Source organism: Pinus tabuliformis, chromosome 3_1 (assembly GCF_031772625.1).
Source record: "Pinus tabuliformis cultivar Carrire ecotype Pingquan chromosome 3_1, CPIR1, whole genome shotgun sequence".
Classification (NCBI taxonomy): domain Eukaryota; kingdom Viridiplantae; phylum Streptophyta; class Pinopsida; order Pinales; family Pinaceae; genus Pinus; species Pinus tabuliformis.
The window spans coordinates 497476964-497549052 of record NC_142301.1 but is presented as its reverse complement, the minus strand read 5'-3'; positions in this window follow the sequence as shown (position 1 = coordinate 497549052).

The window sequence follows — 72089 nt, the reverse complement described above, 5'->3', positions numbered from 1 at the left end:
TTTGCCATTTTCCTTAGTTAAAAATTACTCTAATTAGTCATTTAATTAAGGAAAAATAATTAATTGGAGAAAAAGGGCCAAAAGTGACTTAAGTGAAATAAAATAAAATTAAAGGTCACTTAAGATAAAGTCAATGGAGGAGTTTCTAGAATAATAATAAAATAAGATGCTTCTAGAGGCTTGGAGATCTATCCATCGGATTTATAAAAAGGAGGAGGATATCATTTGGAGACATCTTGGTTTTGATATCGTTTCTTGTATGCAAGTTTGAGAACCTAGTTCTCTACTCCAGCAGTAGCCCCATGACGGAAACCCTCGGGTGATTTAGTGGGAGTGGGAAAGCACGCATCTCTTCCCTTGGTGAATCCATTCAGGGTTCACAGGTTGGAGTGTATTGGTTTTTCAGTTTGTTTTGGAGGCCAATTACAACATTATTGTAGATCTGTCTGAGGCCATTTATCTTCGCTATATGGGTTGTATTTGCATGAAACCCCAATTATTCTAATATAATAAAGCTGAGAATTTCCTGTTCATTGTGTTCTATAATTGCAGTGCTTTGTTTGCTTATTTTACATGGCAATCTTATGTTAAATGTATCTTAAATTTTGTGGGAATAGCTTGTTCCAAATTTTTTTGATTTGGAACATTACAACCTTATTTTCTCCTGTACCAAATTGGAGCATAAGCACTCCCAACTCAGTATTTTCTCTCTCCCATTCACCGAATCTTAATAGTTATTCTAGCTCTCAGCAAGGCCCATACGAGCTAGGGTTACCAAATCTTCTTCATGGACATTAACATTGACCCTGCCAAGTTCATCACAACATTGTTTAAACTTTCTCAAATACTACAGACTTGTGGCGTTCTTCTATATCTTGATACTTCAAATTTTATCCTTAATTTCCAGCTTCCTATGGTCACTATTATTCTCTAAAAATTATGTCATTTCTTTCCACATTGTGAACAAAGTATCTTTTCCATGGATATTTGAAACAATATGATCACGCACACCCTCCGAGATTATTCTTCTCACCATGGCTACATGTTTCTTCCACTCAGCAAGGTTTTGGACATCAGATGCTTGTGGTTTTGCAACATCTGACTTGATGTATTCTAGCAACCCATTTTCATCCAATATTGCCTCCATGCAGTCCTCCCATTCAACAAAATTAGATCCAAGGCATTCTCTAGCCTTAGTCCATTGAAGGCTATCTTCTTAGTTCTGAAGAAATCCTGCTACATCAATCTTCAAATTTGAACCTCTGAGAAAAAACTTCAAATTTCCTACTCTAATGTGAATCCATTTTTGATACCATGAAGAAAGTAGTCTATAGATTTGAAACTTCTCATGAATTTTTCATATAAAACACAAGACACAAACCTACACTACTACTTTGTATACATAAATTCACAATTTGGAACAAAAATATCAAACATGCAAGAAGAAATAACACAGATGAAACAATTATTTTTATCTGGGGAAAGTAATATGCTAAAAACCCCAATGCTTTCTTTCATTAATCAAACGAATAGAGATTTATTACAATTGTTTTTCTCAACTGAGCTCACCTTGCAAGTGCACAACGTATCTCTCTACTCACTAAAGGCTTCTAGTCTAAAAATGATGTTACACTACCTTGGAATCTCCACCTCAACTGGGTAACTCAAGTTCTCTGCATGCACTAGCTATTTTGAGTTAATTGATCAGTTAACTAGATGAACACTGAGTTTGACCGAAGTCCCACTACTTAACTGACCTTCCACCAGTTCCTCCAATAGTTGGAACTAGTTTAACTTAAAACATCCTGAAATAACTGACCTTGATTGCTACAAATTAGCAATCATGGAGGCCAAACTAAACTCTAATTCCTCCAACTTGAATTTACTAAGTAAGTTGGATGACACAATTCATGTCACACAATTTAACATCATCCAAGTTGTTTGATGATGTCGAAATTCGAATTTTCTCAATTTATTTAAGGCAAAATCAAATTGAAAATTTCTTGCTGCAACTTTAAACAATACAAAGAAGTATGGCTTGTGGGCTACTACAATGCACAAATCATCTATGTTTGCTCTATCTCCTATCCCTCTCAGTTATGGAACAAACGTACTCGAAATAATGTAATCCCTTTTCCTCATTGTGGCCTGGCTATAACACAATTTGATATTCTACCAGTGGTTAGGCTTGACTACCTCAACTCTTAACGAGAGTTATAATGTAGAATTTTCTAGAGTCTTCTTCATCATAATCATGTGGCTAACCCCTTTTTCATGAATACTAAGGGTTGATGTGGCACCATTTCAAACTATGATGGAGAAAATAGGAAGCACAACTTCTGAGAGACATAACTTTTACATACAAACTTCGATTGGTCTGATTCTTGTATTGTTGGAAAGACCGTTGTGTGTATAATAGAAAAAAACATGCTCATTATAATATTAGAAAAAATTAAAGAATAATTTTCGAGGATATTTAAAAATACCATCTTATTATGACGATGAACCACGTTAGATGGTTCAAAAGGCATCCACAAATTAATTTTGATGTGATCATCTCTTAAAAATTTCTTAGTAATCAAGAGATATATCACAATAGCATTATTATTAATATAAAATTTAATCAAATACTAAATAATATTAACAATAGTTAATTCATCTATTTTACTCTAAATCCATAACTATATTCTATGAATTTAGGAAACTCATAATTATTCAAGAAAAATTTATTGTAAGATCACATTCATAAATCTTTGGTTGATGCATTTCGACCCATGACCACAAATCTATGAATGTGACCCAACTCTAAAATTTTCTTGAATCATAACTATATTTTAGAATAGGACATCCAATTTTTAATTTAATTATAAGTAATTATTAGGTGGATGGTAGAGATTTAACCTCTACTTAATATTCTTAATTGTGTCAAGAGAGACTCTACAACCCAATATAGGGGAGATGGTGTAATGCAAGAAAGTTTGTTAACATTTTTAGATGTCCTCTCAATATGTTGAATTTACATAATATGTTCAATTTATAACCCGTAAAGGATTTGTAAACATTTATTTACATGTAGGCTTAATTAAACAAATAAAAAATGATAAAAGGTTTCCAACACTCGGAGAGAAAGTAATCAAAATAATAAATTTTAATTTATTATATTGTAGTTCTGATTTTATTAATAAAATTATGAATAATTTTTTTTATAAAAGAAAATTTTAGTATTGATGTCAAATTAAAATATATTAGTTAGTAGCTATAACAATATTACCTTATAAATTAAAATAAATACTTACCATAAATTTGTAATATAACAATATTTGTAACCATAGATAGTCACCCCCACTTTACCATAGATATTATTAACTTGTAAAGAGGCTTTGTTACAATACCATGACTCATCAATACCACATGGTCAAAAACCATCTCTCATTTCACAATCGAAATATTTTATAAATATTTTATTGGAATTTAATTTTATAACATTTTTTCAATTAAATCTAAAATCCAAAAGATTATAATTACTTTTGAGATATATCTAAACCATCTATCACATTAAAATATATAAGATATAAATAGTAGTTATATATTAAGTTCCATTTTACCATATAAATTAAAATAATAATTTTGTAACCATATTTAAATTTCATTAATAAAATAACAATTAACCATGGATATTCACCCCAACTTTACCATGAATATTATTATTTTGTAAATAGGCATTTGTATAATACCATGGGCCAATATTATGAGTCATCATTACCCAAAAACCATCTCATTTCATAATGGAAATATATATATATATATATATATATATATATATATATATACATACATTATATATATATATATATATATATATATATATGTATATATATATATATATAATGTATGTATATATATGTATATATATATATATATATATATATGTATATATATATATATTGTAATGTCTTTAGAAGATTGTAAATATTTTATTTTACCGTAGTAAAAACAAAACTCGATATTATTATTATTATTTTGAATTAAGTGCTAATGTTGTTAACTATTAAAGAAAGAAAATGGTTTGAATATTAACATATCTTGTAAGTTCTCATAACAAGGAAGTTAAGGAAGGCAGTTGCTAGAAAACCCTAACTACCTCCCTGATTTTGAATGCTCCAAAGAAAGCTTGAGGAGGGGGCATGGAGTAGGGAGGAAGAACCGTGCTGAGAGGTCAAACGGAAGAATAACTAATTTTTGTGGTGACCAGATAGCAACAACACTTAGTGCAAAACTTGCAGAAGACATTAGTCTTGTGAGCAAGCTTGGGGGGAGACTTGGACCTGACAGCAAGTCTCATGGTTGAGAGGATCGAATTATGCAAGTAACAGAAGTGACATCTTCAGTTGAATTTCTCTTCTTTTATAGGGTTCAGGTAGGTAACAACCCTGGAGTAATCTGTTGACATAAGTTGTTGAATTTCAGTTTTGGTAACAATTATAACTAGATTTAGTATTGTACAGGAATAGTGTGTATCCTAAATTGGTATTGTATATAGTTTGTAACTTAAATTGATACTGTATAGGAATAGTTAATTACTGAAATTAAAATTGAACAAGAATATCTGAGACACGTAGGTAGTTAATCCTACATAGGAGAATAGGGCACCTAGATGCAGACTCGGAAAGATAATTATGATTATGTTCTTTTGCTAAACGTAAAAAAAGAGAACTAAACAAGCACTACATGACAAATAATAGATATGAATGTGTATAGCATAATGTAGATAAGCGTAAAGCTGCACAATTCAGAATCTAATTGAAAGATGAGAAGAAAGATCGAGACCATAATCCTTGACAAACAACAGAAAGCAAACAGAGTAAAACTACATGAAAAGTACTGTAGAAAATCATTAGGAAAAGAATGTTTTTAATTCCAATAAAGCTTCTCTGTAATTTCCTACTCTTAACATTTACTGAGATTGGTATTTATAAATCAAATAATTAGAATAGTGTTTTCATCATATAGCTGAAGCATGAAACTCTTGAAATTATGTTACCATGCAACGAAAACTTGATGTATTATATAACAAGAGAACATGTGGTAAACAACCACAGAGACTTACAACCCAGGTCGATAAACTCCTTGAAAACAAAAGGATGCAAATAAAAAACGAGTGCTTCTCATATAATGAATATATTGTACAATGACCAAATTTAAAAAATGAAACCCGTTACTCAAATGCTACACATTTGGTAGTTTAAAGCGGAACAAACATTTGGACCGGAGTCTTAACTTCTATGCAATAACATTTTCGAACCTGTAATTTACCTGGCTCTACGAGAGCACCACTACCCCGAACTCGGACAGGCGGAAATGGGTATATCCAAATTACAAACCAAAATTTCTTTAAACAACAAAACAAGAAGTGATTGGAGTAGCCGTAGACCATCTCTCTTGATTTTATCACAGGACTACCCAAATCCAAAAAGCTAAACGACTCAATAATGGTGGTAGTAGACAAATTAAGAAAATCGGCTCATTTTATACCAGTACAATCCACCTTCAAGGTGGTACAGAATGCCAATATCTTTATGCAAAATATTTTTAGGCTACATGGGCTCCCAAAAACTATAATTTCTGACCGCGATGTAAAGTTTACATCAGCTTTCTGGAGGACCCTGTTTGAAGGGTTAGGTACTCAATTAAACTTCAGTACTGCCTATCATCCTCAAACAGACGGGCAAACAAAACGGGTGAATTAGGTAGTGGAGGATATGCTAAGAACACATGTAATGCAACAACCATCCAAATGGGAAGACTACTTACGCCTAGTTGAATTTTCTTATAATAACGGCTACCATACCTCCTTACAAATGAGCCCATTTGAAGTTTTGTACAGATGTAAGTGCCGCACACTGTCCAGTTGGGAGGCACCAGAGAACAAGTTGATGTTGGGACTTGAGATGTTAAAGGAAATGCAAGAGATGGTTAACAAGGTGTGTTCCAACTTAAAGGCTTCCCAAGATAGGCAAAAGAATTTCGCTGATCGAAAAAGAATTTCAAAGAATTCCAAGTAGGAGACGATGTATATGTGAGAGTACAAACTAAGATGAGTACGTTACAATGGAGCAAGTGTGCTAAGTTAGCACCCCGATTTTATGGTCCATTCCAAATTTTGGCAAGGGTCAGGCCAGTGGCATACCAACTCACCTTACCGAACCATATTCAAGTCCATGATGTTTTCCATGTGTCAGCGTTGAAAAGATATGTTTATGATCCTAATCACATAATCAGTTGGAAAAATATACAGGTGAGAAAGCTTGTTAGGTAAGCCAAATAATTTTTTATGATAATGAAAAATTGGTTCAAATTACTATTTTGTTTCAGGTTGAACCAAAAGGAGAATTCTTGTTCAAGCCTCTGGTTATACTCGATCGTAGAGAAGTAATGTTGCGGAAACGAGCTATCACCCAGGTTAAAGTGCAATGGCAACACTTTGGGCCAAACGAGTCCACTTGGGAGGATGAACAACTGATGAAATAAGCCTTTCCAGGGTTGTTTGTGGTTGGAAAACATCGGGACGATGTTTGATTTTAGGGAGGGGAGATGTAATGTCCCCAGAAAACTGTAAATATTTTATTTTACTACAGTTAAAACAAAACTGGATATTATTATTATTATTATTTTGAATTAAGTGATAATGTTGTTAATTATTAAAGAAAGAAAATGGTTTCAATATTAACAAATCTTGTAACTTCTCATAACAAGGAAGTTAGGGAATGCAGTTGCCAGAAAACCCTAACTACCTCCCTGATTATTATTGCCCCAAAGAAAGCCTGAGGAGGGGGCATGGAGTAGGGAGGAAGAACCATTCAGAGAGGTTAGGCGGAAGAATAGCTAAGTCTGGTGGTGACTAGATAGCAACAACACTTGGTGCAAAACTTGCAGAAGACATTAGTCTCGTGAGCAAGCTCGGGGCTAGACTTGGACCTAACAGCAAGTCTCATGGTTAGGAGGATCGAATTCTACAAGTAACACAAGTGACATCTTCAGTTGAATTTTTCTTCTTTTATAGGGTTCAGGTAGGTAACAACCCTGGAATAATCTATTGACATAAGTTGTTGTTGAATGTTATTTTTGGTAACAATTATAACTGGATTTAGTATTGTACAAGAATAATGTGTATCCTAAATTGGTACTATATATAGTTTGTAACTTAAATTGATATTGTATAGAAATAGTTAATTACTGAAATTAAAATTGAGCAAGAATATCTAAGACATGTAGGTAGTTAACCCTACATAGGAGAATAGGGCACCTAAATGCAGACTCAGAAATATAATTTTGATTATGTTCTTTTGCTAAAAGTAAAAAAAGAGAACTAAAAAAGCATTGCATGACAAATAATAGATCCGAATATGTATAGCATAATGTAGATAAGCATAAAGTTGCACAGTTCAAAACCTAATTGAAAGATGAGAAGAAACATCGAGACCATAATCCTTCACAAATAGTGGAAAGGAAACATATTAAAACTACATGAAAAGTACTGTAGAAAAGCATTAGGAAAAGACTGTTTTTAATTCCAATAAAGCTTCTCTGTAATTTCCTACTTTTAACATTTACTGATATTGGTATTTATAAATCAAAGAATTAGAATATTGTTTGCATCATATAGTCGAAGCATGAAACTCTTGAAATTACGTTACCATGCAACGAAAACTTGATGTATATATAACAAGAGAACACGTGGTAAACAACCACAGAGACTTACAACCCAGGTCGATAAACTCCTTGAAAACGACAGGATGCAAATAAAAACGAATGCTTCTCATATAATGAATATATTATACAACGACCAAATTTAAAAAAAGAAACCCGTAACTCCCAGAAACATGGCAGGCCTAAGACCTGCAACATTTCCTGAAACCAACCCTAAAGTATGGGTATAGTTAGGAGAACCTCGCAATACCAATCCTACAATATTGGAGACGGTGCATGAATTAAAGAATGAGATGGCCTTACTACGGGAAGACAATGAAAGGATAATGTTGGAACAGGAAAACATTGTGAAAAGCTTATCAGATAAGCAAAATCAGCGTCAACTGATTCCCAGCCCCGAACAAGGACATATGTTAGGAGAAAAAGAATACCGCACTGAGTATGTGGAAATAGAAGGGGGGGAAGAAAACCAAGAGGAGTAGTCAGATAATGCTTCTGAGCATAAAACACCAAAAAGGCAGAGGACATAATTGCAAGGGGAGTTTCAAAAAATAAAATTGCCAATCTTCAATGTGGAGCTGGAGGAGGCAGCTGAAGCTTGGCTTATTAACATGAATAAATATTTCAACTATACGAATATGACCACAACTTAAAGGCCCGTTTGGCCATTTTCCAGCTACAAGGGAAGGCCACCTTATGGTGGGAGGAGGTCAAAATTGTACGAGGGGTAAATGAAGAAAATATAACCTAGGAAAATTTTCTGAGATTCTTTAAGGAAAGATATTTAACTGAGCAATTTTACAATGAGAAGGCAAAATAATTCCATGACCTGCTACTTGGCTAGCAAACAAGGGATGAGTTTATTACTCGATTTACCTCCTTACTTCGATATGTACCTTACATATGAGAAGAAAAGGAAAAAGTACAACAATTTTTCAGTAGCTTACCCTTGTTTATGAAAGAGTCACTTTAGTTCGATAACCCAAAAATGATGGATGAGGTCATACGAAAGGCCAAGATATGCTATTAGCAAAGCAAGAAGAAAGGACAAGTTATGGGGAAGAAATGGACTGACAAGAAGGGTAGTAAGTTTGTTGTGGGCAATAAGGGAAATCGTGGAAATATCAGCAAAGGACCTCCCAAGGGTCAGATCAACAAAAATCTTCATAGAAATCAGTCCAAATTTAGACATTCCCATGAACCCAAACCTAGTGAGCAATCAGGCACAACTGAGATCGAAGCGACAACTATACCTCCAATGCAATGTTGGGGTTGTGGAGGGCCACATTATAGTAAGAATTTTCCTAACCAGAAAGGCACTGAACAGATTTCGCAGATTCATGAGGCATATATGATAGGAGACATAGCCCGGAGTATTCTAAAAATTAATGCTACCCTTGAAGATCATCAAGCAGAATACTAGTCGACTATGGTGGAATTTGAAGGTAAAATCTTTGATCATATTGTATCTGTTTTAATTGATCTTGGAGCTATGTTAAGTTATGTTAGTCCTAAGATAGTTGAGCAATGTAAATTACAAATTGTCAAGTTTAAAAACCCCTGTCTAGTACAACTAGCAACAGGGGCAAAGAGAAATATGGTTGCCAAGATCAATAACTGTCCTTTGGAAATAGCAGGTCAACCTTTGGTGGCAGATCTAAACGTACTTCCCCTAGGATCGTATGACGTCTTGATAGGAATGGACTGGCTGGAAAAGAATTGGTCCATTATAAATTGTAAAAAAAAATCTATATGTTACAAGAATGAGCAAGGAGACAAACAGGAGATGCAAGGCATCCCGAGACCATTAAAATTACAACTAATAACTACCTCTCAACTAGAAAAGTGCATCAGGAAAAAATGCCAGATTTATGATATTCAGGTTGGTTATGCCAATTCAAAGGACAAGTCTGTAACTCTGGAAAGTATCTCAATGATTCATAGTTTTACAGATGTATTCCCTGAAGAAATACCAGGGTTGCCACCAAAGAGAGACATAGATTTCACCATTGAACTGGTGCTAGGAGTAGCCCCAGTGTCCCGAGCTCCTTATCGATGAGCACGCCAGAACTAACGGAACTAAAAATGCAATTACAAGAGATGTTGGATAAAAACTACATCTGCCCCAGTGTGTCGCCCTCGGGAGCCCCTATGCTATTCGTCAAAAAGAAGGATGGGACCCTACGTATGTGTATGGTCTATCGTCAACTGAATAAGTTGAATATTAAGATCAAGTACCCATTGCCTCACATAGATTAACTATTTGACCAAGTAAAAGGGGCAATGATATTTTCAAAAATTGATTTACGATCCGAGTACCACCAGATCAGAATCAAGGAAGAAGACATAGCTAAAACAACTTTTAGGACCCTCTATGCACACTATGAGTTTGTAGTGTTACCCTTCAGGCTAACCAATGCCTCTGCGACCTTTATGTGTCTAATGAACAGTATATTTCATCAATATTTAGATAAATATGTGTTAATATTTATTGATGATAGATTGATCTATTCCCGGAATATTGAAGAACATAAGGAACACCTCAGAATAGTGTTGCAGACTCTCTGGGAACATTTTTTAAAGGAACAGATTCAATACTTAGGCCACATTATTACCAAGGATGGAATTGTGGTGGACCCCGAGAAGATAAAGACCATAATGGAATGGCCAGTGCCAAAGGATGTATCTGGTATAAAATCTTTTATGGGATTGGCAAGATACTATAGACGGTTTGTGGAAGGATTCTCTAGAGTGGCCTATCCTATTACCTCCCTACAGAAAAAGGGAAATTTTTTTAAATGGATAGCAGAATGTCAAAATAATTTTGAGCAGCTTAAGCATCTTCTCGCCACCACGCCAATTTTAAGCATAGTAGATCCAAGCAAGGACTATGTGGTGTGTACAGATGCCAGCAAGGAAGGGGTAGCTGGAGTATTAATGCAATATGGGAGGGTAATCACCTATGAGCCCACGAAATTAAAGGAGCACGAGTAGAAATATTCCGCTTACGACTTAGAATTGACAGTTGTCATTCATGCTTTAAAGATGTGGCGTCACTATTTGATGGGTAAGACGTTTATGTTAATGACTAATCATCATAGCTTGAATAATTACTTCAAACAACCCACTTTAAATGTTAGGCAAGCTCAGTGGGTAGATTTTCTAAGTGGATTCGATTTTGAGATCAAACATTTAAAGGGAAAGGAGAACGAAGTAGCTGATGCTTTAAGTCGAAATATACATTGTCTCTAGGAAGTTGCTTGCAGCGAAGTGTGAACTACCTTCGACGAATTAATTAAGAAAGCAACACAGTAGGACCAGGAATATTAGCAATTAGGACAGCAAGCTCAAAACATAAGCAGTCATGAATATCAGCAAGGATATGTAATGGATTTCGCGGGTATGCTGAAATATAGGAAAAGACTATATGTGCCTAACCAAACTAATATTAAAAATCTGATTCTGAATGAATATCATAAGAGTCCCTATGCAGGACACCCAAGGTACCAAAAGCTAATTACAACACTTCGAAAGAAGTACTATTGGCCTGGTATGAAAAAGGATGTGGTAGAATATTTGACATGCTGCGTGGAATGTTTGGAAGTTAAAACAGAACATCAGCACCTCACTAGGTTACTACATCCACTACCAATCCCAGAAGGGAAGTGGGAGATCATCTCTCTTGATTTTATCACAGGACTACCCAAATCCAAATAGCTAAATGACTCAATAATGGTGGTAGTAGACAAATTAAGCAAATCGACTCATTTTATACCAGTACATTCCACCTTCAAGGTGGTACAGAATGCCAATATCTTTATGCAAAATATTTTTAGGCTACATGGGCTGCCAAAAACTATAATTTCTGACCGTGATGTAAAGTTTACATCAACTTTCTGGAGGACCCTGTTTGAAGGGTTAGGTACTCAATTAAACTTCAGTATTGCCTGTCATCCTCAAACAGATGGGAAAACAAAACAGGTGAATTAGGTAGTGGATGATATGCTAAGAACATATGTAATGCAAAAACCATCCAAATGGGAAGACTACTTGCGCTTGGTCAAATTTTCTTATAATAATGACTACCATACCTCCTTACAAATGAGCCCATTTGAAGATTTGTACGGACGTAAGTGCCGCACATCATCTAGTTGGGGCAGGCCAGAGAACAAGTTGATGTTGGGACCTGAGATGTTAAAGGAAATGCAAGAGATGGTTAAGCAGGTGTGTTCCAAATTAAAGGCTTCCCAAGATAGGCAAAAGAATTTCGTTGATCGAAAAAGGAATTTCAAAGAATTCCAAGTAGGAGACAATGTATATGTGAGAGTATGAACTAAGAAGAGTACGTTACAATGGAGTGGGTGTGCTAAGTTAGCACCCTGATTTTGTGGTCCATTCCAAATTTTGGCAAGGGCTGGGCCAGTGGCATACCAACTCACCTTACCGAACCATATTCAAGTCCATGATGTTTTCCATGTGTCAGCATTGAAAAGATATGTTTATGATCCTAAGCACATAATCAGTTGGCAAGATGTAGAGGTAAGAAAGCTTGTTAGGTAAGCCAAATAAATTTTTATGATAATGAAAAACTGGTTCAAATTACAATTTTGTTTTAGGTCGAACCAGAACGAGAATTCTTGGTCAAGCCTCTGGTTATGCTCAATCAGAGAGAATTAATGCTGCGGAAACGAGCTATCACCCAGGTTAAAGTGCAATGGCAGCACTTTGGGCCAAACAAGTCCACCTGGGAGGATGAACAATTGATGAAAGAAGCCTTTCCAGGGTTGTTTGTGGTTGGAAAACGTCGGGACGATGTTTGATTTTAGGGAGGGGAGATGTAATGTCCCCAGAAAACTAAAAATATTTTATTTTACCGTAGTTAAAACAAAACTAGATATTATTATTATTATTTTGAATTAAGTGTTAATGTTGTTAATTATTAAAGAAAGAAAATGGTTTGAATATTAACAAATCTTGTAACTTCTCATAACAAGGAAGTTAGGGAACACAGTTTCTAGAAATCCCTAACTACCTTCCTGATTATTATTGCTCCAAAGAAAGCCTGAGGAGGGGGTATGGAGTAGGGAGGAAGAACCGTTCTGAGAGGTCAGGCTGAAGAATAGCTAAGTCTGGTGGTGACTAGATAGCAACAACACTTGGCGAAAAACTTGCAGAAGACATTAGTCTTGTGAGCAAGCTCGGGGGCAGACTTGGACTTGACGGCAAGTCTCATGGTTGGGAGGATCGAATTTTGCAAGTAATAGAAGTGACATCTTCAGTTGAATTTTTTTTCCTTTTATAAGGTTCAGATAGGTAACAACCGTGGAATAATCTGTTGACATAAGTTGTTGTTGAATGTTAGTTTTGGTAACATTTATAATTGGATTTAGTATTGTACATGAATAGTGTGTATCCTAAATTGGTACTATATATAGTTTGTAACTTAAATTGATACTGTATAGGAATAGTTAATTACTGAAATTAAAATTGAACAAGAATATCTGAGACATGTAGGTAGTTAATCCTACATAGGAGAATAGGGCACCTAGATGCAGACTCAGAAATATAATTTTGATTATGTTCTTTTTCTAAAAGTAAAAAAAAGAGAACTAAAAAAGCATTGCATGACAAATAATAGATCTGAATGTTATAGCATAATGTAGATAAGCATAAAGTTTCACAGTTCAGAACCTAATTGAAAGATGAGAAGAAAGATCAAGACCATAATCCTTCACAAATAGCAGAAAGGAAACAGATTAAAACTATATGAAAAGTACTGTAGAATAACATTAGGAAAAGACAATTTTTAATTCCAATAAAGGTTCTCTGTAATTTCCTACTCTTAACATTTACTGATATTGGTATTTATAAATCAAAGAATTAGAATATTGTTTGAATCATATAGTCAAAGCATGAAACTCTAGAAATGCGTTACCATGCAATGAAAACTTGATGTATATATAACAAGAGAACACGCAGTAAACAACCACAGGGACTTACAACCCAGGTCGATAAACTCCTCGAAAACGACAGGATGCAAATAAAAAATGAGTGCTTCTCATATAATGAAAATATTGTACAACGACCAAATTTAAAAAAAGAAACCCGTAACTCAAATGCTACGCATTTGGTAGTTTAAAGCGACATAAACATTTGGACCGGAGTCTTAACTTCTATAATAACAGTTCCACACCTGCAATTTACCTAGCTCTTCGAGAGCACCACTGCCTTGAACTTCGGCAGGCAGAAATGGATATATCCAAATTACAAAACATAATGTATTTAAACAACAAAACAAGAAGTGATTGGAGTAGTCGTAGCTACCAGCCTCTCAAGATAGTTAACAGTACAGCTGGAGGTGCCCCAGGGAGAACTCACGTCTTCTATCGGATTTTCCTGGACTTGAACGAATAAACCCTAAAACATAGGCACAGGAAATGAACAAACAAACCCTAAAACACATGCAGAGGAATTGGACGAGTAAAACCCCAATACAAATAAGGTTGTCACTGAAAGAATGCAACCACATAAGTTTTGTATAAACTCATGAACTTCTCAGACAGAGTTGTTCTCCTGTCTACATATGAAACCCTATGAGAGGCTTGAGACAAAAACGCTCGCCCAGAATTTAATAAGCATTTAAAACTGGAAACCCTTGATAGCATACCCAACTGAGTGAGAATGCCAAGCACTAATCCAACCCTTGAATCTGCTACTCTGTCTACATTGAACAGGTGCAGTTAGAGAGAACTTACCGGAAAGTCGTTTGACGATGAAATAGAGGTAAGGACCACAAAGCCCTCAGCGGAGAACTCTATGCATCTCATGCCCGCCTTTGCCATATCTGCAACTAGAAAGGGGAAACAAAATTAAACAAAAAAACATTAGACATTGAACCCTGAGCAAATCCAACAAAAAAAACAAATCCGAAGGGTCTTAGACCTTGTACTCAACTAGACCTTATTGCACCTAGAAAATGATACCATTTACACCTGTCATGGCATCCTCGGCCCTCAAGAAACCCTTGTGAGATGAAACCATGTTCGCAGAGCCGAGCTTACCACAAGCGGAACCATGGCGACAAAAACGAGCACCAAGGAACAAGGGTGTGTAGTGAGACTCATCACCCGCGAGTAATGCGTTGAAGGTTTCTAGGACAAAGCATAGTCGTTGGATCAGGGACCAAGCCTCCACATCGTAGATGAAGCGAAAAGAATGAGGTAAGCAATACAGCTGGTGGGAAGCTGGATGAAAGGACAGAGCGTGCTCTTGCCACATCTCTATGGTAGAGCATTTCATTAATGCCAAATCAAAAGGGGAAATCCAAAACACAGTGCGACTAAACCAGAAACGTTCTAACAAATCACATGTGTAATTCATCTCTGACAGAACTTCAGCAAATTACGATTTATTGCTTACAGATTTGGGATAAGCCGTTGACGTGAGTACGAAATCAATATATGACAATGACTGATGAAATTAAAATATAATCATGTTGTATTAGAATTTACAATTAGTGGTTAAAAAAAAAAAAAGTTTGATATTGTTATAATTATGCAAGTGTGACATTTATTTTATTATATTTTTTGTGTAAAAAATCGGTCAAATAGTATTTTATATATATATATATATATATATATATTTCCCACTTACACAAATTATATAAAAATAAAAATAAAATTGTAATTACTCAAATTACATAAAAGTAAAAATAAAATTTAAAAAAATAATGAAATAAAATAATTTTTAAGAATTGAGATTTAAACGAGTCTATATCCATCTTAATTTTGGATATTCTTCAAGTTTTGCACTCAAAAAATAATTTGCACCTCGAGATATTTGATCCCTCTTGGAGCTTGATAGATTCGGAGTTAAAAATGTATCTAGGCCAGTAGCATTCACAAATTAAAGACTGAAATTTATCTCCAAAGTAGTTATGCATATTTCCCCTTTTAATTAAATTGATTAATTAAAAAGTCGATATATGAACAAGTATTATATAAATTAAGTTATGGTTTTTTGACCTTGTGGTATTGATAAGTCATGGTATTATAACAAAACCTATTTTTAAATTAAGAAACTCCATGATAAAGTGGGTGAAAAACCATGGTGAAGAACAATTCTTTTATTATTATTTACGCCTAGAGGCGCTGTATAACCCAGTATGGGGGTAGATCTCACGTAAAACGTAAACATAGAAATTTAACATGTAATATTTAAACTTTAACATTTTTAATCAAATGTCGGCCCTATTTAAAAATCAATCTAATTATTATTATGTATAAACACATTATAAATTTAAAATATAAGACATAGGTATGGTAAATATATATATATATATATATATACTCCATAATCCACTTTATATCTAGGAAAACTCAAAGAAGAAGTTTTATTTGGGTGAAGCCTATGGGCCAAAAATACATATTAACCCTAATACTAATATTAATAAAAATAAAGATGATCCATGGTATTGAGAACCAATGGTATTGACCCATGGTATTCATGTGGAATGTAGCCTATTTAAAGTGGGAAATTAAACCAACATAGATCATATTTACATTGATTCTACTAAGCAGAGAGGGATCAAATATCTTTATATGCAAACTAGCATAGAGTGAAAAAAAGGAAATTGATCACTCTCAGCATAGTAGATCCGGACTAAAAATGGATCTATGCTGGTTATTATTACTATCAACTTACAATTTAGTTAATTTTTATGATTTTTATTTTTATTTTAGCAAAGTGTTATATATCATAAAGTAAGTGTTTTGATGTTTATGATGGATTTATGGTTATAGGTGTTAATATTAACTATTTAATTTAAATTGACTTTTATTCCTATAGCGGTCTTTTTAAATATATCCTAATAAAGAACCATATGGTGGGCTAACTTACCATTGATTTGAAGGATAAGCATTCACATATGGAGATAAGATGACTTTTAAGGGTTTGGAGAACATTCTTGGAAGGCAAAGCATGAGGATATGGGCATCTCCATGTGTGTGTGAGCATGCACCTTTTATGATCAAGGTTGATCTAGGTTGCTCCAAACACATGTAGAAGTCCAATAGGATGCGCAAAAGGTCAAATTTCAAAGTGGTCAGATCGCTCCCAAACTAGCACCACATCATAGTGCTCGTTACCCTAATTCCAATAATGCAAACCAGACTCAAATCCCAGCTTGTATGAGAGTATGAGAGTCTTATTTATTTGTTATGTATGAGGCATTATTTAAAAATAACAACTTCCCAAGAACAGGTAAGGTTTTCGTATATTTACTTTTACTCCAAATTTCAAGTCTTTTCGGTACACACGAAGTTTTCGTATATTTATTTTTCCTCCAAATTTTCGATCTACTACTGGTAGACCAGGTTAAAGAGACAGTAGAGACATTAGGCATCTGATTTCATCTAAATCCATGCCCACTCTTATTATCCTCTGGTTAGATAGAATCAACACTGATTCAGCGTTGATCTATGATTGAATCCAACATTGTCATCTACTGTCAGTGTGAAATAGGTAAAAGGGGTTATGCATTCAAAGCATTTGAAAGAGTGAAAGCACATATGTATTTTCAGTTCTTTCATCAAAGCGCTTTACAGAGCGTGCAGGGTGGAGGACACTGTCGAGCTTTTCAATCAAATTGTACCTAAAGGGTACTGCAAGGCAGGGAAAACTCGCGAGGCGTTGCGTTTGATAGATGTTAAGTTGCAGAAGGGCCATAAGCCTTACAATCACATGTATTACCTTCAGATTATGCAAACAAGATGAACTCCCATAGGCCAAAAAACCTACTGTGATAACTTCAATGTTAGTACATTTACATTTAATAGTTCGAAACGCACTTCTATGAAATACCCACCAAAAAAAATCATCATCAGGGCAAGTATGTTGTTAACCCTGAAGAATTTGCCTGGGCTTTAACTGCAATGTAATACACTGGAGTTGTGCCCGTTTTATCAATTTCTGATACAATAGTTTATTGGCCTCTTGGAGCTTACCTTCTTTCCATAGTCGGTTTATGAAGTGCTACATGTCATTGTGTGAGGCTCATGGCTATAACAGCCCTGAATTCGAACGCCTTGTGGGTTTTTCAGTGTCTTGCAGAGCCAACACAAAAGATTATGTAATAATATTTGGATTATGCAGTATATCCATGTGTTTCCATTCTGTCGAACACTTTGAATGCATAATCCATTTTACCTGTTTAACACAGTGACAGTTGATGAAAGTTTTCGAAGTTATTAGATTTGAAACAATGTCTATTTCAGTCTGTAAACAGACAAGGCTGATTCATTTTATTCTGTGTGACTAGGCTACTTACAAATGATTTAAGGTAATGGGAGTATGCATGGATTTAATGATGAAAGCATATACCTCAAGCTCTCCACTGCCTCTTGTAGGGCGTCAGACTGAATTTTTATAGGGGTATCTGCAGTGACATTCAAAATGTCGAAGAATGGCATATGCTACTGAATCTTTTGGGATATGGATTTTTTTTTTGTTTCATCCATATTTAAGGGACTACTATTTCTTGATATTTATTTGATCACAGTCAAGATCTCTGGTTTTTAAGAAATATATTCATATGAATTGACTGCCATGACTTCGTTTATTGTAAAATGTGGACAATTCAAGTGATCAGAATAGAGGGATGATTTAATATCCCAGTTTTTACATGAATTGCTAGCTCAATTTCAATTTCACTCTGCTAGAGACAATGCTTCCCATATGTTAAAAAATTCAGCCTATACCATCCCTCAGCAGACCTTACACGCTTTGAGTGCCACTACATAAACGATCATTAAAACATCAGAACATCAGGCTTCAAAAGCCAGTGGAAACCTTCAAGCACCCGCTTTCATCTATTCTAACTCCATCCCCACGTCACCTGCAATCTAAGCACATTGAATCGACATCATTTATCATAGTTTGTTTACAGACTTGTGAGTGACTCAGGAAGACATTGTTCCAAAGCTGACAACTCTGAACATACAATGAAGTTAAGTTCCAAGAGGCTAAGAAATTACTGTCCTAAAAGTTCAAAGAAGGGAAAAAGTCAATGTTACATTTAGATGATCTGGTCCTTTCAAAGAGGGGAAATGGAGATTCCAATGAAATTCTAACAATAACATGTGGTTTAATGTTGTCAACTTGTTACGGTGCATTTCTTCTTGATATCTCTAAAGAAATTGGAGGAAGTTAACAAACTCTCTTATGAAATTTCAAACAAATTTAGAATAAATGCACTGTATGTGACAACATTAGAGTTTTTTTCCCGGAACTTTCCAACCTAATCAAACTTCCTGTGGTAGAGATACCTTTATCAGAGCACCATATGTGGGAACATTAAAAGAACTTTAGGGAAGTAAAAGGAAGGTATCAACCCAAACGAGCCTTGGAGGGTATACGCAAAAATTATGGATATGCTGCTTCCTCTGTTTCGCAGAGTCCATCTTGCTCACCATGCAAAGCCGGAAGCCCTTTGATGCCAGTACCGAAGCCTGTGACACTTCCAGTTTTATAGTGACATTGATGTGAGTAAAGCAAACAAAGCAATGTGAGTGAATGAGAAGTGACCAGAAGGGAATGTTTATGAAGACCTAGGCAATATCTCTGGCTTGTTTATTTTTCTTTATTTTGAAGGCGTGGGAAGCATTTGGAGAATCTGGTGTATAGTCTGAAAACGAAGAAACTTTGTAATGTCGGTGTTCAGAATTCTATTCCTACACTTGTAAATTTTGGTTGCAGATATGTTATTTTATTGAGAAATGTTGACATTTTTACTCATGCAGGCTCTAATTGCTTCAGTTGTGCCATCTATACGAACTGAACTTGGATTAATAATAGGGTAACACAACTAGATAATTAACCAACTAAATAAGTAAAAAAAAATATAACAATAATATAATATGTATTTCCCAATTCAAATTTTTATTGAGAAATGTTGATATGTTTACTCATGCAGACTCTAATTGCTTCTCTAGACAAGAGTTGTGTCATTTATACGAACATGGATTAATAATAGGGTACCACAATTAAATAACTAAAAAAATATAATATTAATATAATATGTATTTCCCGATTCAAACAAATTTATATGGTTCAAAATAACAATTTGAAATTGTGGACCTCTATCATAAACAGAATATGGAATAGTATAAAATTAAAGTTGAGTTTCGTGAGTTATCTAGTTATCTAGTTGTGTTCCCCTGTTACTAATCCATGTTCGTGGCGACGAAGCAATTCGTTGTCTAAAAAAGGAATTAGAACATGCATAAATAAACATGTCAACATTTCTCAATCATAAAAAGAAACATAACTCTATAGCCAAAATTTATAAAACTAAAGTTGAGTTGTGAGTTATCTAGTTGTGTTCCCGTATTACTAATCCATGTTCGTATAGACGAAACAATTCGTTGTCTATAGAAGGAATTAGGACATGCATAAGTAAACATGTCAACATTTCTCAATCATCAAAAAAACATGACACTACAACCAAAATTTATAACAATGTATACTGGGTGGTAGGAATAGAATTATTGGCACTGACATTACAAAGGCTTATTGAGAAATGTTGACATGTTTACTCGTGCAGGCTCTAATTGCTTCTCTGGACAACGAGTTATGCCATCTATACGAACTGAACTTGGATTAATAATAGGGTAACACAACTAGATAATTAACCAACTAAATAAGTAAAAAAAATATAACAATAATATAATATGTATTTCCCAATTCAAACTATTATTGAGAAATGTCAACATGTTTACTCGTGCAGACTCTAATTGCTTCTCTGGACAACGAGTTGTGTCATTTATACGAACATGGATTAATAATAGGGTACCACAATTAAATAATTCACGAATTAAATAACTAAAAAAATATAACATTAATATAATATGTATTTCCCAATTCAAACAAATTTATATGGTTCAAAATAACAATTTGAAATTGTGGACCTCTATCATAAACAGAATATGGAATAGTATAAAATTAAAGTTGAGTTTGGTGAGTTATCTAGTTGTGTTCCCCTATTACTAATCCATGTTCGTGGAGACGAAGCAATTCGTTGTCTAAAGAAGGAATTAGAACATGCATAAATAAACATGTCAACATTTCTCAATCATTAAAAAAAACATAACTCTATAGCCAAAATTTATAAAACTAAAGTTGAGTTGTGAGTTATCTAGTTGCGTTCCCGTATATTAATAATAGGGTAACACAATTCATCTAGTGTGGGTTGCAGTGTGAAGTTGGAGCGGAGCGGAGCCGGAGCGTGAAGACCTAGGACTACTGCGTGCAGCTGCAGCGCTGCCGCCTCGGCCTGGGCCGCGAGGCCTGCTATCCGGGCCCTGGCTTCAGCCATGGCCCAAACAGATCCTTCCCTTGGGGATGCGGAGAAAGCTTTTTCTGATCTGGTAAAGTCTCTGCCCCCTGCCCGACCGAAACCAACAACTTCAAAATTTGTTAAGAAGCTGGATATTCTCCAAGAAGTTCAGCTGCCTCCATCTCTTCCTCGAATGGCAGCTCTATCACTAGCAGAAAAAGGTCTCATAGGACAGTTTACAGGCTTATGGCCTTCACCAAGAACAGTCCAACGATGGGTGGAAAGGAACTGGTCCGATAAAATACAAGGAAAGATTTCAATTCGCTTCTGTGGCAAAGGTTACTATACCTTTCATTTTGAAACCAAGGCAGATAAGGACCTGATATTCAGGAATGGGCCCTATTTTATGGACTCTCGAGGGCTATATCTAAACAAGTGGACCCCTGATTTCGATCCTGAGCTAGACATCCCTAATGCGGTTCCGGTATGGGTCCGTCTTCCCCATCTGCCCTTGCATTGTTGGGGAGATGAATCGGTCAAAGCAATCGGGAACGCAGTAGGCAAATACATTGACAGAAGCGAGCCCAAAGGCAACATGCAAGCCTGTGCAAGGATCTGTGTAGAAGTGGACCTCGGAAAAGGACTGCCGGAAGCCATCAAGCTGAAGGTGGATGAATGGAGCCACATACAGCAGTTAGACTACGAGCAAATACCCTTTAAATGCAAGGTATGTCATGAATACGGTCATTTTGCTAATAGATGCACTAAAGTAACCAATTTGGAAACTGAAGACCAAGGAGGACAATGGGAAACTGTGAAAAAAAAGAAAGCAGCACCTCCGTCCAAATCAGAACCATCCTCTGAACATCCGGGCTCTTCCTCCCTCTGCCCCAATTCTCCCCCTCCCAAACCCTCGGGCCCTTCCCAAGAACCCTCCTTCCCCTCATCCTCCAACCCTTTCCTTATTTTATCTTCTGATGATCCTCAATCTGACCAGCCCTCCTTTGAATTGTCTGATCCTCCCTTGATTACCTCGATTCTCTCTCAGCCTTCCTCTGACCCTCCCCCTCCCAGAACCACTAGAAGTTCTTCAAAAGATATGGGCGCTTCAAGTGACCTCCACAAGAAGCTTGGACCAGGAAGAAAGTCAGCCAAACAACATCGGGAAGAAAGCATGCAAAAGGATATTGCCCTTGGGATCCAAACCCCTATGGACTCCTTCATGACAGGATCCCAAGAAAAAGAAACAGCAGGAAAAGACCATGAGAGGCGAGCACCTCCTCGCTCGAATGCCCCATGATGAAGCTCTTATCTTGGAACAGTAGGGGCATGGGGCACCCCTCCAAATCAGCTGCCTTACGAGATCTTCTACAAATAGAAAGACCTGAAATTATTTTGATACAAGAAACCAAACAAAGTCAAAGTGAAATGCAGAAAATTGTAGATGCCCAAAAAAACTTCTCAGGGGCCAGTAGCAACTCCAGAGGAGCATCTGGAGGAATCACAACCATGTGGAATAATCAACACTGGGATTGCAAGTCATCCTTCCTCAATCAAAACTGGTTAAGGACCAATCTAAGTAACAAAGAAGAGAGCTGTGACCTCATCATTTACAATGTCTACATCCCCAATCATTATCGAGAAAAGGAACAGTGTTGGAAGGATCTGAAAGAAGATATAGATAATGAGCAGAACCCAAATGTCATACTAGCTGGAGACTTCAACTTAGTCCTCCACGCGAATGAGAAAAGAGGGGGCAATTTCACCTTCGACCCCTTCAGAAGTCAGATGGAAGGGATAATGTTCGAACATGAATTGATGGATATTATTCCAAAAAATCGAAAATACACCTGGAATAATAGAAGGTTGGGACCAGGCAATATCATGGAACGATTGGATAGAATTCTGGTTAATGTCTCCCTCCTTTCCTCCTTTGCTGCTGGTCACACAAAAATTCTCAGTGCTACGGCTTCAGACCACTTCCCCATCCTCTTAACGTTGGACTCCCATTCTCAGCTGGGACCAATCTCGTTCAGGTATAATCCTCTGTGGCGAGACAATGCTGAGGCTGAAGCTATCATAGAAGCAACCTGGAAACATCATGTAGAAGGCTCTCCTAGCCATATATGGGAAACAAAAATCAGAAGCACAAGAAAAGCCCTCAAGGACTGGGCAAAAGTCAGCTATCAAGAGCCAGAAAAGATTAAAAAAAAAATACAGCAGGACTTGGAGGAAATCCAAAAACAAATTGAAGATCAAGGGTTCACCCACCAGCTAAAAAGCAAGGAATGGGAAACACAAGGGCAGCTAATGCACATCAAGAGAGCGGAAGAAATCAAGTGGAGAATTAAATCAAGACAACTATGGCTGAAAGAAGGAGACAAAAACACGGCTTACTTCCACAAGCAAGCCACAGTCAGAAAGGTAAGAAACAATGTAAATGCTATTACGGACAGTCAAGGCAGCCAACATAACGACCAAGAATCCATCAAAAGAGCTGCCTCCCTTCACTACAAAAGCCTCCTCACGGAAAATCAAGAAGAAACCGACTATGCTGCGCTGTTACAGCATCTTCCGAAAGGCATTTCTCAAGAGGCGAATGACAGTCTAAACCGAGAAATAACGGAGGAGGAAATCAGAAAAGCTATCTGGACCCTGCAACCGGACAAGTCTCCAGGCCCAGATGGTTTCCCAATCAATTTTTACAGGGATCATTGGCATCTGATAAGAAAAGACCTTGCAAAGATGTTGAGGGGAATTCAAAGAAAAGGGAAAATGGGGGGTTTCACAAATTCAACCTTCCTCGCCCTCATTCCCAAGGAAAATCGTCCCACTTCCTTCTCCAGGTTTCGACCAATTTCATTGTGTAACTCCTCTTATAAGATTTTCACGAAAATCATAGCTTCTAGACTCCAACCCCTCCTTCCATCCCTTATCTCTGAAAATCAAGGGGGTTTCATATCTAATAGGCAAATTCATGACACAATTACCTTGGTCCAAGAAGCCATTCATTCCAGCACTTCTAGGCAAGAGAAAGGTTTTGTCCTCAAGCTCGACTTAGCCAATGCATTTGACCGGGTAAGACACTCCTTCTTGTTCGCTGTCTTGAGGAAAATGGGATTCAATTCTGCCTTTATTAGTACCATTGCCGCTTGCATTTCAGGCCCTTGGATTTCGCCTCTGATTAATGGGCGCCCTTGTGATGCTTTCCAATCCTCCCGAGGGTTAAGGCAAGGCTGCCCTCTCTCCCCTTATCTCTTTATTCTTATGGCTGAATCCTTTAGTAGTGCTCTAGATCACAACAGAAGAGTTGGCCTCATCTTCGGCATCAAATTCGGGAACGGAGTCAAGAACATCAACCACTCCCAATTTGCTGATGACACTCTGCTAATTGGAGGAGCATCCACTACCATTGCAAGGCGCTTCAAGATTCTCCTCGATCAATTTATGGAGTACTCAGGGGGAGAGGTCAACTTTCAAAAAAGTTGCATCTATGGCTGGAATATTTCCAACCAAACTGCTCGCAGCATCGCCAACATCTTTGGAGTTGCCTACAAAGCAAACTGGGACCACTTCACCTACCTTGGGATGTCGGTCACCCTGGGACCATTAAAAGCTGCTACTTGGAATGAAATAATAGACAAAGTCAAGAGGAAGATCCAGCAATGGGGAACTCAATGGCTCAATCCAGCAGGCAGAATAATTCTACTCAAATCAGGTATATCCTCCTTACCTCTATACCGATTTACTCTTTATCAAGCTCCTGCTACATTTCATCATAAGCTGGAAATCGCCCTCCGAAATTTCTTATGGCAAGGAGGGAAAAAAGAAAAAAATAGATTTAATTTGGTCAGTTGGAAAAGTGTAATCCAATCTCAGGACAGAGGTGGTCTGGGAATTAGAGCCCCCAAAATCCTAAATTTGGCATTTGGGATCAAAATGGCCTGGAGGTTAATCAATGAGCCAAAAGCCTGGTGGAAACAGGTCATAGAAAGCAAATACCTCAACGGCAAAAGGCAAAGACTTCTTGAAATAGACATTCCCAACAGAGATTCCACCAAAATTTGGCATCTCTGCAAGAAAGCAATCCCCTTCCTCAATCAAAACACCTCAAAGATCCCTGGAGGAGGGGACAGCATCAACTATGCTACTGACAAGATAATGGGTCTTCAACCTCTAAATACAATAGAAGAAGCCATCCCTTTTATACTCCATCTCAATAGTAAAGGCATCCAGAGGCTCGACCAAATATCGAAATGGGATGTAGATACAGGAGCCTGGACTAATTGGGAATTTCCAGTCACTCCATCAGCTCTAGAAGCAAGCCTCAAAGCCCTCCAAAAAAATCTTCAGAATAGAGCCCCCATAAAAAAAGGAGCAGCAGACGGATTTCGATGGGATCCCACGGGTTCAAGCTACACCATCAAGTCTGGTTATCACTATATCTGTAATAGCACTTATCAGATTCCCATTTGGAACCAATGGAGGATAATCTGGAAATCCGAGGCCATCCCCAAAATCAAATTCTTCACCTGGCTGTTGCTAAAAGGCAAAGTCCTCACATCTGAAAACTTAAGAAAGAGAGGGATCAACGGTCCCTCAAGATGCCCCAACTGCTGCTCAGCAGAGGAAACAATTCAACATTTGTTCCTTGACTGCCCCTTCGCCAAGAGATGCTGGATCAATTTGTCCAATTTGGGCAATATAAAATGGCAATCCCAACAGAACATTTCAGAGACAATACATGAATGGAGAAAGAACTGCCCATGGAAAGACAAGAGGAGTAAGATTGTTAAAAGAATTTGGGCTATCATTACTCATAACCTACTCTGGAAAATTTGGCTCACAAGAAACAAAAAGATCTTCCAAAACAAAGAGAGCAATGTTCGAACGACATGCAATAAAGCCCACACCTTGGCACAAGAGACAATAACAGCAAAGTATAAAGGAAAAATCCAAGCAGCAGATTACTCAGTGGAAGAAAGATCAGTTATCAGGCACATACTAGACCGACCTGGTCAACATCAGGATACTCAAAGAACTGATAGACAGCAGCAAGCACAAACCAGGGAGTGGGAAATCAGACTCCCAATTCGGGATTACAAGATGTGGATTCAGAGCAGTAACTGTCCAACTCTATACTTTGATGGTGCATCAAAGTCCAACCCAGGACCAGCAGGAGCGGGAGGAGTTATATTAAATGAGTCAGGGGATGAAATCTGCAGTTATGAATGGAGATTGGGAAGAAAAACAAACAACAATGCAGAGGCATTAGCCCTTTATCAAGGTCTAATACAATTAAAAAATATGGGTATCAGAAATGCATTAGTTTTTGGGGACTCTACAATAATTATTCGCCTCATGAACTACAAACAGCGATCTCCCAACAGTAACCTCCAGCAACACATTGAGCGCATCAAACTCCTCCTCAATCATTTTGAAAACATCAAATTCTATCACATTCTTCGCACGCTAAATACGAAAGCAGACAAGTGCGCGAATAATGCAGTGGGAAAGCAGGAAGGTGTGTTAAGGCACAACAATAGAGAAACTTTTCAACCCCTGCCATGACTCAGAAAAATCCTGGTACTGCCCAGTTTCGCTTGTTCATCAAGTGTGCGAAGGGCATGGTCTCCACAGTCGCAGGACAAATTGCAGAAATTGTATTATGCACAACCAGTCAAATCCGAACCTCGATAGAGGTAATCACCTGTCAACAAGGAAAAACAACTCAATTCAGCGCCGGCACAAGGCTTGAAAATACAGTAAACGGAGATTGTCTGAAAGATTTGGGGCAGAACCTCACCATTCCCGTGATTCCGACTCCAGTTTGGAATTCTACCCATTGTTTGATCCAATCTATAAATGCGAGCATCAGCAAACAAAGCGTTGCCTATCACGATCAAGAGACTGTGCAGCAACATCTGTTTGAAGCAGGCGTTTTTACTCAGAGTCTCAGAAGGAACAATCCTCTGGTATCGCCTCACTTTATTCTGTCTAGTTTCATTCTAACTACTGTTGCGGTGATCTACAGGAATGCTCAAGTTTGTCTCTGCAGGGCGTCTCATCTAGCTGCTCCTCCATCTTTTCATTCTGCGCCCACCTCTCATCGTCTCTGTCCGGCGTTCACAGTTCTTCCCTTCTCATTCTTTCTCTGTCTTTATTCCTCTCCCACCGTCCGTCTCTACAGCGAGCTCTCTCCAGCTCCCTCCACTCTCCTTTTCTCCGCCCTCACCTCTGATATTCCCTTCTGCCCCATCTGCCTCTCTCCCATCAGACCTCTGGTCCATTTCCCCTCAGGTTCGTGCAATAAGCCCCCGCCCAATCTCCCATCTGTATCTGTTGCTCTGAAAGCGGGATACTCTGTTTCTCCCGACAGCGTCTCCAGAACTTATTATCAAGTCAGAGCATACAATAACGCTCTTAACTCTCCCGCCCTCTTGACCTCTGTTTTCACCTACCTCCTCAACCGCATCATTCTCCCTTCAATGGCGCGCAGTGAGGATTGTTTTCACTGTGCTGATCTGCAAGCTGAGTTAGAAGAAATAAGGACTCAGCAGTCAATGTTAGATGAAAAGCAAAGTCTATTGGATGCAAGATTAGAAGAACACGATAGGCGTCTTGACGAGCAAAGCAGGAGACTCTTTGATCAGGACCGCATTAACACTGAAAAGTATAAAGCAGAAATCCAGCTTTTTATGCATAAGGCTGCCTCCCTCCAAGAGCAATTCAGGCAGCTCACAAACCGCTGCGCCCATGCCGAAGAATCAATTTCCATTCTGAAATTCATGATGGAAAAGAACGCCATTGCCACCAGCTCCTCCACCGTCAAACAAGAAGCTAAAGATGACAAGCCGGAGGAATCAACGGAGGAATCCAACACATCATGATTGACTGAATGAATTTCAAATGTATCTTTTTGTTATTCTCCTTTATTAGAATCTATACTAGTGCTGTCTTTAATAGTAGCAAAAAAAGCAATCTAAGGACCAAGGAGGTAGCCACTTTTTGTAAACCCCTTGCTCCTTCTCAGTCTGCGCAATCTATGTACAAGAGGATTCGAAATCCTTGTTTTTTTTTCAGAATATAATATATAGCAACCGACCATTTCAAAAAAAATAAATAATAATAGGGTAACACAACTAGATAATTAACCAACTAAATAAGTAAAAGAAATATAACAATAATATAATATGTATTTCCCAATTCAAACTTTTATTGAGAAATGTTGACATGTTTACTCTCTAATTGCTTCTCTTGACAACGAGTCGTGTCATTTATACGAACATGGATTAATAATAGGGTACCACAATTAAATAATTCACGAATTAAATAACTAAAAAAATATAACAATAATATAATATGTATTTCCCAATTCAAACAAATTTATATGGTTCAAAATAACAATTTGAAATTGTGGACCTCTATCATAAACAAAATATGGAATAGTATAAAATTAAAGTTGAGTTTCGTGAGTTATCTAGTTGTGTTCCCCTATTACTAATACATGTTCGTGGAGATGAAGCAATTCGTTGTCTAAAGAAGGAATTAGAACATGCATAAGTAAACATGTCAACATTTCTCAATCATTAAAAAAAAAAAAACATAACTCTATAGCCAAAATTTATAAAACTAAAGTTGAGTTGTGAGTTATCTAGTTGTGTTCCCATATTACTAATCCATGTTCGTATAGACGAAACAATTCGTTGTCTAAAGAAGGAATTACGACATGCATAAGTAAACATGTCAACATTTCTCAATCATCAAAAAAACATGACACTACAACCAAAATTTATAACAATGTATACTGGGTGGTAGGAATAGAATTATTGGCATTGACATTACAAAGGCTTCTTTGTTTTCAACCTTTTTATCCTTGATTTCAGATTGTACTCCAGATTCTCAAAATGTTTCTCGTGCCTTCAAAATAAAGAAAAATAAATAAGCCACAAATATTACACAGGAATGCCTAGGCCTTCACAAACATTCCCTGTTGGTTAGTTCTCCTTTATTTATTTCAAGTTGTTTTTCTTGTTTTACTCACATCCTTCCTATGTGCAGTTCATAACTCTTTTGAATACTGCAATGCCACACAACAAAACCAAGAATCACAAACGCAATCATGAATTCAAATGTGATTCAACTGATAATTGTTTTGCATAGCTTGTTACAAACCCTAAAAAACTTTAAAAAACCACCTAAGCATTTTATGGATTTTCAAGTGGTTTGTGTCTTGTTGAGGAGAAGCTACAAGCCAATGGTAGACAGGGGCATTATGCATGCATTAGACAAAAATCCATGCCATACAAAGTCAGCCTCTCGGGTATTCATGTAGCACTTTGCGCCACATGTCGAAAATTCAAAATTTAAATTTCAAACGGGAGGGACTACATTTGGTAGTTGATCCATGCTTTGAGCGTGAGGTCCAAGTAGGATAGCATGGTATGGGAAGGATGGTGGCAGCAGAGTCCCTTTGTTGATGGTGGTGATGGATCGTATCGGGGCATGTTTCGGCTGTCACCAGAAAGTTGGACAAAGTCACCGACAATCTCTGATACATGCTATGGCATGTATGTATCACCATAAATAGCGATGTCACATCAACTCCAAAAAAGTCACACATATAGACTACCCATTTCGAATATTGTATGCTTCAACTAATAAGTCTATTGATTCTGTGTGACTAGGGTACCTTGCAAATGACTGCAGGAGATAAGGTAAGACATTGATTTAACATAAAATTCGATGCTTGAAGGTTTCCACTGCCTCTTGAAGCCTTCTGCTCTGACTTTTTAATGTGGGTGTCTCATGTGGTATTCAAAATTTAGCAACCTTTTAAATTGGTATGGACGATTATGTTCTTAGTTTTCTTGTTAACACATTAATATAGGTTCCTTTTGAGGTCTAGAATATTTGGTTTGATTAGAGTTTAGTGTCTACTAACTTCCAGTTTTAAATCTTATGGAGAGAAGTTGAAGATGGAAGTTACTTTTAAGGGAATTAAACAATTGAGAGAAACATCATTTTGAAATTATTATCTTTATTTAGCACATAAGTTAATATGTAATATTTGATTATGTGATAAAATTATAATTGATATTGTTTGGAGAAGTGTTGTCCGACTCACTACGGAAGAGATGTTGTAATGTCTAGTTATGCTATTGTTATGTTATGTTATATAATCATTTTGACTTGGTCAAATTACATAAAAAATATAATTATAATTATAATTATAATTATAATTATTAATTATTAATTATTAAATTAGCTAGATTCATCTTAATTCTAGATCTATCAAGCGCCAAGAGCAATCAAATCTCTCAAGTTGCAAACATTTCCTTTCAATTTGTATTTTAATGAACAATTTATAATCATGTATTTAATCTTAATAATTGCACCAAGAGGCGCTCTCCAACCAGTATCAAAGAGACATTGTAAGGTTATGTTATGTTATGTCATGTAAACATTTTGACTTAATTAAACTACATAAAATTAAAAATAAAATAAAATTAGTAATTATAATTATTAATAATTAAATAAGCCTAGATCCATTTAACTTTGCATCTATTAAGTGCCTAGAGGGATCAAATCTCTCAAGGTGCAAACCTTTCCCCAAGTTTTGTACTCAAACGAGATGTTTGCACCTTGAGAGATTTGATCCCTCTCGGGGATTGATAAATATGGAGTTAATATGAATCTAGGTTGGTTGTATATTTGGCGATGTTATGAAATAGAAATTTTCTTTTTGTTTAAATAATTTCTTTTAAGTATTAAGAAATTGTTAAATTTAATTGGATGTGATATGTGTTATTTTGTTGTACTTGAGATGTTATTTTAATAAGTTTATCCTTCCTAAGCCACTATATAACCTAGTATGGGGGAGAGATTATAGTGGTATATATATATATATATATATATATATATATATATATATTGAGGTAAATATTTGTATTGCTTGCTAATAGAGAATTAAATTCTAAATACAGGAAATTTGTGTTGGTTGTCGTTAGAAAAATGAGACCATATACACAACTTTAATTGTTCCAAAATTTCAAAAGGAAGAAGAAAGTGTTTAACTCCAAAATACAAAATAATTGGGTAGTCTAGTTGGCCATAGTGACCTTTCTTTAGCATGGTTCTAAAACCAAGGAACATAAAAGAAAATGAAAAGTAAAGACGCAGATACACATGTATCTATCTTTTGGAATCTATGGCCTCAACATGTGTGGACTCCTTGTTATTTCCATGAGAGTAGCTAGCATTAGAGAGAGGTTTAAAGTATTCTTCAATTCTCGTAAAACCTATGGTCCATTGCTTCGAACTTAAACAGGAACACACCAAATTACAAATATAACCATAAATACAAAGATGTGGGTCTAAGTGGAATATGTGGGTGGCCACCAATATCCACCTGGATCAGCCCTCCCCCCTTAGGAAGAAATGGTCCCCATTGCATGCAGAGCCTCCATGAGGTGAGGAAATTTCTGTTGAACCTCATCTCTACTTAACCATTTTCCCTGGTGAAGGAGTTGGCCTACTTTGACAACTCGATATCGTTGGATCCTTTTTTGGTGAGTGTTCTTGATCTACGTGTCCATGAGTTGATTAGTTGTGGCATGTTCCATGCAGTTTGAGTTGATCTCTGTTGGTGTGAGTTGTTCTACAATTTCGGATGTGTCCAACAATGGTGGAAAGTATGGTCAAATGCAGTCTACATTAAACAGTAGGTGCAGACTAAGGAATGGTGGGGTCTAGCAAGGCGAAGCTACATTAAACACTAGGGTATCCATTAAACACTATCCACCTTGGTGATAGTGTATGACCCATATCGGAGTGGGGGAAGCTTGCGTTGGGGTCCAGCGAGGCACCTTCTGCAAATGTAGCCAAACTTTGTCACCCACCTAGAACTTGTGCAACACTTGATGTTGATCATGGAACTGCTTGTACTTAACATTGGATCTGTCCAATATATCATGGACCTACTGGTGGACGTGTTGAATGTGCTCAATGAAGTTGTTAGCCTTGTCGTCTTCAGACTAGACATGAGTCGAATCTCCCTGAGTGGCTACAAATGGCATGGCCATGTCAATGGGACATAATGGCTGAAATCCCAACTGTACATGAAAGGGGATGTGGTCTATTGTAGCTGTGATGGACATAGAGGAGACTTTCATCCCATGTGCGTGGATTCTTCGAGTTTTACATGTGTAGTATGTGTATGATCATCTTGTTGACAACCCCAGTTTGACCATCAGTTTAGGGATGGAAAGTCATGGACTTAGTAAGTTTTGTATCTTGCATCGACCAAAGACTTGACCAAAACATACTCAAGAATCTGTTGTCCCGATCTAAGACAATGGACTATGGGATCCCAAAGATCAAGATAAGACCACATTTATCTGTCCATGGGGAACTTTTGCTTATTGAGTACTTCCTTTTGGATTATGTAATGCACCTGCAACATTCCAAAGAGCAGTACTAGGAATATTTTCTGATCTAATCCATGATTGTGTAGAGGTTTATATGGATAATTTTACAGTTTATGGTAATTCGTTTGAAGAGGCATTAGAGAATTTGGAAAAAGTCCTTATAAGATGTAAAGAAACAAACCTTTCATTAAGTCATGAAAAATGATTTATGATGTTTACTGAAGGTATTATTTTGGGACATCACATTTCAGGGGATGGGATTAAAGTCGATAGATCAAAAGTTGAAGTCATCTCCAAGTTGCCTATTCCAAATTGTCAAAAAGATGTTAGAATTTTTCTAGGATTTACTGGGTATTATAGAAGATTTATAGAGAACTTCACTAAAATAGCATCTCCACTCTTCAAATTGCTTACAAAAGACTGTGAATTCAAATGGGATCCTGATTGCCAATCAGCATTTGAAACTTTGAAGACAAGAATATCTGAAGCACCTATCTTGAGAGGACCAAATTGGAAACTTCCTTTCCATATTTCTACAGATGCTTCAGATACAACTCTATGAGTTATGTTGGGACAAAAAGATCTAGTTCCTTATGCCATTTACTATACCAGTAAAAATTTGACTCCCACTGAGTTGAACTATACTGTAACTAAAAAAGAGTTCTTAGCTGTTGTTCATGCAATCAATAAGTTCAGACATTATATAACAGGCTATGAAACTTTTATTCATACTGATCATTTTGTGATTAGATATCTAATGAATAAACCTGTTACTAATGGCAGAGTTACAAGGTGGCTCTTACTTTTACAAGAATTCAATATTACTGTGTTGGATAGACCAGGGAAACAAAATACAGTAGCTGATTTCTTGTCTAGGATCCAGAATACTAAAGAAGATTCTCTTGTAGAGGATAAGTTTCCGGATGAATATTTATTTGCAGTAACTACTAAGACCCCTTGGTATGCAGATATTGCTAACTATTTGGTTACAAGGAAACTACCTCTACATCTATTTCCTAGTGAAAGAAGAAAGATTATTCAGGAAAGTTCAAAATATTCATGGATTTCTAACGAATTGTTTAAAACAGGGCCAGATCTTGTGATCAGAAGATGTGTTAGGGAAGATGAAATGCCTGACATCCTCAAGGCATGTCATGATGAACCATGCAGCAGATGCTTTGCTGACAAAAGGACAGCCTATAAAATCATCTCTTTAGGATATCATTGGCCTTCCCTCTTTAAAGATGCAAAAGAATATGTCAAAAGGTGTGATAGCTGCCAAAGAGTAGGGAAACCGACCCTTTCAAATGAAATGCCATTGCAACCACAGGTACTCATCGAACCCTTTGAAAAATGGGCTTTAGATTTCATTGGACCTATTAATCCACCATCTAAACAAAAGAAGTATATATTGGTATGTACCAATTATGTCACTAAATGGGTAGAAGCCAAAGCATTACTTTCTGCTACTGAAAATTCAGTTGTTAATTTTCTTTATGAGGATATTTTTACTCGCTTTGGTGTTCCAAGAGAAATTGTGACAGATCAGGGAAGTCAATTCACATCTAACCTGGTGGAGAAGCTGATGGAAGAATACAAAATCAAGCACAGAAAATCTACTCGCAGAAAGGCTTCCTGAAGCCTTATGGGCCTACAAAAATACATGGAGGAATATAATAGGACATTCTCCTTATGAACTTGTTTATGGGAAAGAAGTCCTACTCCCCATTGAGTTTCAAGTCAAAACTTTCAAGATGGTAGTTCAGTTGGGGATGGATCTATCGGAAGCCCAAAAGCATAGAATGGAGCAGTTGAATGAGCTAGATGAGATCAGAAAAGAAGCAATCCTAAGAACTGATCTAGTTCAGTATCAAAGAGCTAAGTAGCATGTTAAATACATCAAAGATAAAAAGTTTCAAGAAGGAGACTGGGCATTGCTATTTGATTCCAAGTTTAAAGACTTCAAAGGTAATTTTGGACTCATTGGCTTGGGCCATATGAGATTGACAAAGTCTTTAGCAATGGAGCAGTAAGAATCAAAACCATTGATGAATTTCAAACTCTTCTTATTGTGAATGGCCACAGATTAAAGGTCTATCATAAGCCACTCTCAAAAGAGGAATTTGTCAAAATGTTTCAAGATAGTTATGCAATAAGGCCGGTGAAGAAGAATCCTTCTTCTCCACCAGCCTGGCCTTTGTTCCTTTCTATTTCTGAAAAAAATAAAATAAAAATAAAAATAAAAATAAATAATAAATAATAGATAATAAATCAATAATAATAATTAAAAATTAAAAATTAAAATAATAATAATAATAATAATAACAATAATAAATTTTGTATAAGCCTGAAAACCAATCACAGATTGGAATTCTTATACAGAAAATACAGGGCAAAAATTAGAATCCTCTGACGCCCTATATTTTCCAAAAAAAAAAAAAAATCTTTCCCATTTTCATTCCACTCCACTTCATTTTCATTTCACTCCATTTCATTTTCATTCCACTCCACTTCATTTCATTCCACTCTATTTCATTCACTTCATTTCATTCCACCAATAAAAGTTTTTATGACCATTCATTCAGTCATCATTTATCCATCTTCATTCAGTCAAATGATTGCTGTGTCAGTTTCCGCAGCCAGAAGCAGTTTCCGCAGCTATCACTCTGTTTTTCAAAATTGACAATTAGATGTTAGTTGAATAATCATGAAATCAAATGTAGGTATGACCGAGGACATATTATGAAGACATGGGGCACTTAAAGGCATCAATAAGGAGCAGTTGATCAAGGGTTAATGGACAACAAATGGCAAAAATTCCAAGGTATGAGTACAAATTTATTTCAAATAGCAATCAAAGCACATTTTTGCATAGTTATTAAACCATAAGCTCCACTATATGCAATGATTGGCATGATAGCCTCCATAACCATTCCACGACATTCCTCCACGAACCATGCATTTATTTTCGAAACGGTCTTATGATTAGCCTTCGGATTTAATTTTTGTTGGCTGTATGTTAACACTCCACCTGTAATCATAAGGACATAGTCGATTTGACTACGGCTCTTCTCAGCCGCACAAAATCCGCAGCTGTTTCATAAATATGTTCACGTCTACTCTGCAACCACTCAATTTAAAATTCTGTCGGATGCACTTTACTCCCCCTACTGTTCTATTGACATCACGGTTGCATTTCCACCTTGCTCACATAAGCCTTCGCCCCATTTCACGAATTCACTTCCGCTACCTGTCCTCTGTTTTCCGCTCATAGTCACTGGTTTTCTCCATAAACTCTGTTCACTCCCATAACCTAGCTATCTCACTTCCGCTAAACCCTCCTCATGCAGAAAAATTTTAAGAACAGAAGGAAGGATGGGTTTGTTGTTCAGGGCAGAACCATAAGGGCCCAAGTTTTTGGAAGGATACCCGCAAGTGAAAGACATACTGAAGAAGGCAAGATGGCTACGATTTATACAAAAATTCAAAGGCTACAATAAGGAGATTACAAAGACCTTTGTGAGTTCTTTTAACGGCCAGGAGGTGGAGATTAGGGACCTTAAGTTTACAATCACTGAGGCATCCATAGCAGTCGCTACAGAACTCCCGCAGGAGGGTGAACGCTGGTTCAAGAACAAGAGCTTTGACGAGAAGGCTTGGAGAATCATACTACACAATCCAGGTATGGATGTAACTATATTCAAACGAGGAATTCCTGTCCATGCATTAAAAGAGGAGTGGGCCAATTTATTATTAATTATTCAAAAGTTCATTACCTTTGAAGGCCGTTTCGGGTCAATGTATATGTATCATACCCGGTTGTTGATGAAATTGTTAGAATACCAAACCCTCAATATGCCCTACTTTTTATTGTTGAGCTTGAAAAAGATGTGCACAACAGTCCAAAAGAGTATAGAAGACATAGAACCCTATTTGTATCATCATGGGCTTGTGAGAATTCTAATTGAAGACCAGTTGAAGAAAAAAAGGGACACTTGGGAACGGTTTTTGGTGAGAAACTAATTTCAAGAGCCACCCGAGGTACCTGAGAGCAGTACAACAAGAAGGAGTAGGAGGAAGGACAAAAGCGTAAGAATTCAAGACCCTCCTATTAACAAAACCAAAGAAGTTAATCAAGAAGAGAGGCTAGAAAGAAACAAGGATAGAAACCAAGGAAAATCAAAAGGGAAACGAGACATAGAAGCTGTATATCAAACTGCAGAGCCTTCTCAAAAAGAAGATCACCAAACACTGTCAGAAAGATTAGCTTATCTTCGAGAACAAGCAGCTGTAGCCAAGAAGAAACGAAAAGGAAAGGAGAGTATGGAGGAAGATACTAGTCCACAACATGTAAGAAGAAGCTCTAGGCTTAAAGGGAAATTAAAGATAGTAAAAACCAAATGGCCCCACTTTATTGATTTGGGGGAGGAAACCCCAGAAAAGCCTCCAGCAACCTCTCCTGATCGTAGCCCACACCATAGTTCCATTTCACAGCCAGATGTTGACATGAGTCCCTCTTGGCAAAATTTTGAAATCAGTCCTTCTCAACAGGATTTTGGGGTCAGCCCAAGGAAAACTACACCCGAGATAGACCCGAATCAACAGGAGATGTATGATTATCTAGAATACTTGGAAACGGCAGCCACAGGCCCAAGCACTTCATCCACTCAGCCTCACACAACACAAGAAGATCTAGTCCAATCGTTGAAACAAGAAGTCTTTGAATTGGAGGTTTTAAATAGACATATTAAAAATGAAAATGAAGCATTAGAGGAGCAACGCAGATTGGACAAGATCATTCATGAGAACACTATGTTACATCTAAGACTGTGGCAGAAAAAGAATAGGAACTTGAAGAAGAAATGAAAGAGGTTGAATACAACACTTATCAACCTCAAATTCAGATGCTTGATGAGGAAGCCTAGGATGGTGGTAGTACCAAGGAAGAGGAGAAGAGGATTGGATGTGCTGGAAGAGGTGTTAGAGCACATGGACTAAAGGGAGGATGATCAAAATTTTGGTTGCCTGGGGACATGCAACACCTTCGTAGTGGGGGTATGTTGAGCCCCGAAACCACACTTTTCCTACACATTTTCTTAAACTTTTTCCATCCACCTAGACCTCATAAGATATCAACATCATTGCATATTGAGTTTAAAAGAACACATAAAGTGGTTTTCTAACTATGTTTTGTGTTTGCTATTTGAACTAGATTTTTGCCCATAAGCTGCAGAATCTTGTCACTTTCCGCCGCCTTTTTGTTAAACTCTATATTGCAGGTGTCTTTAGGCAAATCGAGCCACATGGGCAAGTTGGAAATGACATGGACATGGATCGAGTCCTATTGGCTCAGTCGCATTCATCAAAGAAGGCCGTGGTCAAAGGTGGTCAAGCGGTGGCCAAATATAGGAGTCCTACAGCAAGAGGACTCTGTTTCCAACCATGTGAAGACTTGCATGGCCGTTCCTAGATCTCTGGGGACATATCAACCCCTGTGGACTACTCCATAAGCCGAATCCAATAGCCACCCTCAACAGATTTAATCATCACGGCAGCCATGATGCTAGATCCATGGACATTGTCGTTCACGTGTCCTCTATAAGTGCAGTTTTTAGGAAATTAGTTATGTAGCCTTCTGTTATAAATAATGTGTTCCCATACGCATAATAGTTAGTCTTTGTAATGTAATTTTGTTGTTAAGAAAGCCCACTGTGCCGTGACACTCTTTCGTTGTTATGACTGCGTTTTGAATATATGAGAAGACTCTGTTTATAAGCACAATTCGTGGTTAATAGCTGTTGCCTGAGGTTGTGCAGAGGGCCCCTGCACATGCCGAGGTTTTGTTTATTGCTGTATAGTTTCATGATGTGTTTCCTTACGTTCATTATTCCATAGTTATTCACGTGTATATATTGCATTTCTTATGGTATTAACGTTTTATTTCTGTCCATAATTTTACATGCTTTATACTGTTGTTAACGCTGATCATTGTATTTGTTCCAGATTACAGTAGGCAGCCCGGGCATTTGCATATAGTTTTCACAATGACTAATGACATGGAATCAGTCTCGTCTTTCTGCCGATTTATTTTTCTTAGCTTTTAATTCCAGCACTATTTTGTTTATTTCAAGATTGTTCATTGGCTTTATTAGTTAGATTAGATGTTAAATTTCTCATGTCATCATCAGTTACCTCCAAAAGCCATAGCGATACTAATGGTGAGGGGTCAGAATATGAATTGATGTAATTTGATTTTAGCTTTACTTTACTTGCACCTTTTTGGATTTCATTGAGTACAATAGCTTAATTCATTTCTTTTGTATTTAGACAGCAGCAGGGATAATGGTTTCATGATCAATAGTTCACTGTTTGTTTAATTAGAATATTGGCACATCTTCATTTTCTTTGAGGAATTAATTTCATTATTGCATGTTCTAAGATCTTCTGAAGTTTGAAGTTTTGGAAATCATTTTAAAGGACATAATTGCCTTAAATATTTATATCCATTTAGAATTTCAATTTCACAGTAGGAGATAAACTAAGATAAAACCCCCCCCCCAAAAAAATAAAATTCAAAAACGACAAAAAGTAAGAAATAGGTTATCTTGCACATATAGTGCGCCATACTTCAATAGTTTACGACTCCCGGATTGAAAATTAATATAACAATTTAGGACACTCTAAATTGACCAAACAGGTGGCATAACAATGCATCCTAAAGATGAAAATTTGTAACTTGCTTCCCTTCTAGAAGTGTTCGGTATGTGCTGCTGAATTCTAGCTCGCTTTGGTAAATATGCGGCCACCTCGAAGTCTCGTGCCCATAAGAGTCAAGCACAGTGATCAATGCCATGACTAGTGGTCGGTTGAGGCATTCTGCAACATTATTGTTGTTTCCCTTCTTGTACTTAACATTCAAATGGAATTGTTGCAGGTATGTGTACCATTTCTAATGGAAATCATTCTGCAACTTCCCTTGTGTCTATATGAAATTCAGGGATCGGTGGTCTGTGTGGATGACTATTCCCTTCCCCATAATGTAATGCTTCCATTAACGGCAAGCCTACACAATGGAATACATTTCTTTGTCGTAAGTGGGATAATTTCAGACTGTGTCTGAATATGTCTCACTATGGTAAGCCACTGGATGCCCCTGCTGAGTAAGAACTTCACCAATATCATAGTTAGAGGTGTCTGTCTCAATCTCAAATGTTTGTTGCAGGTCTAGTAATGTGAGCACTGGTGCAGAGTGGAGGCAATTCTTCAACTCGGAAAACGCCTTCTATTGGATTTTGGATGAAAAAACTTTTCTTTCTCGTCGCTCTTGATGACTTGACTTAAAGGCCAAGTGATATGAGAGAACCCCAACACGAACCTGTAGTAGAAATTGGTAAGACCCAGAAAGTTACGGAGCTTTTCTAGAGTGGTTGGGACAAGCCAATCCCAAATGACTTGTATCTTGGTTGGGTCCACATGCACACACTTTTCATCAATGATGTACCCCATATATTGAACCTAGGTCATGCCAAAAGTGCATTTCTCCAAATTGGCACACAACTTGTGTTGTCACAAGGTTTGGAGGACCTGTCGAATATGTTGGAGATGCTCTTCCCAACTCTGGATGAAGATCAAGATGTCATCTAAATACACCATGATGAATTCATTGGTGAATTGTTTTAATATGTCGTCCATCAATCTCATGAAGGTTGTGGGGGCATTTGTCAACCCGAAAGGCATGACCAACCATTTGAAAAGGTCCTCCTTGGATTTGAAGGCAGCCTTCCACACATTGGAGGATTCGATAGGTAGATGGTGATAGTCAGACTTCAAGTCAATCTTGCTGAATATTTGGCCCCCTTGAGTTGGTCTGTAAGGTCATCAATCTGTGGGAATGGGTACCTATTCCGAACAGTGATCTTGTTCATCGCTCGATAGTCAATAGAGAGTCTCTAGGTTTCATCCTTCTTCTAGACCAATACAATCAGACTCCCATAGGGTGATGAGCTTGGCCTGATGTTCCCTTTCTGTAACAACTCATGAATCTGCCTGTTATTTTGTTGTACTTGAGATGTTCTTTTAATAAGTTTATGCTTCCTAAGCCACTATATAATCTAGTATGGGGGAGAGATTATAGTGGAATATATATATATATATAGGTAAAGATTTGTATTGCTTACTAATAGAGATTTAAATTCTAAATATAGGAAATTTGTGTTGGTTGTCGTTAGCAAAATGAGACCATATACAAAACTTTAATTGTTCCAAAATTTCAAAATGAAGAAGAAAGTGTTTAACTCCAAAATACAAAATAATTGGGTAGTCTAGTTGGCCATAGCAACCTTTCTTTAGCATGGTTCTAAAACCAAGGAATATAAAAGAAAATGAAAAGTAAAGACACAGATACACATGTATCTATATTTTGGAATCTATGGCCTCAACATGTGTGGGATCCTTGTTATTTCCATGAGAGTAGCTAGCATTAGAGAGAGGTTTAAAGTATTCTTCAATTCTTGTAAAACCTATGGTCCATTGAGCTGAACTTAAACAGGAACACAAAAAATTACAGATATAACCATAAATACAAAGATGTGGGTCTAGCTGGAATATGTGGGTGGCCACCAATATCCACCTGGATCAGCCTTCCCCCCTTAGGAAGAAATGGTCCCCATTGCATGCAGAGCCTCCATGAGGTGAGGAAATTTCTGTTGAACCTCATCTCTACTAAACCATTTGGCCTGGTGAAGGAGTTGGCCTACTTTGACAACTCGATATCATTGGATCCTTTTTTGGTGAGTGTTCTTGATCTGTGTGTCCATGAGTCAATTAGTTGTGGCATGTTCCATGCAGTCTGAGTTGAGCTCTATTAGTGTGAGTTGTTCTGCAATGTCGAATGTGTCCAACAATGGTGGAAAGTATGGTCAAATGCAGTCTACATTAAACAGTAGGTGCAGACCAAGGAATGGAGGGGTCTAACGAGGCGAAGCTACATTAAACACTAGGGTATACATTAAAACACTATCCACCTTGGTGATAGTGTATGACCCATATTGGAGTGGGTGAAGCTTGCGTTGGGTTCTAGCGAGGCACTCCTTCTGCAAATGTAGCCAAACTTTGTCACCCACCTAGAACTTGTGTGACACTTGATGTTGATCATGGCACTACTTGTACTTAACATTGGACCTGTCCAATATATCATGGACCTGCTAGTGGATGTGTTGAATGTGCTCAATGAAGTTGTTAGCCTTGTCATCTTCAAACTAGAAGTGAGTCGAATCTGCCTGAGTGGCTACAAATGGTATGGCCATGTCAATGGGACATAATGGATAAAATCGCAACCCTACATGAAAGGGGATGTGGTCTGTTGTAGCTGTGATGGACATATAAGAGAATTTCATCCCATGTGCATGGATTCTTCGAATTTTACATGTGTAGAATGTGTACGATCATCCTATTGACAAACTCAATTTGACCATCAGTTTAGGGGTGGAAAGTCATGGACTTAGTAAGTTTTGTATCTTGCATTGACCAAAGGCTTCACCAAAACGCACTTAAGAATTTGTTGTCCTGATTTGAGACAATGGACTATGGGATCCCAAAGTGTATCCACACTTGCTTAGTACTGGCCTCTGTTGTGATACTCTTCTTCAGGCCACCATGATGGTCAACTTATAGAATTTTCCGACGACCACGAAAATTCATTCGTTATCGTGCTTAGTAGAAGGAAGGCTCGACATGTAATCCAAGGAGATGGATTCCCAAGGTCAAGTAGGAGTAGGTAGAGGAGTATATAGGTCTTGCTTCTTGATGGTTGGTTTGGAAATGGCGCAGGCGGTGCAAGATCTAATGTACTTCCCAACATCTTGATGAAGTTTTGGCCAATAAAAATACTTTTCCAATACCGCCACTATTTTCTCTATTCTAAAATGTCTAGCCATCCGATTGTAGTGCACCTCCTAAATCATCTTGGCACGCTCGCTTAAAGGAATATGGATGTGTCCCAAGTGGCATAACAGTGTATCATGAAGGTGAAAATTTGTAACTTGCTTCCCTTCTAGAAGTGTTTGGTATGTGCTGCCGAATTCTGGCTCGCTCTGGTAAAGATGTGGCCACCTCAAAGTCTCGTGCCCACAAGAGTCAGCCACAGTGATCAATGCCATGACTAGTGGTCGGTTGAGGCAGTATGCAACATTATTGGTGTTTCCCTTCTTGTACTTAACATTCAAATGGAATTGTTGCAGGTATGTGGACCATTTCTAATGGAAATAATTCTGCAACTTCCCTTGTGTCTATATGAAATTCAGGGGTCGGTGGTCTGTGTGGATGACTATTTTCTTCCCCATAATGTAATGCTTCCATTGAAGGCAAGCCTACACAATGGAATACATTTCTTTGTCGTAAGTGGGATAAATGCAGACTGTGTCTGAATGTGTCTCACTATGGTAAGCCACTAGATGCCCCTGCTGAGTAAGAACTTCACCAATAGCATAGTCAGAGGTGTCTATCTCAATCTGAAATGGTTGTTGCAGGTTTGGTAATGTGAAAAATGGTGCAGAGCGGAGGTAATGCTTCAACTCGGAAAACACATTCTATTGGATTTTTGAAAAAAAAATCTTTTCTTTCTCATCACTCTTGGTGACTTGACTTAAATGCCAAGTGATATGAGAGAACCCCAACATGAACCTGCGGTAGAAATTGGTAAGACCTAGAAAGTTACGGAGCAGTGTTAGAGTGGTTGGGACTGGCCAATCCCGAATGACTTGTATCTTGGTTGGGTCCACATGCACACACTTCTCATCAATGATGTACCCCATATATTGAACCTGGGTCATGCCAAAAGTGCATTTCTCCAAATTGGCATACAACTTGTGTTGTTGCAGGGTTTGGAGGACCTGTCGAATATGTTAGAGGTGCGCTTCCCAACTCTGGATGAAAATCAAGATTTCATCTAAATACACCACGAGGAATTCATTGGTGAAGTGTTTTAATATGTCGTCCATCAATCTCATGAAGGTTGTGGGGGCATTCATTAACCGAAAAGGCATGACCAACCATTCGAAAAAGCCCTTCTTGGATTTGAAGGCAGCCTTCCACACATCGGAGGATTCGATAGGCACTTGGTGATAGTCAGACTTCAAGTCAATCTTGCTGAATATTTGGCCCCCTTGAGTTGTTCCATAAGGTCATCAATCTATGGGAATGGGTACCTATTCCGGACAATGATCCTGTTCATCACTCGATAGTCAATAGAGAGTCTCTAGGTTCCATCCTTCTTCTATACCAATACAATAGAACTCCCATAGGGTGATGAGCTTGGTGTGATGTTCCCTTTCTGTAAAAGCTCTTGAATTTGCCTCTTGATCTCATCGTTCTCCATAATAGAGCATTGATAGATCGATCCATTGGGTAGCAGCACACCTGGGGTTAGATAGATGGAGTGCTTGACCTGACAGTGTGGAGGTACCCCTGTAGGTGAGGAGAAAATGTTCGTGTACTCCTCCACGACCTTGTCAATTTGTTGCTGATGTGCGATGGAGCCTTGTCTTGAAGTCGTGGCCACAACCTTTTTCTTTCTGTTGGGTCCCTATAATACTAGTGATTACCCCATTACTATTGTAGTTATACCCTTTATTTATATTGTTGTGCCCCTATTACCCCCATATTGTTATTTCTGTGCCCCATAGAATCCCTCTATTGTTATTTTTGTGGCTTTATGTTATTATTGTTAGCTCGGCTGGATTATATTGTGACTCCTTAGACTCCTATATATAGAAAGGAGGTTTTGTCATTTGTATCATCCAAGAATTGTTCATTTATGTAATGTAAAGGAGGTTTCCCCCTCAAAGAGGCTGAATTCTAAGGCGTTGATCTTTCTTTTCTATCTTTTCTTCAGCTAGTTTCATAACATTTGGTATCAGAGCTTTGGATTCTAGGGTTTCGCTGCTCCAAACAGGTCATCGTGGAATTTTTGTTATAACTTTTGTTCTGTGACGTTTCAGAAGTCACAAAAAAAACCCATTTGAGAAGAAATCGCGCTGAACCTTGGGTCCGAATATCAGATCTTTTTACGTGATATTTGTGGAGATATGATCTGAGGAAGTTGGTCTTTTTACAGACTCCTGAATTACATTCAAAACAGGTGACCTAGGGAAAATCGTCATAACTTTCTCTCTAGGGATCGGATTGAAATTTCGTAAGAAGGTACAGAAAGAGGACGGACTTTAGTTTCTTGTATATCGTTTTCAGAACCAAAGGTCGAAAATTGTACACGTGGCACTTCATACAAGTTCACTCTTCTGGAAAGGTCTATAATCAGGTCATCTTGGGAGATTTTGCATAAATCTTTCTTGGAGAATCCAATTTGGATCAGACTGGTGGCATTGGAAAGAGGACACAGAGAGCTACTACAGGTCATAATTTCAGAACTATATGATTGGAAAGTACAGAGATACATCAGAGGCAATATCAAGCTCCTACAAAGTGAAAAAAGGTGTGTAGAGTTTTTTAAATTTTTGCTTAAGCTTGGTTTGAAAATTTATTTTGAAGGAATTCAAAGGGCATAGTAGAGCATTATTATCGGTAACTGATGCCCCGAGGAAAGAAAATGCAAACACCAAGTAAGGAACCTAAAAGCTCTAGCATGACTCATGAAGAAGAGGAAGAAATTCAACATGATATATCAAAATTACAAGACCAAGTGCAACAACTGTCCCTTGCACAAAAAGGAACAGAATCTAAGATGGATGGTTTAAAGAAAGATGTAGAAGCTAAGATGGATGGTTTAAAGAAAGGTGTAGAAGCTAAGATGGACTGTTTAAAGACAGGCGTAGAAGCTAAGATGGATGGCATGGAAGCTAAGGTGAATGGCATGGACGCTAAAATTGATGGCATGGATGATAAGATGGAAGAATTGAAGATAAATATGAATAAGTTGCTACAAGAAATGGTCACTAAGGGTGAAAGAGTACTAAAGGAAACTCATGATGAGAACAAAAGAAATGTTAATCATGATTCCATAGACTCTAATGTTGGATCGAAGACTCACCATGTTCCAAAAATCGATATGAGGAAGTTTGATGGCAAGGATCCCGCCACATGGATATTACAGATGGAGCAATTCTTCGATCTCAATAATGTGCAAAACACACAAAAGGTACGTATGGAAACTTTATATTTGGAACCAAATCAGTTTGTATGGTATCAATGGCTTTGTTCTCGTAAACATTTATCACTTGGGCAATTTTTACGGAAGAATTGATAGCACATTATGAGGATACAAAAAGCAACACTTTTTTTAGCCAATTGATAAGTCTCAAACAAAAGGGTTCAATAATGGAGCACATTGAGGAGTTCCAAAAATTGAACATAAGGGTAAAAGATATTCCAGAGGAGCATAGGATTGATGTGTTCATAGGGTCTTTAAAGGATAATATCCAACATGATGTGTGCCTTTGGGAACCTGATTCATTAGAGAAGGCATTCAGGTTAGCAAGAAAAATGGAAAGCAAAATTATGGCAACTAGGAAGCATACCATTCACAACTATAAAGACGGAAGTGTTGTTGCCCATAGTCTTCCACAACCTACAAGGTTGACACCACAACAATTGGAAGAAAAAAGAGCAAAAGGGCTTTGTTACAATTGTGATAGCAAATACATAAAAGGTCATAAGTGTGCTGAGAAGAAATTATTCTACATAGATTGTGAAGAGGAAGAAGAAAAGGAGCAAGAAAGGTCAAAAGAAGAGGATATATTCCAGGAACAAAGCCTAGATGAAGAACAAATAAATCCGACCATATCTTGTAATGCATTGGTGGGAATTACCACTCCTCAAACCATCAAGATAGAAGGACAAATCAAGAAGAAAAAGGTAATAGTGTTGATTGATTCAGGAAGCACCCACAATTTTATTCATTGTAGGGTAGCAAAAGAATTGAATTGCTTCCTATATCCAGCACCAGAGTGTCAAGTGATGATTGCAAATGGAGGAACAATAAATTGTTTTGGAAAGTGCCATAATATCAAGCTATCCATGGGAGAATATGTATTGACTAGCCCAATGCTTTCCATTCCAATGGGAGGTGCTGATGTTGTACTAGGAGTCCAATGGCTACAATCCTTGGGTACAATAGCTTTTAATTTTCAAGAACTTTTCATGAAATTTTCTGTGGAAGGAAAGGAAGTTGAATTAAGGGGTATTGCAGGGAAACCAGGAAAGATAATCAGCTCTAATGGCATGACAAAGCTTCTAAAAAAGGAGCAAAGAGGTGTAATTGCACAATTATGTTCGCTAGATGTTTCCACATTGGAATCATCTATTTCTCCAGATCTCCAAAAAGTCCTGGACAATCATTCCAAGGTATTTGAGACTCCCAAAGGTCTCCCACCTATGCGTGATCATGATCATGCTATTCATCTGATTCCAGGAAGTGTTCCTCCAAACATCAGGCCGTACAGATATCCATATGTCCAAAAAAGTGAAATTGAACGTATGGTTGCAGAAATGCTAGAGGCTGGTATAATTCAACCGAGTCAAAGTTCTTTCTCAGCTCCAGTAGTATTGGTGCACAAGAAGGATGGATCATGGCGCATGTGTCCAGATTATAGGGAGCTCAACAAGCTCACTATTAAAGATAAGTTCCCCATTCCTGTCATTGATGAATTACTGGATGAATTGCATGGATCAATTTACTTCACCAAGTTGGATCTTCGTTCGGGATATCATCAAATCAGAATGAAGATTGAAGACATTCCGAAAACAACATTTAGAACTCATGAGGGTCATTATGAATTTTTGGTCATGCCTTTTGGCCTTACCAATGCACCTTCAACATTTCAAGGTTTGATGAATTCAATTTTCAAACCATTCCTTAGAAAATTTGTGTTAGTATTTTTTGATGATATACTAATCTACAGCAAGTCTTGGAAGGATCATGTTGAACATGTTGACAAGGTGCTACAACTATTGGAGGAGAAACAATTATATGCAAAAAGATCCAAATGTTTCTTTGGAGTCCAGGAGGTGGAATATTTGGGTCATATTGTATCTCATGAAGGAGTTAAGGTAGACCCTAGCAAAATTAAAGCCATTAAGGAATGGAAAATCCCCACATCCATAAAGCATCTGCGAGGATTTCTTGGGTTGACAGGGTATTATCGCAAGTTCGTTAAGAATTATGGGAGAATAACACCACCTCTAACAACATTATTGAAGAAAGATTCATTTTCATGGACTCCGGAAGCAACAAAGGCCTTTAAACATCTTAAAGAGGCAATGTGCCAAGCACCGGTCTTAGCTACACCGGACTTCACAAAAACCTTTATTGTGGAATGTGATGCTTCAGGAAATGGAATTGGTGTTGTTCTAATGCAAGATGAAAGACCCATTGCTTTTGAAAGTCGTCCAATCAAGGGAAAGTTTTTAAGCAAAGCTATTTATGAGAAGGAAATGTTGGCAATACTCCATGCACTTAAGAAATGGCGACCCTACCTAATGGGAAGACACTTCAAGGTAAAAACGGATCATGATAGCCTTAAATACTTTTTAGAACAAAGATTATCCTCTGAAGAGCAACAAAAGTGGGTCACAAAGATGTTGGGTTATGACTTTGAAATCATCTACAAAAAAGGGAAGCAAAATGTGGTGGCAGATGCACTCTCAAGAAAGGATGAGGATATGGAAGCATTGTTGTGTGCCATTTCTATTATCCAACCAGATTGGATAAACGAAGCAAAGGAGGAATGGAAGAATGACGAAGAAGTGTGGGCACTTATTCGAAAGCTACAACAAGATTCCAGTACTTCTGATACATTTAGCTGGCAAAATGATTCGTTATGGTACAAAGATCGCTTATACCTCTGTAAGAATTCCCAGCTAAAACAAAAGATTCTTATGGAATTGCACACTTCTCCCTTAGGAGGGCACTCAGGATTTTTAAAAACTTACCACAGGGTTAAGAAGGAATTTTTTTTGGATGGCCTTAAATCAGATATTCAAAAGTTTGTGGCGGAATGTTTGGTTTGCCAACAAAATAAAGTTGAAACAATTAAGACACCGGGTCTATTACAACCTTTATCCATTCCAAGCCAACGTTGGGAGGAGGTTTCAATGGATTTTATCACAGGTTTACCCAAGTCTGAGGGAAAGAGTGTCATCATGGTGGTAGTTGACAGACTTACCAAGTATGCACACTTTTGTGCATTATCACATCCATTTAAAGCCAGTACAGTTTCTACTGCATTTATGGAAACAATTCAAAAGCTACATGGAAACCCAAAGATTATTGTAAGTGACAGAGATCCCATTTTCACTGGAAATTTTTGGACAAATTATTTTCTTGTCTTGGTACTCAGTTAGCTCATAGCTCATCTTATCATCCTCAATCTGATGGGAAAACTGAGATAGTAAACAAATGTTTGGAAGGATATCTTCGTTGCTTTGTATCTGATAAACAGACACAATGGGTCAAATGGTTGCCTCTGGCTGAATGGTGGTATAACACTTCCTTCCATACAGCAACAAAAATGACCCCATTTATGGCACTTTATGGGTATCAACCACCATCAATCACATCATATTTAAGAGAAAATTCTAAGGTTCAGGCAGTGGAACATCACATCGAACATCAACAACAAGTCCTCCAACTCTTAAAGGATAACCTCGTGTTGGCACAAAATAGAATGAAACAACAGGCAGATCAACATCGCAGTGAAAGAAGTTTTGATGTAGGTGATTGGGTATTCCTACGGCTACAACCATATAAGAAAATGTCCCTAAAGCAAGCTAAGAAGGATAATAAATTATCACCAAAGTATTATGGTCCGTACAAGGTGTTGGAAAAGATTGGTACTATGGCATACAAATTGGAGCTTCCTGCAGCTTCTCGATTGCACCCATTTTCCATGTTTCATGTTTAAAGAAGGTTATAGGCGACAAGCTCCCAGTTCAAACAATATTGCCAGAACTTGACGAGGAAGGAAAAATTATATTGGAACCGGAAGCAGTCACAGAAACAAGAACTCGACAGCTACGAAATCGATCAATTTCAGAGTATCTTATCAAGTGGAAGAACTTATCCGCTGAAGATTCCACATGGGAGGATGAGAATTTTATGCAGAAGTATCCAGAACTGCTCAAGCGTTGAGGACAACACTTTTTTGAAGGAGAGGGGCATGTTGGGTCCCTATAATACTAGTGATTACCCCATTACTATTGTATTTATACCCCTTATTTATATTGTTGTGCCCCTATTACCCCCATATTGTTATTTCTGTGCCCCATAGAATCCCTCTATTGTTATTTTTGTGGCTTTATATTATTATTGTTAGGTCGGCTGGATTATATTGTGACTCCTTAGACTCCTATATATAGAAAGGAGGTTTTGTCATTTGTATCATCCAAGAATTGTTCATTTATGTAATGTAAAGGAGGTTGCCCCTCGAAGAGGCTGAATTCTAAGGCGTTGATATTTCTTTTCTATCTTTTCTTGAGCTGGTTTCATAACACTTTCCCTGAGGGTGTATCATAAGGAAAACAAATTTCCTAGTATGGGAAATAATCTTACTTAATTGATTTGCAATGATCAAATGGTTGGCGGTAGGCAGGGCTACCTCAGTTATCCTATACAACATATTGGCCAAAGTAATAATCACAAAGCGACGTCTAGACTCATATACAACATGTCACTTCCACAAGTATGGTTTTCCTAATAATACATCAAAAACTTTAAGAAGAGCAACATCACACAATACCTCATCTATGAAGGGCTTGATGTTGTAGGGAAGATGACATAGTTGGTTGACGTTGAGATCTCGTCCTTGGTGAATCCACCTGATGGTGTAAGGTTGCGGATGTGCTGTCACCAGTAGGCCCAACCGCTTCACGACCTCTGTTGAAATGAGGTTCTTTTGTCTCCTGTTATCGACAATGAACTACATCGGAGAACCCTTCACCCACATCTTTGAGTGGAAGAGGTGTTCCCCCTCCTCTAGATCTTTAGGCTCATTCTTCTGGATCTTGGTGGTGGCCATGGTAGCACTGGGCTTTGCGTCAATGATATGCTTCCCTTTATCATTCCCATTTTTGGGTTCTAACTCAGAGTCAGAACCTGCGTCTGATTCAGAAACCTTCAACTCCGCCACTAGTGACTGCTTGTACCGACACTCACTTGTGTTGTGAGTGGAAATCTTATGGAAATCACACCATTTTCCCATGTCCTTCTTTGGCTTCATGGTGAACAGTATGTATGGTGAGCCTTCTAGGGAATGCCAGTTGGAGGTTCATATCAAACCCATGATGATGGAGGATGAGCGACCACCCTTGGGGTCAGTCATTCATGAGAAGTAGACAGATGTACAAACAACTAGAAAGGTAATGGTATTCATTGACACTTGTCCTCAGGAGATGTTGGGGGATGATAGGACAATTTGGTAGGATATTGGTGGACTAGAGGAGCGTGGAGTTTCCTATCAGTCGGGTGATGTGGCAATGCATCCATCTTTAGGTCTACCCATTGATGAGGTGCAAATAGATGAAGTGGTAGCTAAGAAAGCTGCAACATATTCAAGCACCAACCCTCTCCAAGAGATCATAGACAGGGCTTGCAGCAGAATTTACCCACTTTTTGCCATTAGAGGGAGAGAGGCAAGATTTATCGGACATTTTTTTATTGTCCAGGTAGAGCTTCAGGAGTTGAGCATGGACTAGTAACAACATAGCATATGTATTCCTTGCATGGGAATCCATGTATTGGATTGGCGAGAGATCATGAGATGGTACCCTACTAATGGAGTATCATTTTTAGTCAGAGGCATTGTATTGCAAGAGCCGTTGGAGGTGAGGGATATTACATGCTTCAGTTTGCAGTAGCATGCAAGCTGGCCATTCCTTAGTATCTCAGCACAACATCAACATGATGAGATTGACCTTGTTCTATGACAAGGGTTAGATTGAAGAGAGGTGATGAGTTGGTACACCGTGGATGGAGCAGCATTCACAATTGGAGTTATAGAACAACAGGAGCCATGGAGCATTGGTGTTCCTTCTTGGTGGCATTGGGATCTAGCAGGATTTGTTGATGACAGGCTCCGTCAGAGATTGGTCTAGGATCTAGGCATCTATGAGTCTGTTCATGGTGGGTTGACACAAGAGCAGAGTGGTGGGCTCCAGTATTGTATCAATAATGCTACAACTCCTGGAGCTTCCGATCTCTAATTTTATCAACCCGGTAGTTCGTACAAACTTGGAAGCGACGGTGCTGTATGCACAAGTACTAGCTCTTGTCGCAGCTGTCACTTGGTCAGTTGGCACAAGTCCGTTAGGGCTCAAGCCAACTTCTATATGCTCACAGAAGAAGCTTTAGGAATGATGGATGAAAGCTAACTCAAAGGAGACTAGTCTATTTGCAGAAAGAAACTGAAAGCCAACAAAGCATGAAAACCCTAGTAAACCCTAATTTGACTAGCTAGGCCCTTACAATGCAAAACTGTGAATGAAACTACTACCAATAATGCCATTACTTGTAGTGAGATGAAATACATGCATCTAAGCTACTTGCATCTGAAAAGACATGTTTTTGTATTTTTTCATTAAGTGGTTGAATTTATTGTGATGATGCTTTTGATTTAGGGTTTGGTTGTGCAGGAGCGGTTTGAATGGAAGGAAAGCATGGGAAAGGTTAGGATGGCTAGGGGAGGTCCCAGAGGGTCTCCAGCATCAGTCCACAGAAGTCTACCACGTTCGGATGCTCAGCAACCGAGTTTGCAGGCTTCTACAGGAAGTCTGCAGGGGATCCTACAAGAAACTCAGGGATTCTACAGGAAGTCTGTGCAATTCTACAGGATGTTTGACCGTGGGGGTTTTGGGAGATGGTGAAGTGTTGGAGTGGTGTGGGAGGATGGGTGAGATGGAGATGGAGCTGGTGATGGCTCAGGAGCAGAGAATTCAGATGGAGGAAGAGTGCATGCAGTGGGTTGATGGCTGGAAGGATGGGAACAACGAAAGGCTAAGAAGATGAAGCTACGTGGCAATGGATGAGTTGGAGGGTAAATGAGCTAGACAGAGGCCGAGTAGGTGGCTTGAGGAGAGATCAAGAAGAAGAATAAGGAAGTGGAATGATATGGAGCAGCGTAAATGAAGCAAATGACTTATGTCTTGCACCAACAACGAGAATTCATTAACCTATGATACCTGTGCCATTAAACCTATGGACAACAATGGAACACCGAGAAAAGAAGCTGTGCATGGAATGAAAAATGTAGAAGTGTGGTTCACTATCAAAAGTGCATGGATGGATCTTCAACGAAAATGACTATGTTGCAGCTTGCATGGAAGTAAAAGATTGCGTTTCTTTTTGGTGGTTGATATGGACTGCACCCCAATCCCTAAGCAGAGATGGCAGTGATCTCTAACAACCTTTTTCTGGAGCTCCAATGAATTATAACTATTCTCTTCTAACCTAAGCAACTGGAAGCAAATTCACCATAAACTAATCCTATTCAATCTCATGAAAAAGACTAAATTAGCAGACTGTAAATTCGAATTGCATGTCAAAGTAAAGAAACGAAGTGCTGGAACGAAATGCAAATAACATTACAACACCGAGGAGATCTATTGCTCTCAGGTTGGGCCCTAACCTGAGAGCTATAGCTCCCTTAGAAACTCAGAATGAGATCAAAATCTGCCTGCCTTTATTCATAACCAAAAATCTGATGTCATGCCAAAACTGGCTTACAAAAAGAACCAACACCGAGCTGTAGCTCGTACTTCCAAATTACAAGAGTAATGCAAAAGTTCAAAAAGCTTCTATCAAAGGCTATGGCCTCAGTATTTATGCAAAATGATAGTCCAACAGGTTTCCTTGATTTGTGGAGCTCGGCTGTCCAACTGAAGGTTAAACTGCTGATCCTGTAGAACAGTTGTAACTGTTGTTCCTGTAGAACAGTTGGATGCCTCTAAGCTCGGTGGGGAGATTGGTTGGAGCTCGGAGCTATGGTGGGAATCACGAGGAAGGTCCCCAAGACTATGGACATCCTCTCCTAAAAACCAGCAGTGCCACCTTACTGTCTCCTTGTCTCCTTTCTCGTGGTCTTTGGTCCCTTTTAATGCCAAAAACCTGAAATCATCATGTATTAGTCACGTAGATAGAATGCCTACCCTTCTTCCTACAAACAACACGAATAAACCAAGAAATGAATGCATAAGAAATAAAAAATGAATATTTTGAGCAAAGCAAGTAGGCCAAATGAGCCCAAATTGTACCAAAAATTGGGGCTCATCATCACCCCCCAGCTAAACTATTTGCTCATCCTTGAGCAACTTTGCTCTGGCTCCTCGTCTTTGGCCGAGAACTAGAGCCCGGAGCATGCTTTTCCTTTCCTGTTTTTGGCGGCCCTGCCTTTTCTGCCCCTGGTGGTGACGAAGGTGGTGCTTCTTCCTTTCCTGTTTTTGGCGGCCCTGCCTTTGCTGCCCCTGGTGGTGACGAAGGTGGTGCTTCTTCCCCCTTTTCCATTTCCTTGAGCCGGGCTTCGGAAGGCGATTGGCCTATTTTTCGTGTCCAGGAAGTTATTTTTGGGCTTCCCTTCTCGGGGGTGGCTGATGTTTTAGAGGGGGTTCTTGCACTAGGTGAAGTAGGGACATCCCCTAAAATGGTTTGGATGCTAGGTGGAGGCTGTGGCTTGCCCGTGGTTATCCTCTTGCTTCTCCTGGCTTCAGATGGTAGAGGGGTCTCCCTCTCTCTGTTCTCCTTCGGCTTTGGAGGTGTACTGAGGGCGGCCAGCGCCGCTGCTGCCTCATTTTCGAGAATACCAGCCTTCTCTTTCTTGCGTTTTGCTCTCTCAGAGCTCCTTGTAGAGGGCCCCTCCTTTTCAGATTTCGGGCTTCCTGTAGAAGACCCTGCTTTGCCCACTTCCGGGCCTCCTGTAGAAGATTCTTTCTTTCCCGATTTTGGGCTTCCTGTAGAAGACCCAGTTTTAGCCACTCTCGGGCTTCCTGTAGAAGACCCGGTTTTAGCCACTCTTGGGCTTCCTGTAGAATCCCCTGCTTTAGTAATCTTCGGGCTTCCTGTAGAAGACCCTTTCTCTGTTTTCAGGCTTCCTGTAGGAGCCTGTTTCTCAATGACTTTCGGGCTTCCTGTAGAAGCCCCTTTTTCCAATTTCGGGCTTCCTGTAGAAGCCCTTGTCTCTGTCTTCGGGCTTCCTGTAGAAGCCTGTTTCTGCAATTTCGGGCTTCCTGTAGAAGCCTTTGTCTCTATTTTTGGGCTTCCTGTAGAAGCCTGTTTCTCAACGATTTTCGGGCTTCCTGTAGAAGCCTTTGTCTTTGTTTTCGGGCTTCCTGTAGAAGCCTGTTTCTGCTTTCTTGTAGACACAAGTGTCTCCACCTTTGCTTGCTTGCCTGCCTGAGTTTTTCTTTTTGCTTTGGTTGCAGGTGCTGTTGAGGTACTTGGGCTGACGTGGACCACCTCAGCTTTGTCCATTCTGCTCTTCATCCTCTTTTCTCTTGCTGACAAGATAGGTGTGCCACCTTTTTCCTTGTCATCCTTTTCCTCATGCTTCTTCCTTTGTTCTTTCTTCTGCACTGTGGTCGGGGTCTTCTGGCCTTCTTCTCTCTGTCCCTCGGCCACTGCTTCTTGTTCCTCACCGCTGGAGGAACCCGTTTCTTCGATCAACATTTTAATGTCCCCATCTTTTGTCAAATTCCGGAAGGATTCCCATGAGAGGGGAACCTTATATGAATGCAACGCATCCTCCACAAGAAGCTTGATCAACCCATGGTGGGCTATCTGATCTGGTATGCCCTCTTTAAGCTTTGTGGCACACTCCATTAGAGACTGCAATAGAAAATAAGGGATGCTCAGTTTTTGTTCTACAGGAAGATCAATCCGGTGCCTCAATTCAGTGAGCAGCCGAAAGTGATATGCATACACGATGCTAAAACGGCCTTCACAAGTGATATATTTCATGATTTGCAAACTGAATTCATTCCATGGTGGCAACAGGCTCGTTCTTCGCACCCCATTTTTGTCCTCCGAGAATTCTTCCTCAGGTGGAAAGAATTCTTTCTTTGCCTGCTGGCTCAGCTTTCTTTCTTCCTTATCCCACGGCAGACCCATAGGAAGTTCTGTGATCCGACTGATATGTTGCGGGGTGAGCTTGAGGCTTAGGCCTCTGAAGTTCACTATGGCCAGTGTCTGGGATTTCGGCTTCAGAGCCTGCAAGAATTCTTCGGCCACTTCATCATCGTAACCTTGCAGCTTATCACAAAAAGACATCCATTGTGCTCTGATGAAGAGCTCTACCACTGCCGGGTTTTTCCTTAATTTGGTTGAATCAGTGGGTTCCCGTCTTATAAACCCACCCGGCATGATGAACACGGTTGTTTTAATTAAAGGTGGCAAATGCAAAAGAGATTTGGTCTATTGGGACAGAGCATGCACATAATCCACAAAATTCACACAGTCTAATTATACTGACATCCTGTAGAATGACAATATAGGCACAACAAACAACAATTTCACCGATATCTTTATGACCAGACTGTGGACGAGGATCTTGCCACTCTTACTAACCAGTTGCATGAAGAGTTTAGGGTTACCTCTTTAATTGGCCACCTTCTTTCGTGAGGCACCCGCTTCCCTGTAGAAGACTGCGTTCCTGTAGAGACTGCGTTCCTGTAGAGACTGCATTCCTGTAGAAACTGTGTTCCTATAGGAGCAATGCGCAATTTTCGGGGAGGACTGTAGTTGGCCTGCGCTCGAGGTGTGCTTCACCGGCGTTCTGGTAGCCAAAAGCTCGGCGTATCAAAGTGCAGAGGAGATCAGAATAGCCACTCGAGTTTGAAGTGGTGGTTGATAAATGCATGCGCATAATCTAGCCGATTAGATTTTGAATCAGCGCAATCCATGGCGCGGGGGTGAGCTGTCCCCGCCGGACCGTTGGACGATGTCATCCATCATTTGTCTGCGTATTCACTTGTTGCCGCATCCATTCCCACAGATCTGCCGCCGCCTTTTTCTGTTAAACTCATTGCTTCCGATGGGAGTGTTCTCACGTGCGTGCCGCTCATTCTCTTTGTCGTGGCCGCCACCCAAACGCCCAATTACACCATAACTAGCCGACGTGGCCAGTCGACTGGACATATGGTCGCTCAACCATTCACTTTTACGCTGTGCAAACAATTCAAGGTAAAATTCATGCGATTTGATGGAAGGAAGGGTCGAGACACTTACCTGCGTGGCTGCACACGATTTTTCCAGTTTTTGGACGATGGTGAGTGGATCTACCCGCTGCATGCGAACTTACACAGACCCTGAGGCTCGTGGTTATAGGCTGCCGACGATGGAGTGGATGCTTTGGTTGCATGCGCCCGCGTTTCATTGCAGATGGCGGTGCTGTGAATGGTATCCACTCTAGCAGGTTTAATTGTTACAGGATCCCCGCGGGGTGTCTCGTAACAGTTCTTCCTCCTTGGGTGCATGCTGCACGACGGAGGATCTGGCCTTTCGATCACGTTCCCGGAGTTTCTGATGCCTGTGGTATGAGATCTCAGCACTTGTTTATCTTCGAAAATGGCTCTTCCCGCGAGAACTCATCGATCTGCTTTGTTGGTGCAGGGAACTTGGTTGCATGTCGACAAGGATGGTGGAGCAAGGTAACAACAATGTGCAGGGGTGCCAACAGAGGCTTGCATGCATCCAGACCAATCCGTAGTCGCTAAATCTCCTTTTAAGATGAATTCTGGGCCGTCCCAAACTTCTACAGGAAGTTTCCTGTAGTACACAGAGCTTCCTGTAGAAAGACTGCATCTTCCTGTAGAAAGACTGCATCTTCCTGTAGAGGACTCAAACCATGATAAAATTGCACATACCTTGAAAAAACATGGGTACCCTTGGAGGAGGTGCTGGTGAGGTCTCTTGACAGCATGATAAGGACCCTTGGCTTTGAGTTGAAGGGCTTCCTCTCCTCCATAGAACCTCTGCAACCTGCATGCAATTTTACCATATTTTGCTTATTGATTTTTTTCTTTTTTTTTGAAAGATAACAGGGGCGCCTCAAAGAGGTTTTCACCCGTGCCATCTGCCCTGAGCGCCCCATAGAGGTTTTCACTCAAGGATCTTTTTCAAACCTTTTCTCTTTTTTTTTTGAAAGACAATAGGGGCGCCTCAATGAGGTTTTCACCCCTACCACCTGCCTTGGGCGCCTCAGAGAGGTTTTCACCCAAGGATCTTTATTATTTTTTCCCTTTTTTTTGTTTTTTTTTTTTTATATATATACCTCAGGGTATGCCAGAAGCAGAGGCAGAACCCCTCTCTAGGACCAATACAGATTTCTCCATAGTTTTGATGAACTCTTGTCTTGAGAGAGGTCTCCTGTAGATCTTCAATCGATGCCCATTGACAAGCATGGGAATGGCTTCCTCATCAATGGTTCGAATGAGGACAGGTCCATTGTCATGGCATTTTTCCACTGCATATGGTCCTAGCCATCTGGTTCTCAGCTTCCCCTTGAAATCTTTGTATCTGGAGTCATACAACAAAGCCCAATCTCCCGGCTAAAATTGCTTGTCATGGAGATGTTGGTCATGCCACACCTTTCTCTGAAGTTGAACCACTTCTGAGTGAAGGAGGGCCTGCATTCGGTGCTCATCCAGGCCATTCAGCTGCAGTAGCCTTTCTTGTTGAGCATGGCTGAGATCTAGGTCCAGCTGAGCTGCCATTCTCAAAGTGTTGTATTCAAACTCAATGGACAGCAAAGCTTTCTTCCCATAGACCAGCTCATACGGTGTGAAGCCGGTGGTAGTCTTCCAAGTGGTGTTGTAAGCCCATGTGGCTTCAACCAGGCGATCTGCCCAGTCCTTTCTGCTGCTGCTCACCACCTTAGTCAAGATCCCTTCTAATGCTCTATTGGTGACTTCCACCTGCCCATTTTCTTGAGGGTGATAAGGGGTGGAAGTCCTATGCTTGATCTTGTGATGGGCTAGTAGATCTTCAACCAGGTTGGAGGTGAACTGGCTCCCTTGATCGGTGACCAGCTCTCTTGGATAGCCAAACTTATAGAAGATGTTTTCTCTTAGGAACTCGACCACCTTTTCTTCTGTTGCTGCTTTGATTGCTTTGGTCTCTGCCCACTTTGTCAAATAGTCAGTACACACAATGATGTAAGTCCTTTTCCTCGAAGAGGGGTTGATTGGGCCCACAAAGTCCATGCCCCACTTCTCAAATGGCTCAAGAGTCACTTGAGGTTGGAGAGGCATCTCATCCCTTTGGGTCGGTTTCCCCATTCTTTGGCATTGGTCACACTGACTGACATATCTCCTGACATCTTGATGAAGTGTGGGCCAATAGTAGCCTGCCTGCAGGATTTTGAAGGCAGTTCTCTTTGCTGCAAAATGTCCTCCACAAGGCCCATCATGACAAGTGAGGAGGATATCAAAGACTTCCTCCTCCCTTACACAACGCCTTAAGATCTGATCGGGGCCAAGCTTGAATAGATTGCCCCCGATCCAAGTAAATGAGGCACTTTTTCTGATGATTTTGCTCTTCTCTCTGGAAGATAGGTGTGGAGGGAACTGTGCTGAAACAAGATAGTTTGCTATATCAGCAAACCATGGAGAGAGTACTGAAATAGCAAACAGATGTTCATCGGGCATCTGGTCATCCACTGTTCCATCCTCATCTGCAGACAAATCCAATCTAGATAAAAAGTCAGCAACAACATTTTCTCTACCTGGTTTGTCAACAATGGTCAAATCAAACTGCTGCAATAAAAGTAACCATCTAATAATACGAGCATTCACATCTGGTTTATTCATTAAATATCTAATTGCAGCATGGTCAGTATGTACAAAGGTCTGGTAACCAGTAATATAATGTCGGAACTTGTTCAGTGCATGGACCACAGCCAAGAATTCTTTCTCGGTTACAGTGTAATTCAGCTCAGCTTTGGACAAGTTTTTGCTAACAAAGTAAATGGCATATGGAAGTTTTTGCTCAACTTGTCCTAAAGCTGCACCTATGGCTTTGTTCGAGGCATCAGTGTGGATGTGGAAAGGTAGGGCCCAGTTTTGACCTCTCAGGATTGGGGCTGACACCAACTTGTCCTTCAATTCATTTAAAGCCCTCTGACAATTGTCAGTCCAATTAAACTCCACATCTTTTGCCAACAGGTCAAACAATGGCGAGGCTAGCTTGCTGAAATCTTTAATGAATCTCCGGTAGTATCCTGCTAATCCCAAGAAACTCCGGACATCCCTTACCTTTTGAAGAGGTGGAACCCTCTTGATGAGAGCAATTTTGTTAGGATCCACCTGCAACCCTTGGCAAGAAATGGTATGGCCTAGCACGGTCCCTTCAGTCATTAGGAATTCACAATTTTCAGGACTAAGGGACAAGTTCATCTCGGTGCATTTGGTTAGGAATTTTCCCAGGTTGGACAATGCTTCCTGGAAGTTGGCCCCATAAGGAGTAAAGTCATCCATATAGATTTCTACTGCATCATGGACCAGCTCTGAGAAGATGCTCAAGACAACTCTCTGGAAGGTAACAGGAGCATTGCATAGCCCAAAGGGAAGGACTCGGTAGGAAAAGGTACCCCAGGGACAAGTGAAGGTGGTCTTATCTTGGTCTTCCGGGCTGATTTGGATTTGGTTGTACCCGCTAAACCCATCCAGGAAAGAGAAGAACTTCTTTCCTGCCAGTCCATCCAACACTTGATCTATGAAAGGTAGAGGGAAATGGTCCTTCTTGGTAGCTTTGTTCAGTTCTCGGTAGTCCACACAGATTCTCCATTTCCCATTTTTCTTGGGAACCAACACTAGAGGGGACACCCATTCACTATCTGAGATGGGGTAGATGAACTCGGCATCCAACAGTTTTTGCAATTCTTCCTTGACAATGTCCTTAAGAGCTGGATTCATTCTCTTCTGAGGTTGCCTAACCGGTTTACAATCCTCTTTGATGTATATATGATGGGTACAGACCGAAGGATGGACTCCTTTCATTTCCTTATAGCTCCAGCAAAAGCATCTAGGTGGTTGGCCAACAGACTACACAGCTCCTTTTCCTGGGAAGGAGATAGGGAGGAGCTGATCTTCAATGCTTTCTCAGGGCCGAACTCCACATTCTTGACTCTCGGAGTAACAGGGTTGGTTGTACAAAGATCCACTAAGGTGCTGGCTTGGGCATCCTCCACCAATTTCTCTAAGGGTAGTGCACTGGAAGGTGGATTCTGGATGAAGGTATCGATCAAGTCATCCTCGGTTGGGGGGTCTCTTCTAGTGGTATCTAAGGTGCACAGAGGTGCTGAGTACACCTCGTCTTCTTCTCCTTCTTCCAACCAGAGTGGTAAGTCATGCTCTAAGGAGGGTTGGGCAGGAGGGTATAGGACTAGCTGCTTGGACATGGGACAATTTTTGATGGTCATGTTTCCTGCACGACAACTTATGTAAGCATCTACAGTAGCTAACCAAGGCCTTCCCAAAATGAGAGGATATCCAGTAAGCTTTGCCTTTGGTTGCAGAACCAGGAAGTCTGCAGGGTATTCCCAAGAGTCAATAGAGAGCAAGACATCCTCCACAATCCCTTCGGGAGTCATGGTGGAGCGATCTGCTAATTGCAGTACTGTCGAGGTCTTCCTCAAGGAACCTTGAAGATTGAGTTTAAGCATGGTATCCCTGGTCATCACATTAATGGCAGCCCCCAGATCAATCAAGGTGTGAGGTATAATGGTGCCATTGATGTGAACATCTACTACAGGACTTCCAGGATCTAGGTACTTTGGGCAGATGACTTGTCCTAACATAAGGTCAGACAGTTGTCCTATGACATTGATAGTTGAAGCATCTTTCTTCCGTCTGCCTGGGTGCTTGAAACACTTCTCCTTAACCAGTTTGTTGTATATTGGCACATCCTTGATGGCTTGGAGAAGTGGTATTTTTACACACAACTGCTTGAGCTCACCCAGAAGCTCATCCTCCTCTGGGTTGGGTTGTGTGGTGGCTGTTAGTCTCTCAGGAAACGGTGGAATAACCTTCGGTTCACTTTCCTGTTTATCTTCCTCATCCTCTGGGGGAGGAGGTTGGCGATCTGGTAGAGTCTTTCCAGATCAAAGATTGATCTCCTGGATCTCCACAGCATAGGTAGGGCATGAGGTTTCCCCAATGTATACCTGCTGGGCCTGTCTATTGTTGGGGTTCGGGTTCGGTTGAGCAGGCATTTGAGGTTGCCTTGGAGGAGCAGGAGGTAATGGCTGAGGTTGAACTGGTGGTGGAGGCAAGATGGCAGGAGGAGTGTTGTATTGGGGCCTCCACCCCGACTGAGGTGCATTCCATTGAGGCTGTGGCTGGGCATGTGAGTGATATGAATGAGAAGTAAGTTGAGTGGGGTACTGAGGTGGATAAGACCATGGAGGAGGCATGGACCATGAAGGATGAGCAGGGGGACCCCAGGAAGGCATAGGAGTCGATTGGTTGGGGCTGTAATAAGCTTGAGATGTCCCTTGCATCCCCTGCTGATAAGGTCTAGATCCTTGTGGCCTCCTTTGGTTGAGGTAATAGAGAGGTTCAGTGGGAGCTTCTGTCCCTTGGTACATGGCTTTAAACCCAGGTAAGGTTGGACACTGATTTGTGGGATGGTCCTCCTCACAAACGAAACACACTTCAACCGAATGCAATGGACATTCGTTCTTAGGGTGTCTCCTTGTGCACCTAGGGCAGAAGACAGCCAAGGCTCTCTCGGCTTCTTCTTTCTTTTGTTGAATCCTGAATGTGTCAAGCTGCATGGCAATGGTCTGTCTCACCTCACTCTTAAGATCTTCTAATTGATTTGCAAGCTCATGTTTGGAGAAAGGGACACTAGTTGAGAGGTGGTTTCCTCTACCTCGTTTCCCAGCTGCCCTGGAGTGGTTTCTAAACACAGTCTTGATGTCCTCATAAGGCAGTTGGTAAATGTCCCCCCCAACTAACATGTGAAGGGTATCTAAGAGGTCTTCAGGGACTCCTCGGAGCAGGACCAACTTGAGGGATTCAGGGTCAAGTGTGCACCTGGCCCGCTTATAGCTTAGTTGGAACCTCTCCTCATAATCCTCTAAGGACTCATCATTTCCCATGGTCATTCGAAAGATTTCCCCCTTTGTTTCCTTGGACCTACAGTAATCCTGGTACTTAGTGTTGAAAGCTTGCTACATCTGAGCCCAAGTGGTGATACTATTCCCAGGTAAGCCCATGAACCAGCGTAGTGCTGCATCGTTAAGAGTGGAAGGGAAAAGTTTCAGCTTTTGCTCATCTTCAGTATAGTCATAGGTTCTACAAAGGACAGCAAACTCAAACAGGAAGGTATCCGGATCTTCAGTAGTCAGCCCATGGAAGTGAGGTAAGGCGGAGGGGCTAATGTTCTTCATTTTCATCTCTCCATTGGTCTCTCAGATGGGGAAGGCACCTTCTATTCTCTCATCTTCTCTTCTATTGTCAGCCATAGCTTCAGATGGAGTGGTCTCTAACTCTTCTTCTACTATAGGATCTTTGTATATCTCAGGATGTTCACCTATAGGTTCCTCTGGGTCACTGTCACCAAAGAAGAGAGAAGGGTGACTCAGTGATGTGGTGGGGGTGTTTGGTAGGAATTTGCCTGATCTATCTCGGTTCCTACGAGGCATGAAATGGAAAAGACTTTCTTTTTCTTTTGATTGTTTTTGCTTTGCTTTTCTTTTGGTACCTGCAAAACTGAGACAGATTGATCTACAACTAACTATGAAAGATGCAGAATTAAACTGAAAGCAGGAAAGAACTAATCTACTTTGCTCAAATGAAATTGCAAGAATGGAAATGCTAGTCTACGCTTGCAGAAAGGAAATGCTAATCTATGAAAGCAGGAAATGCTAATCTATGAAAGCAGGAAATGTTAATCTATGAAAGCAGGAAATGCTAATCTATGAAAGCAGGAAATGTCTATGCTACTTTTGCAGAATGGAAATGAAGTAAACTACTTAGCAGAAGGCAAGAGTAAGAAAGTAGAAGAAAAGCAACAATTACTAATACTCTGACGCTTCCCCGGCAACGGCGCCAAAAAGATGGTGGGCTCCAGTATTGTAGCAATAATGCTACAACTCCTGGAGCTTCCGATCTCTAATTTTATCAACCCGGTAGTTCGTACAAACTTGGAAGCGACGGTGCTGTATGCACAAGTACTAGCTCTTGTCGCAGCTGTCACTTGGTCAGCTGGCACAAGTCCGCTAGGGCTCAAGCCAACTTCTATATGCTCACAGAAGAAGCTTTATGAATGATGGACGAAAGCTAACTCAAAGGAGACTAGTCTATTTGCAGAAAGAAACTGAAAGCCAACAAAGCATGAAAACCCTAGTAAACCCTAATTTGACTAGCTAGGCCCTTACAATGCAAAACTGTGAATGAAACTACTACCAATAATGCCATTACTTGTAGTGAGCTGAAATACATGCATCTAAGCTACTTGCATCTGAAAAGACATGTTTTTGTATTTTTTCATTAAGTGGTTGGATTTATTGTGATGATGCTTTTGATTTAGGGTTTGGTTGTGCAGGAGCGGTTTGAATGGAAGGAAAGCATGGGCAAGGTCAGGATGGCTAGGGGAGGTCCCAGAGGGTCTCCAACATCAGTCCACAGAAGTCTACCACGTTCGGATGCTCAGCAACCGAGTTTGTAGGCTTCTACAGGAAGTCTGCAGGGGATCCTACAAGAAACTTAGGGATTCTACAGGAAGTCTGTGCAATTCTACAAGATGTTTGACCGTGGGGGTTTTGGGAGATGGTGAAGTGTTGGAGTGGTGTGGGAGGATGGGTGAGATGGAGATGGAGCTGGTGATGGCTCAGGAGCAGAGAAGTCAGATGGAGGAAGAGTGAATGCAGTGGGTTGATGGCTGGAAGGATGGGAACAACGAAAGGCTAAGAAGATGAAGCTACGTGGCAATGGATGAGTTGGAGGGTAAATGAGCTAGACAGAGGCCGAGTAGGTGGCTTGAGGAGAGATCAAGAAGAAGAAGAAGGAAGTGGAATGATATGGAGCAGCGTAAATGAAATAAATGACTTATGTCTTGCACCAACAACGAGAATTCATTAACCTATGATACCTGTGCCATTAAACCTATGAACAACAATGGAACACCGAGAAAAGAAGCCGTGCATGGAATGAAAAATGTAGAAGTGTGGTTCACTATCAAAAGTGCATGGATGGATCTTCAACGAAAATGACTATGTTGCAGCTTGCATGGAAGTAAAAAACTGCGTTTCTTTTTGGTGGTTGATATGGACTGCACCCCAATCCCTAAGCAGAGATGGCAGTGATCTCTAACAACCTTTTTCTGGAGCTCCAATGAATTATAACTATCCTCTTCTGACCTAAGCAACTGGAAGCAAATTCACCATAAACTAATCCTATTCAATCTCATGAAAAAGACTAAATTAGCAGACTGTAAATTCGAATTGCATGTCAAAGTAAAGAAACGAAGTGCTGGAACGAAATGCAAATAACATTACAACACCGAGGAGATATATTGCTCTGAGGTTGGGCCCTAACCTGAGAGCTATAGCTCCCTTAGAAACTCAGAATGAGATCAAAATCTGCCTGCCTTTATTCATAACCAAAAATCTGATGTCATGCCAAAACTGGCTTACAAAAAGAACCAACACCGAGCTGTAGCTCGTACTTCCAAATTACAAGAGTAATGCAAAAGTTCAAAAAGCTTCTATAAAAGGCTACGGCCTCAGTATTTATGCAAAATGATAGTCCAACAGGTTTCCTTGATTTGTGGAGCTCGGCTGTCCAACTGAAGGTTAAACTGCTGATCCTGTAGAACAGTTGTAACTGCTGTTCCTGTAGAACAGTTGGCTGCCTCTAAGCTCGGTGGGGAGATTGGTTGGAGCTCAGAGCTATGGTGGGAATCACGAGGAAGGTCCCCAAGACTATGGACATCCTCTCCTAAAAACCAGCAGTGCCACCTTACTGTCTCCTTGTCTCCTTTCTCGTGGTCTTTGCTCCCTTTTAATGCCAAAAACCTGAAATCATCATGTATTAGTCACGTAGATAGAATGCCTACCCTTCTTCCTACAAACAACACGAATAAACCAAGAAATGAATGCATAAGCAATAAAAACTGAATGGTTTGAGCAAAGCAAGTAGGCCAAATGAGCCCAAATTGTACCAAAAATTGGGGCTCATCACAGAGCATCACCCAATGGTTTGTATGGGATCCTAGCATTGGGTCTCAGTTGCATTAGGCCACCAGATTGATCCATAGATTTGGATTGCTTGAGGGCAAGAAATATTGGGGTGGGAGGACTATCATGTCCCCATTTTTATTCTTATTCATAGTACATCTAAGGTCGATTTCTGGGGCAAGAGATGGCCAGGTGAGTGGAGCAGGTTTATGTCATCAAGGGTCTCGATGGAGTTTTGAGGAGTTTTTATGGGATTTGATGGCATTCGATTGGCATATTTCATCATCCACACAATTTTCCTTTCGTTCTATCACATTCCAACAACTTTTAGAAATCAACATTATTATTGGGCTTAACTTAATTAATTATGATCAAGGTGGCATTCTGGAGAGATTAATTGATGGGACACCTTAGTGTAATAGATCATTGGAACCGTAACGAGAAGATCTACAGGATGGGATGTTGAGAAGAGAATTCCAGTTACCAAAGAGAGTATGGTATGCGATTTTCCATTTTCCTTAGTTAAAACTTACTTTAATTATTCATTTAATTAAGGAAAAATAATTAATTGGAGAAAAAGGGAAACTGACTTAAGTGAAATAAAATAAAATTAAAGGTGACTTAGGATAAATTCAATGGAGGAGTTTCTAGAATAATAATAAAATTATAAAATAATAAAATAAGATGCTTCTAGAGGCTTGGACATCTATCCATCGGATCTATAAAAGGGGAGGAGGAGATCATCTGGAGACATCTTGGTTTTGATATCATTTCTTGTATGCAAGGTTGAGAACCTAGTTCTCTACTCCAGCAATAGCCCCATGACGGAAACCCTTGGGTGATTCAGTGGGAGTGGGCAAGCACACATCTCTTCCCTTGGTGAATCCATTTAGGGTTCACAAGTTGGAGTGTATTGGTTTTTCGGTTTGTTTTAGAGGTCGAATGCGACATTATTGTAGATCTGTCTAAGGCCATTTATCTCAGCTATATCGGTTGTATTTGCATGTAAACCCCAATTATTCTAATATAATAAAGCTGAGAATTTCCTGTTCATTGTGTTCTGTTATTGTAGTGCTTTGTTTGCTTATTTTACATGGAAATCTTATGTTAAATGTATCTTAAATTTTGTGTGAAGAGCTTGTTCCAAATTTTTTTATTTGGAACATTACAGCCTTATTTTATCCTGTACCAAATTAGAGCATAAGCACTCCCAAATCGGTATTTTCTCTCTCCCATTCACCGAATCTTGATAGCTATTCTAGCTCTTAGCAAGGCCCATACAAGCTAGGGTTACCAAATCTTCTTCATGGACATTAATATTGACCCTGCCAAGTTCATCACGACATTGTTTAAACTTTCTCAAATACTACAAAATTGTGACATTCTTCTATATCTTGATACTTCAAATTTTATCCTTGATTTCCAGATTCCTATGGTCACTATCATTCTTGAAAAATTATGTCATTTCTTTCCACATTGTGAAATTTTTTTCTTTTCCATGGATATTTGAAACAATATGATCATGTACTCCCTCCAATATTATTCTCCTCACCTTGGCTACATGTTTCTTCCACTAAGCAAGGTTTTGGGCATCAGATGGTTGTGGTTTTGCAACATCTGACTTGATGTATTCTAGCAACCCATTGTCATCGAATATTTCCTCCATGCAGTCCTTCCATTCAACAAAATTAGAGGTTCCTTCCAAGGCATTCTCTAGCCTTAGTCCATTGAAGGCCATCTTCTTAGTTCTGAAGAAATCATGCTACATTAATCTTCAAATTTGAACCTCTGAGAAAAAACTTTAAATTTCCTTCTCTAATGTGAATCCATCTCTGATACCATGAAGAAAGTAGGCTATAGATTTGAAACTTCTCATGAAGTTTTCATATAAAACACAAGACACAAACCTACACTACTACTTTGTATACATAAATTCACAATTTAGAACAAAAATATCAAACATGCAAGAAGAAATAACAGACATGAAACAACTATTTTTATCTAGGGAAAGTAATATGCTAAAAACCCCAATGCTTGCTTTCATTAATCAAACAAATAGAGATTTATTACAATTGTTTTGCTCAACTGAGCTCACCCTGCAAGTGCACAACGTATTTCTCTACTCACTAAAGGCTTCTGACCTAGACATTGTCAAATGTTTCCTCAGCTTGAGCTCTTATTTCCTTGCATTGTTCCTTGGGGAATTGTCCCCTATTATTTAGGAAATTCCTCTAATTGAATTTCACAATTCCTTAGGTTGATCATCTGATTGCATGCAACATCGGTACACTCAAGACTAGTCTAAAATTGATGTTACACTACCTTGGAATCTCCACCTCAACTGGGTAACTCAAGTTATCTGCATGTACTAGCTGTTTTGGGTTAATTGATCAGTTAACTAGATGAACACTGAGTTTGACCGAAGCCCCAATAGTTGGAACTAGTTTAACTGAAAACAACCTGAAATAACTGACCTTGATTGCTATAAATTAGCAATCACAGAGGCAAAACTAAACTCTAATTCCTCCAAATTGAATTTATTGAGTAAGTCTGGTGACACAATTCATGTCACACAATTTAACATCGTCCAAGTTGTTTGCTGATGACGAAATTCAAATTTTCTCAATTTATTCAAGGAAAAATCAAATTGAAAATTTCTTGCTGCAACTTTAAACAATAAAAAGAAGTATGGCTTGTGGGCTACAACAATGCACAAATCATCTATGTTTGCTCTATCTCCTATCCCTCTCAGTTATGGAACAAATGTACTCGAAATAATGTAATCCCTTTTCCTCATAGTGGCCTGGCTATAACACAATTTGATATTCTACTAGTGGTTAGGCTTGACTACCTCAACTCTTAACTAGAGTTATAATGTAGAATTTTTTAGAGTCTTCTTCATCATAATCATGTGGCTAACCCCTTTTTCATGAATACTAAGGGTTGATATGGCATCATTTCGAACTATGATGGAGAAATAGGAAGCACAACTTCTGAGAGACATAACTTTTACATACAAACTTCGATTGGTCTGATTCTTGTATTGTTGGAAAGACCGTTGTGTGTATAATAGAAAAAAACATGCTCATTATAATATTAGAAAAAAATTTAAAAATACTTTTCGAGGATGTTTAAAAATACCATTTTATTATGTCTATGAACCACATTAAATGGTTCAAAAGGCATCCACAAATTAATTTTGATGTGATCATCTCTTAAAAATTTCTTAGTAATCAAGAGATAGATGACAATAAAATTATTATTAATATAAAATTTAATCAAATACTAAATAATATTAACAATAATTAATTCATCTATTTTACTCTAAATTCATAATTATCTTCTATGAATTTAGGCAACTCATAATAATTCAAGGAAAGTTTATTGTAAGATCACATTCATAAATCTTTGGTTGATGCATTTCGAACCATGACCACAAATTTATGAATGTGACCTAACTCTAAAATTTTCTTGAATCATAACTATATTTTAGAATAGGACATCCAATTTTTAATTTAATTATAAGTAATTATTAGGTGGATGGTAGAGATTTAACCTCTACTAAATATTCTTAATTGTGTCAAGAAACGTGCTACAACCCAATATAGGGGAGATGGTGTAATGTAAGAAAGTTTGTTAACATTTTTAGATGTCCTCTCAATATGTTGAATTTACATAATATGTTCAATTTATAACCCGTAAAGGATTTGTAAACATTTATTTACATGTAGGCTTAATTAAATAAATAAAAAATGACAAAAGGTTTAAAGTAATGTAGAGTCCAATCCTGCATTCCCTGGATCTTTTTGGGGTCCACCCTGACACCTTCACGCCCCACAATGTGGCCCAAATACTCATCTTCTTCCATGCCAAAAGAACACTTGGACATATTGAAAAATAATTTATGCTTGCGAAGCAGTTGCAAGAGCAGATCTACATGCTGAAGATGTGCAGCCCAGGTGCGACTGTAGATGAGGATATCATCAAAGAAAATAAGGACAAATTTTCTAAGATATGGTTTGAGCAGGTGGTTCATAAGGCTCTGAAAAGTGGATGGGGCATTACAAATACCGAATAGCATGACCAAGAAGTCATAATGGCCTTCATGATTTCGGAAAGCAGTGTTTGGAATGTCGACTTCTTTCATGCGAATTTGGTGGTAGCTTGAGCGAAGGTCAAGCTTAGTAAAGAATTGAGCCCCATTTAGTTCATCCAGCATATCATCGACAACTGGGATGGAAAATTTATCTTTGACTATCAACTTATTAAGGGCCTTGAAGTCTGGGCACATATGTCATTCCCCATCTTTCTTGAGCACCATGATCACCGACAATGAATAAGGACAAATGCTGGGACGAATGACGCTTGCTTCCAAGAGTTCCTTAATTATTTTTTCTATTTCATTCTTTTGGGCGAACGGATATCTATATTGGTGCACATATGGTGGTTGGGCCCCTAGGACCAAAGTAATGCTATGATCACGTTCCCCTCTTGAGGGTGGAAGCTCATGAGGCTTGTCAAAGACTGGAAGATGGTTGTTTAAGATGTATTGCATTTCAAGATGAATATGAAGAGAATTGGGTTCGAAGGCCTGGATGACATTAAATTGAGCTATAACTCCATGGTGGCCCTTTTTTAACAATTTTTCCATCCGATGTGAGCTGATGATAGAGGGAGCTCCCGCCTAGAGTCCGCGGAGGGTATGTGTGTGGTTGTTCTGCTTAAATCTCATATCTAACTCCTGGAAATCCATTGTGATTGGGCCAAGTGTGCAAATCCATTTAGCACCAAGGACAATGTCGCACCCTCCCATGTGTATGGAAAACATGTGGGTCTTTAACTGATAATACCCCATTTGAAGTTTGACATTTTCACAGCGGCCTTCACATTTCATTGTTCCCCCATCAACAATTTGGACTTGGAAGTTAGAAACTACTTGGACAAAATAATGCACTACTTCTGCGACACTTTGATGGATAAAATTATGTGTACTTCCACTATCAATCAAGACTATTACAAGGCGATGCTTAAGAAAACCTCAGATTTTGAGAGTTTGAGGTGAAGAAATCCCTGCCAAAGTGTTATATACCTAGGGGGGATAATATGGAGTACCAAGGGAGGTACCCAAGGTAATAATGTAATAATGGGATGGGCCATAGTAATAAATAAGGTGGTTAACCCATGTCATGTAAGGTACCACAAGTAGTTAATAATAATGTAATGGGCCCATGGTATTAGTTTGATGGTATGAGGGAACCATGGTAATGACCCATGGTATTGTATGTATGAGGCCTATATAGAGGCTAGAGACTCCAAGTCAAGGAATATAGTGAAGGATTATTGTATGAACAGGCATATGGCTTGTGGAGTGCTCTCCTTCCTTAAGGAGTGAATGTATGGTGTTGCCCTACCTTAAGGGTTTGATCAATAAAGTGAATCATTTCTATCTATATTCAGATCTTGTTGTTTCTTGAGTTTATTTCCATTATCATATATTTCTGGGTTAGATCTATAACAAGTGGTATCAGAGCTACAACAAGTGGTATCAGAGCTATAACAAGTTGTATCAAAGCTATAATATTTCTCGGTTAGAGCTACAACAAGTGGTATCAGAGCTATAACAAGTGGTATCAGAGCACTTTCTTGGGCACAAGGGGAGAATTTTTTTTTGGGTTAAAACTTCAACACATCATCACCCACATCACCCCGCAAGAAAACAACCAACAAGCTGGAAACCAATTAGCCACAAGGACAACAACCCCCGTATGACGGATAGCGAGGAGCGAAGATCCACTTACTACACATCAACATAGAAGAGCTGCCATGGTCAACTTCCATCTCAAGCGAGCGAGGCACCAACGAGATCGAGGGTTCACCTTTCTCTTGGATGGCTAGATGCACGTGCATGGTACCAGTGGACTACTCTTTTGAGTAGATCTTATTATTTGTGTTCTTCCCATGTTTCGGGGACGAAACATGCTTAGGGGGGTGGAATGTTATATACCTAGGGGGGATAATATGGAGTACCAAGGGAGGTACCCAAGGTAATAATGTAATAATGGGATGGGCCATAGTAATAAATAAGGTGGTTAACCCATGTCATGTAAGGGACCACAAGTAGTTAATAATAATGTGATGGGCCCATGGTATTAGTTTGATGGTATGAGGGAACCATGGTAATGACCCATGGTATTGTATGTATGAGGCCTATATGTTGAGATTGCAACAAGATGATGGAGCTTAGTGAAAAGAGTCGCCTTCACTAAGTGGGCCCGCAGGCTATTTTTGGCGCAAGTCTATTTTTAGACATATGGATCATGTCTATGGATTGCAGGTTGCTATTTATGGATGATTGATCAAGTTGGGAAAAATAGATGGAATTCTATTTTTGATCAAAGTGTGAGTGATCAAAGTCTATTTTTAGACTGGCTGTCAAAAATAGAA